Consider the following 72089-nt stretch of genomic DNA (forward strand, 5'->3'; position numbering starts at 1 on the left):
ACGTACCAGGAGATTACCAACGCAAAAGTGGGATTCCATGCACTTGGCGGCATCCCGGGTTGCATTGGTGCCATCGACTGCACCCATGTTGAATTGGTTGTCCCACATGCCATGGAGGTCCAGTACCGCAACCGGAAACAATATCATTCAATCAATGTGCAAATGGTGTGTGACTCCAACAAGATCTTCACGCATTGTTGTGCCAGATTTCCAGGATCTACCCATGATTCTATGGTCCTGAGGAACACAAGAATACCACGCTACATGGAGCGACACGCAGGGCACAGATCCTGGCTACTCGGTGAGTCTCATTCCATGCATGACATCGTGGCCCATTTGATGCGTCAATGACCTTGCAGGAAGGGGGGGGGGCTACTTAGCACTATCATTCCACTGACACCTTTTATTCGTCTCATACAGGTGATGCCGGGTATCCACTGAAGAGATGGCTCCTTACACCAATCCGGAACCCACAGAACCAGCATGAGGAGGACTACAACCATGCCCACTCACGTACCCGTGTGGTCATTGAACAGGCATTCGGCCTACTGAAGGCTCGTTTCCGCAGCCTCAGCAGGTCTGGCGGGGCACTCATGTACAGCCATGAGAAGGTTTCTAAGATGGTCATGGCATGTGTCATGCTGCACAACATGTGCATACGTAGGAATGTGCCCATGCCCCCTGACGCTGTACTGCATGCACCTGAAGATGATGATGATGAGGGTGGGGATGTGGAGGCACCTCAAGGAGTCCATGAGGCACAGGATGCACGTGCAATCCGACAGAGCATCATAGATGCATGCTTCTAGCAACCACGCATGGTGCCTATTACATGGAAAGGGGACCTGTGGCACTGTGTGTGTGTAGTACAGGCACATTGTGGACTGTACGCCTATGAAGGCCTCGTACGCAAATATCAATGTCCACACATGTCATTGGATGATAATGAAGTACTGTATTGTGAATGTGATTTGATTTATACACCCTATGGACCCGCCACCCAGTGAAGCACAACACACCCCCTCCACCCTACTACCTCCCCCCCCAACACCAGTGTCCAAATATGCATGCTGTCCGTGGGTAGACGCTATTGCAAGCCCCCTCTACGGGTATCAGGGGCACCCCTGCCCGTGGAGCGCAGGTTCCTGCCAGATCTGCGTTGGGGGCTGCCCTGGACGGAACTTGCCACGGATGATGTCTCTGCCTGCTCGCGTCCATGCATGTCTCTGAGGGTTTGTGAGAGCTCCGAGAGCACACGGCGCACAGCAGCAAGTTCAGCACAAACGTCTTTGGACGTCGCATGCAGTTCCCCCCTCAGGCTCTCGGTGCTTTTCTCCATTTGTGCTCTCAGGCTCTCGGTGCTTTTCTCCATTTGTGCTCTCAGGCTCTCGGTGCTTCTCTCCATTTCTCCCCTGAGGCTCTCACTACTTTTCTCTATTTGTGCCCTGAGTGTCTCGGTGGATGTTTCCATGGCTGCCCTGGAACCCCCGCATTCATTTGCATGGTCCTTGAGTAGCGTGGACACTTCCTGCTTTTGCTCGATCAGCAGGTCGAGGGACTGTTGCCTCTGCTGGGCCATGGACATTTGCGGTGGTGTGACAGGGGGGCTGCTCAACACATGTTGCCTTGGCACAGGACTTGTGGGGGTTGGCCAGTCGTCGTCTTCAGGGTGCCCCTGCGTGGTTTCGTCATGGTGTAGGGGATGGAACATGCAGGGGGATTGGGAAAGGTCATGGATGGTACCTACGTCGCCAGCACTGTTTTCCGTGTCGGAGCATGCTGGCATGACAGCTGTGTCACCTATGGTGCTGCTACCACCAGAGGCAGTGCCATCAGATACGTTCTTTGGGGGGACCTGTGGTGCTGGGGTTGTGGACTTGCTGGCTGCTGGGGTGCCTGTTGCAGTCCCCTCCAGTGTGCTGCCACTTGATTCCTGCTGCTGCCGTGTCTTGATCCTTGCACCTGAGGTGGAGGCTCTTGGGACGTTGGTCCTGGCCCGCTTTGCAGGCGTGCTGGTAGGGGTGTCCTGCAGCTCGTCGTTGGTATCGGACCCTGTGGTGGAGTAAAGAGGGCCGAGCGTTAGTTATGGGTCTGTGGGATTTGGAATGGCAACGTATCAAATGCATTGGGGTGGTACATGAGGGTGATTTGGGACTGGGCCTTGGAGGTGGTCTCATTTTCGTGTGGATTGAGGATGCATTCATTTGGCTGCCTGCAGTTAGGGGGTGCATGCTGCACATGTAGGGGTTGTTTATGGCATCTTGATTAATTTGTTTATTCATTCTGACTTTTTGAGGGCGCTGTCAGGGCAAAGTATGTATTGCACTATGGGGTCACATGGTACTGCACATGTTCGTGCTTTGTGGATTTCGCATTGTTTCTCTTGGCCAACCTACCTGATTCTCCGGATGTCGGCACTCCTTTCTCCATCCCTCCGACTCCCTCTATGCTCTCCATTCCTATGGTGGAGGCGCAGATATCCTCCCAGGGGGTCAACTTGATGGGCGACTCTGATCCCCCCCCCGGTAGCTGTGGCGATGTTCCTGTTCGCAGAAAGTATGCTGCGTACGCGGATCCGCAGGTCGTCCCACCGCTTGCGACATTGCTGTGGCGTGCGGGGTGTTGTCCCCACCGCACTTACGCGCTGTGCCACCAGGGCCCATATGGCCTTCTTGTTGGCAAGGGCCGTCCTGGTCATTTGACTGGAGAAGACGACGGCGGCATTATCCTGGAGGGTCTCGGTGAGCACGGTCAGTTCCTCTCGGGAGAAGTGGACCTGCCGCTTGCGATCACACGCTTTCTTGGCTACCTTTCCCATATTTATTTTTTTAACTGGGGTTGCTAACGGGTTGGGATGTGTGTCAGGGTCGGATTTTTAATGGTTGTGTTGGGAATCGGATTTTATAGTTGTGCGGCGTGCTGTTTCCCGTTCCGGCCACATGCTTTTACTTCCGTTTCCGTATATTTACGGTGCCCGTAATTTGCGGTGCCCGCTCATTACGGTGACCGCTCATTACGGTGACCGCTAAGATGGGTGGCGGTATTGCACCTGGTGCAGCGTACGGCGGCGGTAAGGGCCGTTTTGGGGTCATTTCCGCCATCGCAGCCTTTCGGATTCCGCCATGGCGTAATGCTCGTGCCCGATGGGTCGGAATGGGCCGCACTTTGCTCCTTCGTGCAATGGCGGAAACGCTATTTACGCTATGGCGGTCCGGTCTGTTGATTTCCGCCAGGGTCGTAATGAGGCCCAAAGTCTTAATTCAATTTGGTTTTTAATAATGAAACCTCTGGTTTAAGGTTTTTTTCCCTCCATATAGAGTTCAATAAATGTTCATTTCAATTTAAATATATATATATATATATATATAAATATATATATATATATATATATATATCAATGTGCTGAGACCTTCGAAAATCTGCTTCTCATCACACTCCACCACTCCAATGCAGGATTTCCCCTTTTGTGCCAAACAAATATAACTGCTTGTTTTGCTTTAATTGTATAGTTCGGTGTTCAGAGAGTTTTAGGAACGTGTTCCTTGCACACGCGTCCACTCTGATACAAAGTATTCCCCTTTATTGTATATTTAATAAGCAAACTGTTTGTTCCCCTTTAATTCAACTGTTCACTGTTCAGAGACAGGCGAAAATGGGCCTTCTGCCGCAAGTGACCACTCCGATAAAATGTATTTCATAAAGTACTTAAGTACACACATGTGCACCAGGTTTCTTAAGCCCCAGAAACCCACTGGTCGCTTAGGATGTTTGGGCTGTAGCACAGATCACAGAGTCTTCTTCCGCTAGTGCTGGGGGTCTAGTTTTGGACAATGCTGAAGTGCCTCACAAAACGAGGCAGGAAACTGTTGTTACCATTAGCAGGCCTGGAGAGGGGCAGCACAACCTCTCCCCCTCCTCTTCTCCTCTCCCCCCCAGTCGAAGAGACACGCAGTCTGTCTAGCACAATACTGAGGAAGGTTGAGGTGTGAGCAATCACATCACCCTTCCTTCATGCATCTAGGTGCTAAGCACCTAAGGAAAGCAACAGGCAGGCAGGCATCAGGTTCAAAGACCTGCCACCCCCCGGGGGGCCAGAACGTCGGCTATCCGGCCGGAGGCTGACACGTAACAGCCCCCACTACTATACATATCAAAGACCCAGGGCTCCCCAGGGTCTTATAAATACAGAGCGGCTGCTCTGAGAAAACACAATTAGTTTGTGGACCCTGAACGGGGACCTAAACACACAGGAGGTGCACTGTTGACTCAGTGCCTTCCAAACCTTTGCTTCATAAGCCTTTTTTAAAGTTTGTTGCATTCGCTGCGTCTTTTTCCCTTTTGAACATTGACCTGTTCAACCCGAAGAAAGCGTGCAATGTTCATTTGACTAAGAAAACAGTCTCCCGGGAGGAATCACGGAAAGCAGCAAAAACAATTACCTGGACAGAGCAGAGGAATTCCAGCAGCGCGGCTCAGCGAGGCGGCAGTGTTTCCAAGCATACGTCTTCATTACTGGGTAAGCGACTATGCCTGGGCCCGCCCGAACACATTAGATACTTTGTTTTCCTACGCGAGTAGGTCAAAACAAACATCCACGTCAGCCGCTCCCCCGGCAAGTCGCGGGACACGCGCTGCCCGGCTATTCTTACACAAAGAAAGCACAGGAGCAGAAGAGGGAGAGCCCGGCCCGGGAAATGAACATCCCTAGTATAGATAGCCTTTCGCAGTGACACAGTCAAGTAAGTGTCAAGATTTCTTAAGTGAAAGGGGAGGCATTTTTTTGCCAAACCTCCAGCCCCAGTATTTCTGAAGGGGTGGTTACAAATTGTTTGTTTTAGACATCACCAGACACTTTCCCAGCCTGGGAGACAGCAAATTGGGACAGTGCAACAGAAAGAGGGCGACAAGTTGCACAGCAAGAGCGCACTTTTTCTTTGACATTTACAAAATCTGCTAACGCAGTTTCGAATTCTCGGCAGATCGATAAAATAAACACCAAACCGTTATGGCTTTATTAATAAACAGCGGTTAGATAGCTGAAAGTTCATAGCGCTATATAAAGGCCAAATTGGTTTAAAGACAGCTATCAGACAGTCAAGAACAGGAAACTCAATATTTTGGTAAAGTTGCAGAGTTTGCAGTCACAGCAAAGATCATTCTTTTTATCTTTACAACCTAAACAGGTAAAAGGAAGACATGGGTCCAAACGAAAAACCCGGGATGCCAATACACCAGCACAAAAACCCAAATCCCCACACCTGCTGGCAGCCATAGAAGCAGCAGAACACTACGGTTGGCCTTGGGTGAGGGAGAATATTTACGGCCTGCCAACGGATGGGATAACCATGCCACTCAAGCAAGATGACGTCACTACACTGTCAAAAAGACAGAAAGTGACGGATGGCCAAAAGAAAGGTAACAAAAAACTGGCAAAATTGTGTGAGAACATGTCTGAAATGCAGCAGTTATTACAGGAAATGAGGGAGAAACAATTACCCCAAACAGGGGAGCAGGGGGCAGCAAACACCAACATAACTTTAGAACCTAACATAGTGGTGACCCCCCCGCAACAGCAACAAGCCAAGCTATCCCAACACCAGCCTCAGCACAGCCACAAGTGCCAGCAGCATCAACAACTGCCCCTACAGTTGCACCAACAGCAATCACGGCAGAGAGGCTCTGAAGGCATGGTCAACTCCCAATACAGTGGCAGTAGGCCAAACGGGAGAGAGCAACAACAATCCAACAGACATAGCAACCATATGCAATGCCCAATTAGATTTAAAAATGAAATCTTTTCAGAATGAAATACTAAACAGATATAAAAGATGCCTTGCATGGAATATTGATGCCACAATTAAAGAAGCCATATGGGCCAAAGAATTCATAGAAATCTTTTCATTAATAGAAGCCCAACGCAAAGGAAAAGATGTTTTTAGAGACCCTAAAAAGATATAAGAGAAAGCCATAGCCAGAAACGCACAGGTAGAACAGAACTGGGACAAATGGCTCCAAGCATTCGCCATTTTGGCAACAATCTATGAGGAGAAATTTCCCCATGATGGGAGAAAAATATGGGCCTACATGGATAAAATAAGAGAGGTGAAAGTCGCACAGAATGGGAAGACATGGATAGCATACGACATCGGATTTAGGAGAAGCATGTCAGAGAGGTCAGCCATAGAATGGGACGAGATCCAAAACGATTTGTACATCTTAAATGCTGAACCCCCAGCGGAGGATGAGGCCTCCCCGAACCCCTTCAAAAATACCAAAAACACAGGTCCCAATGAAAAGCACAAAAAGGGAGAACAGCCTTTTCGTAAAAAACAGCCGTGGGCGGCTAAATCCAATACCCAAAGGCAAAACAAAAACCATAGTTCAAAAGCCAACACTCCATGCAGGAACTTTGGGAAAAACCAATGCTCTAGGGGCAAGGACTGCTGGTACAAACACACTTGCACAAACTGCAACGGTGACCACGCAGCTAGCAACTGCACCAGACTGCCAGCCTAAAACCCAAAAGACTAGTGCCAACCACTTTGGGTCGACCACCTTCTTGACCCCAGGTAATACCCCAATCAACCCAAACAATTTTAGAGATGCACTATTGAAATACCCAGACAGGGAAACCAGCAAAAACATTTGGCGGGGTTTCTCATAAGGTTATTTTCATACCTTTTCATGGCACAGGGTCAAAGAACATCCCACTGAACCCAAAATCAGCCAGGGACAACCCCCAAATAGTGGAAAGCAAAATCAAGAAAGAGCTGCTTTTGGGCAGGATCACTGGACTCTGGGACCACATGCCCCTCAAAGACTACATAATATCACCGCTAGGACTGGTCCCTAAAAAAGAGCCAGGGAAAATGAAACTAATCCACCACCTATCCTATCCCAAAGGCCTATCCCTAAACAACGGCATTCCACACACGGAATCCGCAGTATCCTACACACACTTCCAAGAGGCAGTAAGACTCATACAGGAATGTGGCAGGAACGCCCTGATGGCCCAACTAGACATTGAATCCGCTTTCAGATTATTGCCTGTCCACCCAGACTCCCAGCAATGGTTAGGTTTCACTTTTAACAACAAATTCTATGTAGACAGATGCCTGCCGATGGGGTGCGCAGTATCCTGTGCCCTATTGGAGCAGTTCAGCTCCTTTTTCAATGGGCTTTTCAAAAACAGAGACCAGGGACCAAAGTAGTTCACTATTTGGATGATTTTTTGGTTATGGGCCCAGCGAACTCAGTAGAATGCAACAGGGCCCTGGCAAAACTAGAAGAAATGCCCGCTCACTGGGGCATACCCCTAGCAAAAGAAAAAACGACCAAACCAGCCACCAACATAATTTTTCTGGGCATTGAAATTGACTCTGCACAAGGGCTATGCAGGATCCCTAAAACAAAAATCGCAGAACTCTTAGAGAAGACACAAGCCCTGATAACTAAAGACAAGGGTACAGTCAAAGAAATTCAATCTTTAGCAGGCAGTCTCAATTTCGCTGCCAGAATCATCCCTCAAGGGAGGATATTATCCAGAAGCCTGGAACTGAAAATCAAATCATTTACCAAACCCCACCTACACATCCGACTAGGCACAGAGGTAAAACAAGACCTGGAAATTTGGAGGAATTTCTTCAAAAATTTCAACGGGACCTTGCTTTGGCAAACACCTTTGAACGCATGGACAAAAAGAGTCCTTTATACCGATGCAGCCGGGAGCAAGGGGTTTGGAGCCATACTTGACACAGAGTGGATGGCAAGACACTGGCCCGACTCATGGCAACAGGCAGGGTGGACAAAAAAATCACCCTCCTAGAAATATTTCCCATTTGGCTAACATCACACATTTGGGGCAGGCAGCTCGCTAACACGGAACTCTTGGTGTGGTGCGACAACATGGCAGGCGTTGGCTCCATAAACAGAAGGTCTACCAAATGCATTTTAGTGCTAAAAGTCCTACGAGCCATCACAGCAGTCACATTACAAGAAAACATTGTGATCAAAGCTAAGCACATTGCTGGGGCAGATAATAACATTTCAGATGCCTTATCTCGCTTTCAGTGGCCAAGATTCCGGGAGCTAGCGCCTCACGCCCAGGAACAGATGACGCCAATACCGGCAGAATGCTGGGAAATAATGGGAAATCAAAAATAACGGCATCAACGCCAGCGCCAGAGACCTCAGGCTGGGATGCACAACATGATTCAGGCACCTCAAATACGGGCGCCAATAACATGACGGCATCAACGCCAGTGCCAGAGAGCCAAGGCCGGGATGTCCAACAAGAACCAGGCACCTCAAACACGGGTGCCAATAATATAACGGCATCAACGCCAGTGCCAGAGAGCCGAGGCCGGGATGTCCAACAAGAACCAGGCACCTCAAAGTTGGGTGCCAACACCTCCCTAGGTTTCCTCATGGAAATGGCAGGGAAAGCACTGGCAAGCACCACTGCAGCGCAGTACAGTAAGTGCTTACAAACAGTTTTTAAAGCCACAGGCATAAAACACGTAGAGTTAATAACTATGAAAGACATAGAAACATTTTTTAAATGGGCACATGAACAAGGCTTCAAGGGACTGGGCTAAAAGATATTTAGTTGCAGTGTCATATTTTTCTCAAATTCAGGGTGATTCAGACCCCACCCAAAGCCCCCTCATTACCTATGCATTAAAAGGTTGGGGTAGATGAGAGGGCCCACAGGTAGATACCCGCCGCCCCCTTGATTTCTGCAAACTGGTACAAATTACAAACCAGCTAGAAGCCATATGTTGGCATCCCTATGAGATCTTACTGTTCAGAACAGCCTTTTTCCTGGCATACTTCGGGGCTTTCCGTGTGAGTGAACTCATTGCTTCCAGCAACGGGCTGGGCGTCATGTAAGTCAGGGTCAGACAGGAGAGCAATAGCATAGAAATACAACAATCAAAAACCAGGGCAAAAAGAACCATCAACATTTGTTGTATCAATGAGGCAGGATACTGCCCGGTATGTATCACCAACCTTTACAATGCGCAAAGACCCAAGGTTGGGGGGAAGTTCTTGATCCATAAGGATGCCTCGGCACTAAGCTGGTATCAATTTAAAGGGATGCTGATGAAAGCAATCAATAATGCTTGGTGGGACCCCAGGGGTTTTCGGCACCCATTCTTTCAGAATAGGTGCCGCCACCTCAGCATGGGAGGGAGGGCTAGCCCCACAACAACTGAAAAGCATAGGGGGCTGGAAATCAGATTGTTACAAAAGATACATCAGACCGCAATTAATCTAGCCTGCCACCCTCACCCTCCTTTCTTTCTCCCCTCCCCCATACAGAGCCACCAGGCGAAGGGAGAACCACGCTCCAGTCAGCATGGATAGTCAGCCACTCATTCATCTTCAGGACGGGGCGATGGGCAGAGGAGACCAAAGAAAGGCCACCGTTCACAAACACCATTTCATCATGGTGGGGCTACAGAGGCCTGCGGTGGCGGAAATCCATGAAACATTAGCAGAGCTAGTCGCACACAGGGACCCGCCAGAATTTCTGATCATACACTTAGGTGGCAATGACCTAGTATCAGTGGGGAGGAGGCAGTTACTCGAGGACATGTGTGCCTCCCTTGCAGGCATCGCACATAATTGGAGAGGAACGGAAATATGCTTTTCAGCCATCCTACCTAGGTAGAAATGGCAGAGGGCCAACTGTTATAAATCTGTAGACATTTCCAGATGGAAAATCAACAGGGGGCTAGAGAAATTCTGCACAACAAGAGGACTGGGCTTCATAAAGCACCCAGCCATTACACTGGGTGATCCGGACCCTTTTCACAAAGACGGCACCCACCTATCAACCAAGGGCATGGAAAATTTCTTTCAAGAAATTACAGCAACTCTAGCCTCAAGGGGTTGTAAATAGGAGATACTTTCTGAGGAACGCGGTCTGCCGGCAACCTGATCACGTGTGGTGGCAGTGCCCAAAAGTATTGTGTATTATTTTATGATATGTGATTATTGTTATTGGTATAACCATATCTGTACAATAAAAACCTATGGCCTTTTATTGCCAACACTTGACAAACAATGTGTGAGACAAATTATTCTGGGCAAGGGTATGGTTTGGGCAAAATACAATGTTGCATGCATATGGGTTCAGCAGTTACTGCCCCTCAGACGCTCCTGGGATGGTCCTCCACCAGAGGGGAACAAGCACTTTAAATAGAAAGGAACAATGCACCCTTCCAGCATGGCTACCTTCACCTTTCTTGGTCGGCTGCAGGGAGTCTTCACTCACACGCCATGCTCAACGGTCCTCTGTTGCATGCAAGGGCCTCCTGGTCCTTCTCCTGTTGATTCCCTCTGCCACTCGGTTGGTCTCCATGTATACATCTGCAGCCCCTTCACAGGGTGCAGGTGAAAATGATTATTCAGTCCTGCCTGACTCCCATTAAAGGGACATGCCCGACCTTCACTACTCCTAGCAGGCATCTTCCTCTTCCCAGTACTAGAGTGGTAAACAAGCATAGTCTTCATTGCTCTTAGTTGCCACTTCTTTGTCCGAGTACTATTAAGTGTCAATGGTGGAGAAATGAGGGGAGCTAGCTTATAATAGACCATAAAGGTTGGGGAGGTGTTGGGTTGGTTGTTACTAGAGAAAGGGGATACCCTGTCTTGCCCAAGGGAACCCCAATCCCCATTCCCAAGGATCCTCCACCCAGGTGATCCTCCCTCGCTTATCCACCCCAAGTGTTGGGATCCAATAGCGATGGGCCTTTTCCTAGGCCACCTGTGTAGAGGCTCCAAGGGGTTCAGGAGTGAGAATACCCTCTGGTTTCTCACAATAGTAATGCTTCTAATTCCAGCAATCAGATAGGAGAAGCAATTTCCTGCACAACTGGGATATATGAGTCATGCAAAAATACCCCCTTCAAAGAATTTGTGGCATGAAAAGAGGGTGCATAAACATTGTATCCTACAGGATGCGGATGAGGAATTGGGTCATGGTATACTCCAAGAAGGTGGTCTAAAGGCATATTGGTGGCTAGTTTCATGTTAATGGATTTCGTATTACATGGTGCAATTATGCACTACAAAAGTTTGAATCATTAGATCATCCTTCATTGGTTGATGCATTGAAACCCATCAAAACATTGCCATTTGTGATGACATCTTTGATGTCCTGAGTGTTAGTCTGAGCAGTGCATGCTGGGGATGTGAGTTATGGTTGCATAGTTTACCATAACGGGCACATTTATTTGCTTTTTTGATTTTGTGCTGCAACCATAATGCTCCTTTAACAAAATGTTTCCCTGAATTTCAATGGGGTTTATTAGAGCAACTTAAGTATAACTTACCTTTCACATGTTTTCACTGAATTTCACTTTTTTTAAATAACTAAGCAAGTCATGGGTGAATTGCTGAGGGCATTAGGCTCAACCGTGAACCCCATCCCCACCAAGCCACATACAATAGTCACCAGACCTATCCTGCATCCTCAGACCGTTCCCACTATACCATAATGGGACCATGGACCACCATCCACAGCTTGTGGCCATAGTCCGTGTCCACAAATGCTGGGGCATGAGTTTCAGAAATGTGGTTGGCTCCTCAAAGCAACCAACAGTAGAGAGTGGGCATTGTCTTCAGCTCGGCTCAGAGGTCACTATAGCCCAATTGAAGGACTGTGGCCTCTGTCCATGACTTGCAGCCATGGCCACTGGATGCACTCCCTAGGCCATGAGATTCAGCCATGTTGCTTGCCCCATGAATCAACCCACAGTAAACATAGTCATGGAATGTAGCCTGGCTCAGTGGCCACTATTGCCCGTTAATTGTGCAGTTGGGCTACAGTTCATATCTTGCAGCCATGGCCACTGGCCACAAAGCATGTGGCATGGGTTTCAACCATGTTGCAGTCCGAGCTGTCATCTCAGAGTAGACATCTGTCATTGCCAGATGCCATGGCAGTGCCCATTTTAAGCAAACAGCCAGTCCACGGATGAACATGGCCACAGATGTGAAAGTATATCACTATTTTTTGGATTACGTGATGACACTTTTGAAAGCATAAAACACAGAATGGAATAACAAATATACAAAACTATACTTTCGGGACATACTTTCCATACGAAATTCCCGGCGCAAATCTGTCCGGCGGAACGGGCTGAAGTAATATTTTTTTCCCATTCAAGTCGATCCACATTTCAAAGATTTTAGGATCCCCCACAACTTGGTCCCACATTGACAAACCCACACCAACGTTTGCAAAATATTTCAAAGTTGAGTCGATATTTCTTTTTCAAAGGTTTGTGCAATTTCAAACGGCACCAAAGTTATATGCCATCCAAAAACTGCTTTTCTACCTTGTAATGTATATGTGGGTATACTGATGCATGAATGTCCTTGCACTTTTTTCAAGTTTGCGAACATCACAGTGATGTCCCTGAACATCTAAGTCGTTTGCAGACATTAGAGATAAAAATGATGAAAAATCACATGATGTTTGCCCTTTTCCGGAAATATTCCACCCCATCCTCACAACCACTCACCTCAAAGGTAGTTTATGTAGGCGTTTTTTATATTCTCTCACCGCAATGTTGGCAGACTATGGGTGCTGTTTGCAAATCCAACATGGCATCTATTTCAAAAGGTTTGACGCACCTCATGTTTCTCAATCAATCAATCAGTGCATATATGTGATGTTTGAGAACATTACGCAGCTTCCTCATTGGTCCAGAGAAGTCCATGCACACTGAATCAGGAAGGGAGTCGCAGACCGAACCGAGATATGAAAGGTATTTGTAATACTTTTTGTGCATTTTAAAAATATCTATTGGACAGATTAACACCAAATGTGTAAAAAGCACACTTTTTGGGACCAGGCAGCTGCTTCTTGTGCCAGTGTGGTCCAAATCCGTACAGCGGTTTGATTTGCGCTCTAAGCCGTGAGTAAAAAAGAAATTCCCTTCAAGTCTATCCACTTTTTTAACATTGTGAAAAAAAACCTGGACCATAGCAGCCCATTGACAAAACCTCACCAATCTTTGTAAAAAGAAATGTTGAGTCGGTTCAATATTTTCTTTGTAAGAGTCTCATGCCCCTTGTTAACCTAAGAGTGAAGATACCCCAAGAGAGGGGGCGAGCATGAAGATTCCCCAAGAGAAGAGATAGGGTGAGAGTGAGGATTTCCCTGAGAGAGGAGAATCAGAGTCAAGAGAAGGAGATGGGAAGAGGAGAGAAGGGGTGAGCCCAGTTTGAAAGGGTCATGTAAGAGACTCAACCCCTTTCTCAGCATGAAGATACACAAAGAGAAGAAGTGAGAGAGAAGATACCCCAAGAGAAGGGGAACAAGAATCAAGAGACCCCGGAAAAGGGAGACACAGTAAAGACACCCTGGAACAGGGATGAAAGAGAAAAACAAGAGAGACATACACAGAGTGGAGTAAAAGGGAGAGTGAAGCTCGGGAGGGCAACAGAAAAACGTGGGGTAAACAAGTGAAAAAGGCACCCCGAGGTGTCAGTAGACAGGGACTGAAGTACCTCAAGTAAGATTTTATTTGGAACTACATTTGGAATATTTAGCCATTTCCATGGCACCTGAAGAACTTTATATAAAACCTAAACCTAAAACAAAGGCAGCAGTCAAGCATCTTTTAGTCATTAAACTCTTTAGATTTATGTGTGTTCGTTTTCTATAAATGTGGTAGGCTAGTATAGGACTTGGGCTCGGGGATTTATGTTTTGAATTCATCCTGACAAGAATATCTTTTCCCTGAACATTTGAGTTTTAGAATAGGGAACTTGGCACTTCAAGTTCCATTTTCATTTTTTTAGTTTGTTATTTTCTTTGAAGTTGGTTAGACTAATTGTAAAACAAGAGAATAAAAATCCATGAATATGATGTCCCAGAGTTCGAGTCCTACTTCTGGTCTGCCACAGTACACAATTAACATCTCCAAAAAACCCATATCAAAGGAAAATCTCAGCTGACTTTGATATGAGTTTTAAGGTTATGGAATAAATGTCCACTGAGCGCATTCATTGATTTGGATGTCTGTTTTGAGGTGATGGAATAAATGTACACTTTTCATACGAACTGTACACAGAGCATGCACCTACGGCACATATACCTATGACACATGTTCCTACTACATACACCCTTATGACACACACTTACTGTACACTCTTAAAACAGGCACTCCTATAACACATGCTCCTATGACACGGGCTGCAATAACAAGTGCTCCTACAGCATGCACGCCTACTAAACGTGTTCCTTTGACACCTGCACCTACTACACATGCATCTACCGCACAGTACATGTGGCCATACAATACGTGCTCTCACATGTACCTACAACACACACACCTTTGGTACATACTCCTACCACACATGCTCCTACCTCACACGAATTATGATGCATTCCGATGACACACAATCTAATGACACAGTCCTACGACTCATGCTGCCTTAAAACATTCTCCTACAACACAGAGTCCTATAATACATGTTCCTATAACACATTACAACACACATGTCTAATACACCTAGCATTGACATACAACACATGATCTTGTCCACATAGGGAACAAGTTTTACAATACGTACACAACATCTCCTAAAAACTCACATTAAAGTCAAGTTCCAGCTGATTTTAATGTGAGTTTTAAGGTGATGGAATAAATGTATACTTTTCATATGAACTGTACACAAAGCATGCACCTATGACCATTCACCTTAGGCACATGCGGCTATGACACACAATTTTATGATACACAGTTTTACAACACAAAAATGTACAAAACATACACCTTTGACCTATATACTCATGCCACGTGCTGTTATGCAACATGCTCTTATACCATATACACACTTTTACTACATGTTCTTACAACACAGGCCATTATGCCTGTGGCCTGCGGCTGGGCCGGGCTGTTGCTTCGGCTGTCACTCTGGGGGTCTGGCAGTGCTCTGGGGCTTGTTTGTCTGCTGCCTCACTGTGCTTTCCCTCTGGACTCTGGCATTGGAGCTGTTGGGCATCCAGTGCCGCTGTCGATGGTAGAGCAGCTGCGTGGGGCCCAGCTCTGCCTTCCGCTGTGATGTGGATCTTTCAGCCTCAGACTGTGGTGTTGTCTTTGGGCTTGACAATACCCTGGCATTGCACTGATCCTCTCTTTTGCTCAGTTTGGATTTTGGCTGTCAGCTGTTGGTGGTCAGTTACTCCCATTGAAGATCTATGGCTGCGTGAGCGATGACAGAGGTTCAAGCACACACTGTTTTTGTGACTTCTAATAATAATTAATAATTTTGCATTTATATAATGCTTTGAACCCTGCGGTATCTGAGCACTGCCTTTTATTTCGCACGGTGTGTGGTGCTCATTTATTGACCTCGGAAGGATGAAAGGCTGAGTTCGGCCCTGCCGGGATTCGAACCTGCATCGGCAGGCTCTGCACAGATGTCAAAGCGAGCGCTCTACTCACCGTGCTTGTCATGACGACTTCACATTTTTACTTTCAGCCCTGCCTCGCACCCACGTTGTGCCTTTGTATTTTGTGGTGGTGCAATGGTTTATTTGTCCAGCAACATGCAGGTTTGCTGGACATTCACTATCCTGTTGTTGGACTATCATTATATTTTCTTTCTGTTTGGTTTTCATTGTTCTTGCTGTGTCATTTCTGTTTTTCCATTATACTATGTAATCATTACTTTATATCTATAATTCTTTTGAGTGCTTATGAGTAAGAGCTATACAACTGAAATAAAATACACATTATAGCAACAAACAGTCACACTCAATAATTAGGTAGCCATAAATAAAGTTGAAATTATTTGAAGAAAAACTAAATGTACAAATGAGTCAGGTTAAATAAAAAAAATGTAAAGTCTACAAACATCAGAAATAATAAAGTAAAGGTAACATAATAAACTTTATTAAACACATTTTTTTTATATTTCATTAAATATCATGGTAATCTTAACTCACTCACAATTTTAAAGCATACATTAATACTAGACAGTTATAACAATTTCTCACATAAAAACAGTTAATTGTATAAAATGTCAAAATATTCAGAAGTACATTAAATGTACACCTATAATACATGTTAAATGTAAAAATATGTTTTAATACACAATTACAAAATAACAAATTATAGTATGAAATACTATAATTCCTCCCAAAAATTGAAATGGAAAAATACTGAATACTTTCGAAAAAAAAATCTATGATTACAAAATATACATAGTCATTCAAGTCTTAAACTTTACATATACAATATAAATGAACAAATAACTGTATGCATTAATAAAAAAATGTAATACAAATATTAATTAACAAGGTATATGTCATCATTGTAAAACCTATAATTTATTAAATAACAAAAAACATTAAAAAAACAATAAATAAATATTAAAATATACACAATAAAAGCTTTGAAAAATGTACTTCGACAAATATTAACATAAACACAGCATTTATGGTCATTGTACCATGCATACACAATGAAAACATGTTTAATGTGTGCTAAAATTAAATTGAGTAAATAATGCAAACTGTGAATACTAACAAAAGCAGCACAAATGTAATGCACATTGAAAACAAATAAAACAATTTAACATTTTTATTAAAAACAAATATTCACACAACACGTTACAACATGTTGCATTACTGTGACTATAAGCATTTTAGAGCAAAAACAAAATACTGCACACAAAAAACAGGTGAGCAAAGATTAATTACTATATTTGATTTAAATATAATATTGTTTTAATGTATTTATAAAGTGTATTATGTTGTTACCTTAACTTTATTATTCCAGATGTTTGTAGACTACGTTTTTTTATTTAACCATATATATATATATATATATATATATATATATATATATATATATATATATATATATATATGTATTTATATTACAGAATCAATCTATTAGTTCAAAAGAGAGCATGCACGTTATTGGCCATTTCAGCCATGTCACGCTGTCTGTTTTGGGTTGAAAATGCTATCTATAAAATAGCACTGTCCTATAGACAAAGTCATTTTCCTGGAACAAGACTTGACATCTGTCCTAATGTGTATGCCCACAACACATTGCCTATTTGACTTTAAAATGGAGGCGACCTTCCAGTGATGGCTACTGGGTGAAACTGTGCTCTGTTTGATTTGGCAGAAATGGCTAATTATATTTTCATATTTCAGGATGAAGGGTGTTTTTTCAAGCCTGTTTACCCCACCATAACTGTGCTGGTGTCTGAGATGCATGTGTCATTCTTATTTTATTATTTGGAGTACTGGTATAATTAGATTGGAGCAGGTGCCTAGTTACGCTATGTTCTATTTAAATCTGCTCCATGTCCTGTACTCCATCTAGCACACTTTTCTGCTACTCCCTACCTCACACTCTGCGATCTCAAGACTTAATAATTTGATCTGCTCCTTGCCCACTCTTCTCACTAACTACACTTTCTGCTCATTTGCTACCTACAACTCGAACTCCCTACACCCCCAAGAAGATAACTATGTCTGCGATCTTCAACCCTACTTCAAAACTAAAAATAAATTGACAAAGCCAATAGGCCTAGCTTTGCAAATGTAGAGGGTAATACTTTTTGTCCTATTGGCTATAATAATGAAAGGTCTTACTTACCCTGTATATTTATAAAAATTGACTTTGCCAATGCATGTTTGCTGTATTTACTGTTGACGCTAGTGAAGCAAGATATAGATAGACAGTAAAAGAGCCTTGCTTCACAGTGGCTTTCGCTGTTCAATTGATAGCCACTGCCACCAATTGTTCTTTTATTCTACCAGAAGCGCAGCCGCTGTCAGCTGCCAATCATCCTCACTCAGCATGGCCAAACCCCATTGTAAAGCTCGGTGTCCAAGTGCTGGAAATCGGAGTGCTTTTCCAGGAGGCTGTCCTCCCCCATTGACTCTGCCAGTCTGCCCCTCAGGGGAGGTGGGCCTCCTGCTTCCTCTCCCTGGATAGTCTGAGGAAACGCAATTTGCAGAAATAAATTGCCCTTTTCTGACTTGCTCCCACTGTCTTCCAATCTTCCATTCATGGATAGTGGCAGGCAGAGCTGATTAGATTTGCTCCACTATGTTGCGGATACAGTTTTCTTGCCATCTCATCAAGCTGGTGTAGAGATTAATTGAATAATATTCCCTCGCCCAGCCCTCCAGCATTGATATCACAATGTGTCCTTTTGTACTTTACACAGGGTGCGAACAAAAACTACTCCAAGCAGCTGGGTGTTTAAACAAGAGTTGTATGTCGTGTACTGGTCAGGTCATTAGCGGAGAGCAAACACAACTGGCACTGCACCGATCTTAGCATCTGCGCATTCGTGTGTATTCTGAGAAGCCTGGCAACATTGTTTTAATCTTTGAAGGCGGGTTCAATGAGAACCAGTGGTAATTGAGTAAACATACATGTTTATTGTGTTGTGTCAGTGCGGCAAGGGTTGCAAATGAGATCAAATGTACTTTTTGAGTTGTGAATCCTGCTTCCTCTCATCATCAGTAGTTCTCATTTTGCACTTGTCCCGGAGCGCTCCGTTCATGGACCTCCTGATTACACGCACACATCTGCAGCTGCAGCATTCGATGATCCCATGCCACCCTGGCCAGGCAACAGTTACACCAGGTACAAGGTGATTCCAGGATAAACTTCAAAATCAAGGTCACGCGACACAACATCCCACAAAGGCCTAAATACAACCACCACTCAATGGAGCACTGCGGTCTGAGGTCAGTTTCCGCCAGAGGCATTGCTGGGGGGGTGAACGGGCTGAGGGGTCTATAGCCCAAGGTCTTTTTTTTTGTAGCCCCGGATAGAAGCTCAGGGGTTACAACTAGCAAGCCCCCAGTCCCGGCAGGCCAAAAATTAGCATAGCCCCAGATCCTTTCCAGACCTTGCAACACCCCTGAGCTTCCCCATTCAAAGTTGGGACACTCAGACATGTACTCAGGACACGGAAACTACCAGTGGCAGTAACACACATTTGATTGCTCTCACAGCAACAATTTTGGGCATGTGCAAACAAAGCAATTTAGTAAAATGCTGAAAAAATTATCTTTGTGTGAGTAACAATGAATGAAATCCGCGATAACAATCCCCCTACTAAACAGAACTTTCACTAAACTGTAACAGGGCAAGTGCTTGGAGTGTTTAAGTGCTGTAAATAAAATAAAAACAAATACCACCCACCACCTGTTCGCAACCATTCCCACACCTCCACTGCCCTCAACAGGTCTGCAACCATGCTGCTCTCATCATAGGTGTAATGCAATGAGGGCCTGATTCGCAAAGCTTTGTGAATCAGGCCTTTCGTTTTCTCATAATCTCTTAATGTGAACCTAATGTGAACCTCACGCACCACTATCGTTCTCAAAAGAAATCTTCAACCAGAGTCGACTCCTCCGCTAGTAATGTTTCTACATTTCTCCAGCCAAGTGCTTGGCTAGATCGATAAATGGGTCCAACAATCGAAGGCTAGCCAATCATTTCTTTGGTTTTGCTGGTGATTCTCCCATTCATTTCCCTTTTTCCATGTTAGGAGTGCACAACAAATACTTGCTCGGCAATGTCCTTGATTCCCATCACTACGTTGCACACCTAATCTAATTGCCATTCACATCAGCACACTAATCTGGGTAATGATGGCGCCTTCTACCTAAACTATGCTCCAACTGATTCTGCCTGGGCACCATTTTTATATTAAAATGTAAACATTCAATGGTCCCTCTTAGCAAATCTTTTTGTAATCAGGCCCCTCTCCAGCCAATAGTCATAGCATGGTCTGCACAGAGGTGCCGGTGTGTGGGAGAGGATCGGGAGATGCAGGAGAGGATGGACTTTGGGCAGGTTATGTGATCACCAATCTCTGATCAGAGAGGGTTCTGGTGGTCGAAGGCTTCCCAACTGCTCTCACTCCAATACTTTGCCCTCAATCTGTTCCTCCCCAGTGTGTCAGTCCCTCTCTCGCTCTCCATCACACTCTCTCTCATTTCCACTGTCTCTCCAGTTTTGTATCACACCTCAGTCCATCCCGCCATTCTGGTTGTGAATCACATCACTCTAACTCGTGTGATGTCTGTCAACAGCTCTCACTCCAATCTTTTGCTCTCAATCTATCCCTCGCCTGTGTGTCAGTTCCTCTCGCTCTCCATCACTCTCTCTCTCATTTCCACGGTCTCCCACGTTTTGTCTCACACCTCAGTCCATCCCGCCACTCTGGTTGTGAATCACATCGCTCTAACGCATGTGATGTCTCTCCTCGCTCCCTCTTGTTGTGGTCCCCTTCTACTCTCTCTCTGTCTATCTCTCTCTTTCCTTCCCATTCACTCCCATTCTGGTTCCTTCTCTTTTCCATTTTGCTCAACTCTTTCCTGTGTGCTGTGTCTATCTTTAAAGCCCGCCACCACAGTTTGCCTTGTGGGAGGGGGAATATTCCACCTGTGTCTGCAAGCCTCGAGCTCACTTTCGGGCTGCATTTACTCCCTCCATTAGTGCCGCTCTCAATGTCTCAGAGCAAACGTCTGGTCACCACAAGATAGCTTGCACTGACTGAACAGCTGATACTGGCTTTGAAGCCCTGAGATGTGCACTCCCCTGCCCCTAGTGCCAGCCCGCCCCAGGGTGACATGCTCCACAGTTTGAAGACCACTGATGTTCTGTCTCACAGCGGGCAGGGTCTTCTCTTGGCAGATTCAAATTTTCCATATGATCGTCCTATATATTATTGTTTAATCAGCATTCCTAGGTTTTTTTTTTGTATGTCTAAGTTTAATAAAAGTGTTGGCTTTAATTTTGGCACTTTAAAAAACACAAAAATAAAAAATAAACCTGCACAAGCTTCTATAGGTGCATACCTCATTGTGTGCTTGTGATGCATGTTCGATGCCTGCATGCATTACTGAATCCTGCCAACCTTCCCTTCACGCTGGCTTGTGTCACAGAAGTATCTTGCAAAGATCCATCCATGAGTCCTCTATGGACACTTGTATTAAAGGACCTCTATGAAATAACAACCTCAGTGTTATGTCCAGGCCACAGCCAGTTGCTCTGCTGTGTGACTAGTTCCAGAGCAGCCCCATACTTCGAATGCACATGTCCAGTCACCTCACCAAGTTAGTCCCTGATCATTCATCATGAATGAATGCCAGTTATCTCAGGATCCCTGCCCCCACCCCTCCACTTTCTCCTTCCTTGTAACCCTTTAGGGAATGAGGAGGAAGTCACCATTACATTGATTCTCCCAGTGCATTAACTTAAGCTTCGCTGCAAACCTATTCTCTTTACGTTAACACCTCTCTTCGTTACGTAGAGCCCATGATTTACATGTCTTTGCGCATGTAACAAAATATATTGGATTGGGCCATTTGAAATATGCCACACACGTTCAGAAGTGCAGACGGAAAGGAGTAGATGTCTGCACCTTTCTCACACTCCCCAGATATCAATTAGACCGAAGGACAATACAATTTAACTATGACCATCCTATGGGAATAGGGTTCAATTCTGGTGTAGATGCAGCACCGTGGTCCATATACACTGCTCTTCAATGCGGAGAATACAGTAGGGACACCAGATATTAAATATCCATTTCCAATAGCATTGATTGCCATAGCCTTTTCTGCTTTGCTACACCAAAAAGTCCTTGTTCCTACAACACCTGTGTACAGGTGCGTTATAAATGCCACATCATATCATATCATACACAATTTTGAAAACCGAGATTGCCTTCTGGCAATACAAGTTAAATGATGAGGCTTTTAAAATAGGTTTCTGATTTTTTTTAGATCTGCAGTAATCAAAACACAGAAATAAAATAGACATGTCTCTGTTGAGTAAATGCCCAGTTAATGGCGATGTGCCTTAAAAGTGCAATCCCCTGAAATTCTGGTCACATTCCCACCCCTTTTTCATAGCAATGTAAAACTGTTATAAAAAAAAACACTCCTGCACACCAACAGTGTGTCTACTCTGACACTGCAGGAATCTGAAAAGAGAGAGTTTGGAAGTTGGAACCTGGAAGTACCCTGGTATGTGATGCTAGTATGCCCCCTGTGGCGTACCAGAAGAAAGACTCGGACCACAAGACATTTAAGTAAAAAAAAACACCTTAATGACCCTATGGCTAACAGGAAAGCTCCCTACCGAACACGAACACAAGGGTGCCCGTCAAAATAATAAATCGTGTCCTCTGTCAAGATCCTAACTTCTAACCTGGCCCTACAACTTAGAATAATAACTTAAAAGGGAAAGCAGGCAATGTAAACTGCCCTCAGTGTTCTTTACTCTGCCGCCTCTCAGTATTTCCAGGAATCTCTCCTACTTGCAGGTCCCACAATTATTTAATGGGGGACAGGTCTCCTGACTCTCACTTTGCATCCATGTTATCAGAGTTCTAAACAAAGAAAAGGTTTCCCTCAGGAATCTAGTATAAACTCTCAAGTTCCAAAAACATTCAATTCTCGTAATGATGATAGATGAAGGGATATTTCCTTAACCCTACTCCACCAACTGCGTGGGTCTCTCAACACGAGATTCCAGTCTTTCTTATTTCTGGTTTCCCCCCTGGGATATTCCTTACTTGCTTAATAGGGCCTTCCTGGCTCCCTTGGTTCCCTTGTACCAAGGCTCTTGCTTGATTCATAGGGCGTATGTGTATGCCCTCCCACAATATCTTTCTCTTGGTTTTGGGGTGTTACTTTGAACCATTTGGCTGATTTCAAGGTTCAGGATTGTCGTCCCTTCTCCCATTCTCACGGTCTGGTCTCTGTGCCCCCCTTCTACTGTGAGCAACCCATGTACGCTCTCTGTGGCAGTGCCTGGTCCAGAGAGGTGGCTTCAACCCGGTAATGCTGGCATTCCCCTCAGCTCCTGGGCATTCTCTTCTGAACGCAACAAGAATGTATCTTTGCTCACCGCTATGTTGCTCTTTCTCAGGTTTCGCATAGTGTAAGCGGGGTCTGGTTCCTCTCTCGCTTGTCAGGGTCAGCATTATTCCCTGGTCTCCAGGCCCACCATGTACTCTGCATGATCACACCTTCCCTCGGGCCCAGCTTCGCTTGACCTTGCCGATTCTGCACCACCCTGTGCCTTGTCAGACACGTTTCTAGTTCTCTTGAGGCTTCTCTCCTGGTTTCTCTGCAGACCACCTTCCGCGTCCTTCTCCGCAGCACTGTCGGCTCCGCTCGGCAGCGCGGCTCCATCTCCCAATGATGTTGGTAAGTCAGAGCCTCTCATCTGCATATTGCCAGATACCAAAGGGCGGTGTTTAACTGTCAAGCCCATTGAGAGGCTAGCATTGCTTTGATCAACTGTTCAAATGCACTTTCTGAAATTTTGGGGAGTTTCAAAGCGGGCAGTCAGATTCACTTCTGGTATGCCCTTATATGCAGAGAATGTCTCCGTTGCATGGAGTTCATTACCGGAATGGGAGTCCCTGTCCCCTGGTGGGAAGTCACCCCCAGTGAGGTTGCGCTTTCCCAAACCCCTAGGGAGGGATTTGCTTGGCAGGCCCACCTTCCGAGCCTGAAAGGGGGGTAGCTTCCCCCCAAGAGAGAAGGGAAGAAACCTCCAGATTCATTATTCATTATACCCACCACAACTGCAGCATGCACTCAAATGCAAAATGTCCCCCTAGGAAGAACGCACCCGCCAAGTAACTTGTGCATTCAGTTATTCATCTTTGTGAATCTGCCTGAATACATTCATTTTCCCTTCTTGTATGTGCAATTGGCTCACACAAGAAAAGAGCATATTCCCTGAAGCTGAACCTCCTCATGGCTGATGCTGGCGAGAAACAGGTGACATATCTTCAACGTTTGTAAAAGAAAAAGAAAATGTACGCAGGTGAGCCGGATCTCCAACAATATCTGCGACGGTGGGGGAAATGATTGCCAATAACCTGGAAGTTCACTTTGCAGAACATGCAATATATGGGAGACATTTCCTCAGTATTGCGGCAGCAGGTGAAATGAAAGTCTGTGCCACAGGTCGCGCAGTTATTGTTACTCTGTCAGATGGGAAGGAATATGAGCGCATCCCCTGGCGGGGAGAGGCGGTTTCTGCCACGTGAGCTTCTTTTCTTCCATTATCCTAAACCACTGAAGCCAAACCGAGCACCAAAATCCAGCCCCTCTGAAAGAAATGGGATGTTCCTCCCCCTGCCAGGTGTCAAACTATAATGACTGGCGTATAGCGCGATGTCCGGAAGTATAGCTCCTTGAACTTGTTCAATACAAAATCCCACTGCCATAACCCCCCAAAGTCTATGTGAAGAGGATGCTCGGACCTGGTATTGTCTTGCTCCATATGCAAGTGTGGTGATGTCCATGTTACAGAAACGTTGCACCAGTGCAAGTGCAGTTTGCACCAAAGCAAACATGCCCCTACTGCAATAAACATTGCTTCGATGCATTTTTGCAGCAGGGCAAAGCACATTGAACTAACATGTTTGCGGCAGGGCGATGTTTGCCCTAGTGCATTTTGCACTTGTGTGGTGCAAAGTTGCTGTGATGCTGCCCTATGTTTGGAGGGATTAACCCTCGAGAAATGAGGTTCACCAAGTATAGCTTCTGAAAGTGCAGACAATTAGAATGACTGAGATGATTCTGTGCAAGTTATTTTCAGAATTCCGGGTCAAACTCCTCATCACGGTCCTCACTGCATGGACTGCGCCAGCAGCTTGGGCATCCCAACTCACCCTGTCTGCTAACAGTTCTCGGAGGAAAACAGGCTTCATTTAATGGAGGCATCATGCTGTTTTTACAATTGTAAAAAGTATAGTTCTTCACCATTTATGTGTTTATGTTTTGGGATGATGCCCCCTCTGTATAGAATGGTGAATAGGGTCGTAAAAAATAGAGGAATGGTAAGCAGAAAAAAATAAAAGTAGTGGAACACCACGCCCGACCGATCCCGCTCACTTCGATCACTGCCCCTTACCCACATCAGAGTCCTGTGATTTGCTCCTCTGTAAACCTCTCCCAGTCACACAAACAAATGTCAATACACCACACAAAACCTTTACCAGATCTCATATCTTCAACATTTAAAAATAAACTTTTTTCAAATTTGGATGTTCTCCAACCTTGGGACCAGGAAGTGACCTAAGGAGTGTAAGCGCCGTCTGCAGACCCATTAAAGCAGCAAAGATGCAAAGAAATGGCTGCATTTTCTTTTGCTTCAGAGGAACACATTTACAAACAACCCTGGTACTTTAAATCACCCCTATACCTTGCGACCATGCCTCTGTATCCCTTTATTTTTTAAATAGCCGCCATGTTCCTCCACACTCAAAGGCGTACACTTGCAAATCTCACCCTAAAGACACATACATGACATCTCGCTTCTGTCCTCCATAGAGATATTTGACTGGATCGGATTCATTTTTGAGTAACTTTAATATCATTGATTACTAAGCAGTTGCTGTATTAGTGCTAGTTTTATACTTTGTTCCAAGAGTGCAATGCAGCACTGCTTTTAATAAACACATCCTCTTCCCCATTGAATGCATGTGCAAAGTCCATGGCCTTGAGTGCAACTCCTGTCTTCTTATTACCTTAGCAGTGACCCACTTGGAATGCTGGGGCGTGGTTTCTGTCCCGCACCCCCTTTTCTACTCTGAGAACATGGCCACCTCTGGTCCAAAACTTTGCATTTCCATTCAGTTGTATCTCTGAGCCCCAAACCCCAAGTCTGTTACCCTCAAAGCACAGTTCTTTGCACCACATGCAGAGTCAAACGTTCATGCCTGGTGTGCCCAAAATAAAACTAAATGCACCAACACAACACCAATCTTTTATGCATGCACCAATGCTATAATCCAGAAAACATGCCTCAGAGCTCACATGTGCTAAATGATGACCCTGCACACCAAAGCAGAAACATTAGATTATCCCGACGCAAGTAAACCTTTTACCCCACCACAAATACCACTATTGTTGATCCAATACTACTGCCACGCATGCCACCATACTCAGTCCTAGTTTTGCTAACAGTACACTACTTCTGGAATAAATGCACCTGGACCAGAATCAAATCTGGTGTGGGTAATTCTACTTGTGCTACTATTAACAGCACAGCCAGTAACACTCACAATACTACAACTACCAATGCTGCTGCTTGTACTATTAGTAATATATGTAGCATCACTTGTCACACCATACTTGTCATAGCATACTGCATCTTCTACTAGTACTGATACCACCACTACTCCAGTAGCATTACTAGTTACAGCAGCACTGTTGGTATTAATAGATATGGCAGTAAAAGTGGGGACTGTCTCTGTATCCCTACAGTCCCACTACCAGCACGTGATACCTGATTCTGCACTTACCTTGCACTTGCCTCCTGCTGGCCGTTACTTTTACTTATTGTTATTATTCTATTCCCATGTACTGCACTCTCCCTTCCCTGTCCCCCCCGCACTTCCCCTTTCCCCCATCCCATGCACTTGCGCAATCTGGATGACAATTGGCCTAGTAGGATTGTTGTCTGTCCTCCCTTCGTTCCCCCTCCCTTGCCTCGTCGCGCCTTAAAACACTGGTGTATAGTTGTGTTACAAATGCCATATCATATCATATATCATATCATATCATACATGTATTAGAGAAGTATTAGTAAGTGTACTACTCTTACTAGTTCTGCCATTTTGGGTTGTACTAGTACTAGTGCTATTGGCACCACCATTACTATTGGTACTACTAATGGAGCTACTGGTATGTCTAGTAAAAAAAACGGGTACCAGTAAAACTCATGTTATGACCAGTAGTTGGGGTATTAGTAGACACACAGTGATAGTAGTATTATCTCTGGTAGTGATAATAATGTTAGAAGTAGTACAGCTACCACTACATCTAATACTACCATCACCAGTAGTGGTAGGTGAAGCAGTAGTTACATGACTGGCTCCCCTTCAAATCTTCCGCAGTCACACAACCTGACCTCCTCCTCCATTTACCTGTGTGTCCATCCTTTACCATTGCCTTTGGTAGCCATAATTATAATTGTTCTTTCATAACACACTTAATACCAGAGATTGGTTTGTAAGCACTGGATCGGGATTCAAACCTGTGTAGTGCTGCGTTGTCTTGCTTCCAAGACAAACGCGGTGCCCCTGAGCTATCCCCCTCTCACCATATTAATTCTTAGTTTTTTTTAAACAAAATTGGGTATGTGCATAAGCCATTGTTGAAGTCCCATCTGGGCAAATGTTCCAGGCTCCTAATAGCTAGCACGCTAAGTGAAGTCTGGTGGCAGACATGGCTGATAATGGCGCTGAGCCCTCACCAAGACCTAAGGAAAAAGCTTACGCTCGTGGGCTGTTGCTTATGCGGTCCACTCCTGAACGTGGGGATGATAGTTATAGGCAAGGAGGGCAAAGCTCAATTTGTCTATGATGTCACTCAGAAACCCAAGATCAGAAGAACTCTGCTACTGATCGGTGGGTTTTGCTGAATGCAAGCCTCACTCCACCACCCTTTTCTGCATCGTTGAGCTAGTGAGAGCATCCAGTAAGGTACATTATAGTTCGTCTAAATTCAGTATATCTAATAAGGCAATGAAGATGGTGGTCTGGGAGTGCTAATCATGTTCCTCTGTGATGATATCAGTCTACTTACATGTGGACATTGTATTGCATGAACAGTAGGGGCCAGTACTGTTGTCAGCCATGCTAACACAAACTCTAAAATTATCACAACATATTTGTTCCCTGTAATACGCTCCCTAACTGATCTATATGTGGCTGCCCTGATGTTCCTTCTCTTTTATCTATCTCCTTGCTCAGCACGGCATAACGGAACGTTTAAACTCCTGCAAGCACGCTTTTTGCGCACATTTATGTTTAATACAATAATTACCCGTGTATGTTTAATGCACCAAACTATTAAAGGGATAATGGACCATGCGAGTCCTGCCCGATTCCCTTTTCCGGGTGTTCGCATAATCAATTTCTAAACTGTTAATTCAGCTGAAAATGTGGCATGTCATTTCACCAGGATATTCTAGTGAGAAGACAGAATTTTGAACAGACAAAAATTGCATTTTTCAATGTGACTAATCAATATCGGTTGCATGCTTTGCAATCTCCATGCTCTGCAATACAAAGCAGGATCTGCGGTTCAGCCAACTCAACTAATGGAGCAGGAGAGTGGCCAATAGATCAGCACACACCAGGCGGCCAGAGCGCGTAGTCAGCATTTCCGGGAACTAGCTACAATCAACTTTGGTTGATTGCAAAGGGTACTTACTCACGTAGGAGGACTTCAAAAAGAAGGCATTTGGTTATTCATAAAAGGTTTTTTTCAGATCACAAATCTGCTGCATTCTTTCTTTGACAAGCATTTGGAATAAAGTGGTGCTCTCTGTGAGCAGCTGCTGCCCTGGTCACCTGTTGGCCAAGATCTCTCTCCGCTGCAGGGGCTGCTGCAGGGGCCTCCCTCTGGAACAGCCTTCCTGCCTCCCTGAAACTTGAGGAGAACCATCTCCGGTTCCGGATGCACCTCAAAACCTTCCTCTTTGCCTCCGCTTTCTCTCCCCCTCTCCCCTGCTAAAGTTACTGAAACTGCACTGAATCTGCAACAGGGCCACTCACCGTTCTTGGTCCTTGGCCCAGCCACTCTCCCCTGCACTACCTCCCTGGCACCCCTGCACTGCAGCACTGTGTCTGTATCCCTACAGCCCCCCCCTTCCCAGCACTTGTTTGCACTTGCCACTAGCTGGCCCTTGCTATTTATCCTGTATGCTATTAACTCTGTACTGCACTTTCCCATCTCCCTTTCCCCCATGCACGTTTCCCTTCCCTTCTACCCATGCACTTGTGCGATCTGAATGACACTTGGCCAGAAGGATCGTTGTCTGTTCTCCCCGTGTTCCCCCACCTGCCTCGTCGCGCCTCGAAACACTTGTGTATAGGCGCGTTACAAATGTCATATCATATCATAAGAGGATACTCCCAAAGCAACCGGGAAAGAGCAGCAGTGCAGGTATTGCACATGTTTCCCCTAGTCTATGGAAAGGAAAAGGTGGAGACAGCCAATAATGGCCGCTGTAGCAAGCTGGCAAATAGAGCGCTGCACGTGGGGAAAATGTTGCAGGATCGGGTACACGTTTACTCATCAACTGTGTGCTATGGATTGAGGGAGCAGTTAGTAAAAAAGATCAATTATGTGTGGGGCTCTGCAATGGGTATTTCTGTGCATGGATTGGCATGGGACAGGTGTGTGTAAGGCATGCCATAACGGTACTACCAGCCATAAGATGCAACAACTGGACATGGTGCCAATACCTAGGCATATTTCAGTACCTGACTAATACCCATCGAACTATACCCAAGTGGAAACTGTTTGCTTTGGCAATGTTTCTTTTTAACAGGGCTTACAAGGTATTGATGCTAATACACCAAGTGGCTGAAGACACACTTGGCTGAGCTGTTTACAGCTGCTGTGAAGTAATGCACTCACAGAAAACTGCTTATAAACAAAACTTTCAGGCACGATGAAAGCATGATGTTGCCGCATGACAGACCGGGCTCAACGAAACCCCAAGTTGGTGTGTTTTGGGCGACCAGGAGCGGGATAGGAGAGACATGGTAATTTGGATACATATGGTTCAGTAGCCTGCCCGTGTTTTACTCTGAAATGCATCTATGAGGTACACTGGTCAACGAATGTGCAGTGCATCAAGGTAGTCCAGTCAGAATAAAAACCAAGAAAACCTGGGCACAGTATGACTTGCAAGAGGGTATGAAGATAAAGAAATAGCAATCAAACGTATCTATATATACATTATGGGCCTGATTCAAGGAACATTTTCCTATGGGATTGCGCCATTATAAAACACTTCCATGAATTACAGAGCCTGCGGTAGCAGTCCTGTAGGTATGGTTAAGTTGCTCATCCCATAGGAAGAGCACATTTTGGGTGGCTTATAACTTTGGTGCAATTCTACAAATGTTCACGAAACTTTGCAAAAAGAATACATGGCCACCTATAAAGTATTTTGCAAATTGGTGTGCAGTTTCGTCAAGGGGGGCAATGTTTTGGGGGGTCCCAAAACCTTTGCAATCCAGGTAGACATTAATGTCTCAAACCGCATATAGCTCAAACCGCTTCGCCGATTTGTACCAAAGTTGCGCGGGAAGCAACGGCCCGGTGCTGAAAGGGTGCGTTTGCAAAATTGGTGTTAATCTATCCAGGAGATTGTTTAAAAATGCCATTAAAAATAATTAGTGATATCTGCATCTTGTCTGTGGACACCTCTTGACCAATCAGAGAGCTGCATAAAGTTCACAGACATCATACACGCCCGCTTTTTGGTCAAATAAAAACATGATTTGCGTCAAGACTTTGAAAATGGACACCATGTCAAATTCGTGACATTGCGGTAAAAACATTAAAAATACACAACATTACACTAGTCAAAAACTTAAACAATCTCTAAGGAGGTGATGAGAATGTTATAGAATATGGCCATAAAAGCTAAAAATCAGATGTTTTTTCCCTCCGATGTTCAGGGACATTCCTGTGACTTTGCAAACTTAACAAAAGTTTGAGGACATCCATGCATGTTTCTGCATTTACAGGGTTGGCGCAGAGCAGTATTTTGATGGATTATAACTTAAGCACCATTCAATGAAACTACATGAAATCTTGTGATATTATTTTAAACCCACCTCTGAATATTTGTACCGTTTCGCCAAGAGAGGGAACAATTAGAGGTGGGGGGCAAAACTGATTGAATGGCTTATAAATAAGGCACCATTTGACGAATGTGCACAAAGGTTTGGAAATACATTATAGACCCATGTTTCAATGTTTGTGCAAAGTTTGAATGGATTTTGTGATTTAATGTTAGGGCTAAGTTATATCACTATTGATTGTACCTATATTTTGACACTTAAATAAAACACAGACCTGAAAGCATGCTTTTGCAAATATGGCTGTCTTATTTTTTGAAAAGTGTCATGAAGTAGGTACAAACAATTGTGATATAACTTTGGAGAGTGAGGCATAGCCTGTGGTCACTGGCCATGGCCACCTGGGAACAGCAATGGGCCACCAGGGACCAGCTATGTGGTAACATTTTTAAAATCACCACAGGCTTGAATGGGAAAATAAATTCAGGTATGGCAGTGGAGTTAAATTGGGCATGGCCACATGGGGCCAGATTTGTGGCAACATTTTCAAAATCGGGACAGGCTTGAATGGGAACAACATTCTGGGAAACGTGATGAATCCTACAGAGTCATCACAGAGTACCAGCCTAAAGTCTCCTCCCATGTGGCCAGGGATAGGCAGATGCTACCTGATCCTTAACCTTGGGGTGATATCAGGGGGAGGATTGCATGGGAGGAGAAGGCTTTCAAGAAAACTGGACACTATGTCAGGAGGGAAGTGGTATTCATCCTCTTCTGAGAATGAGGGGTTTTTGGTGGCTCAATATTTAATGGCATATTGTCACCTTAGGACCTCCTCTCCCAGATATACCCCAAGTACCAAGTGTAAACCCTGTCTTTGTAAACATTAAGATATATATCAGAGTCAATTTATTAAGATTACTACCTTTAATAGTGTTGACCTTCCCAAATGTTCAAGTAGTAAACCTCAAAGAGAACCTTTAGCGCCCCTATAATCTTCCTTAAATATATGTCACTTACAATCCCTAAACTAAGTGGAGTAAAAATAGCCAATAAAGAAACTAGGAACATTGTAGACTGCAAGTCCCATAATGCTCCTAGTACTGAGATGGGGAAGAGGAGCACAGAGTCACTGGACCACATTGAGTGGTCTAGTGTTCTAATGACCCAGACCTGAGCGGGACCTTTAAATAGTTAAAGGCATGTTAGGTGCAGGTCAAGAGAAAGCAGTAGCAGCAGGAGGTTCAGCAGCAGGAGAAAGTAGAGGCCAGTGCCGCCATGTTGCCAGAGCGGGACGCTGAGGGTACCAAGGGTTTGTCGGAGGTCATAGTACCCTGGAGATGCAGAGGACATGAAGAAGGAAGCAGCGGTGAGCCCAGCTGTCCCGGGAGAGAGACTCACTCTCTGTGTTCGATTACGCACTCCTGTGCGAATACTGCTCTGGAGCACGTGTGGAGCCATGGGAGCTCAAGCAAGAAACAGTGCATGCAGTAAGAGGCCAACAGTGACTGTCAACTGCTAGGGAGTACCCGACAAGCAGCACAGTATAAGAAGTGGATATGGAAGAGATAACAGTGAGTTGTCCTGAATTAGGTGACCTCGGGGCACTCCATCCTAGACTGCTTCAAAAGAAAGCAAATTTTGAATACTGCACATTTAAAAGAAAGCTGTTTGAGGGTAATTACCCAAAAGGGAGAAGTGAACAGAAGGCTATGGTAACCTACATTTCCCACATGAAAGGGGGGCAATTGTTAAACAAGGTTAATGCGACCTGCCTGAAAAGAGACCCAGTAAGAGAATGTTTGAACCAGCATTGACCAAGCCAACAAAGGGGAAATATAAAGCAAAGGGGAAACAGTTTTCTCAGAGAAAGATATTCCAGCAAAATACATTATAACCTGCATTGCCAAAGCTCAGAGATATCAAGGCAGATTGAAGGTCGTAGTCATGAGAGTTGTGAATCGCATTGCCAACAGCCAATAGGTTGTGGGGAAAGAGATAAGAGGCAGCAGGGGAAATGCCCTCCTTGTAAAAGGGTCTAAGGGGGAGATAATTGTAACATACATTGCCAATGGCAAAGCAATGTCTAAAAGAAGCATTGTCCTTCTGTGCAGCATGTGTTTGAAAGAAGTTATAAGCCAATGATGTCACAAGTCCAAAAACATATTCCAGAAGTTGTTGTTGTTGATTTAACTTTCCCCATTGAAGAGTCAAATGTGGTAAATTGGGAACAAACCTTGCCACTGAGTATGAATAGTAGTAGGAGTTTTTGGACTGGCAGGTGAGTACACCAGGAAAGGGACAAATAGTGGTTAGTCATAGCAGGTGAGTGGACCAGGAAGAAAAGAAGTTGAAGTACTTTAAATGTGGCAGATGTTTGTACATGATTATTGTGGAAAAGAATGGGCAATTCCACTTTTGTGTTTGATGAACTGATGTGAAACCACCCTGACTGAAAAAGGAGTATAGTGGAAAAGAATTGACTAGTAGAACTTCTGTATTAACTTTTCAAATGAGTGTATGAAGAAAAGACTTTGTGAACTGTCAAGTGGACAGTTGAACATTTGTTCTAAGAAGGAAAAACCCTATATTTGAATATATGTTGTGTTACAAAGTTAAAACTGCCAAATGATTCCTGTATGATTTTGTTGTATGTTATAATGTGAAGGTCAGACATTTTGGACACCAAGTAATTTTTCTTTAGTCTGGGTTTTGTTAGGTTAGGTAAAGATAGGTGTTTGTCTCACCCCTTATTGTTTTAGTAAATGGAGAATTGTGAGAAAACTCCATCTATATGCCCGTCTCCCACGTCTGACTCCTCACAGAATGGCAATGGGGTTTGTCTACTGTGATTTGCTTATTGGGGCCTCTGGCATGACTGAAGCCCATGCCCCATGGATTGTGTAGACATGCCCTGGCTGCAAGCAATGAGCACGGGCTATTGGTCATATTATCGGGGTATAGTGGACACTAGAACAGGATGCAGGCTAGGTGCAGTGGATTACAAGGTTGGCTTGGTCAGGCTGGGGTCATGGTCAAGCATCATGCCCTAGGCAGTTCAACCATGACTTGCAGCCCCAGCATGCACTGCTGAAAACAAGACAAATCAGTATGCGTTGCAAAAAATATGTCAATTAAAGGTGGGGTTGTGTTGTGTGATGTATCACAACAGTCACCAAGAGGCGAGTCATAGGGGCTTGTAGTATGCTGCTTAACCAAAGGGTGTGACCACAGCAAATAATTTAATCTCACTGCGCATTGACTAAAAGTTATCAGCCTGTAACCTTTTCTATATAATAACAAAAAGTAGATATGTTTCAGCTACAGTGGGTTTCCCATACATGAAGGAACCGGGACAGACCCTGCTTAGCTTGAAAGCAAGGAAGGGGGCATCCTTCTCAGGCCATGTTGGCCAATAAATGAGCCCACCTTACAAGCCCACCTAGAGCAGGATTCCCTGAGGTGCAAGATCCTTCTTTGTTTTAAAGCTCAGCAGGGTCGGTCATGTTTACTGCATGGATGGGAGACAGTCCAATTTCCCAAATGGTGTGTGTTTTCCTAGTTTTTAATATCTCATAACACACGGTATCCACATTATTTTTTATTTTAAACCGTGCTACTGTCAGTGCTTGAAAGTTGTGCACTCAGAGACAATTCTTTTGCCTTTTGCTGAATTGTATTCTGGTATTTGTAGTCTCCCAGTCAAAATGGGGGGGGGGTGAAGCTACAATTGTACACTTTTTACCTAACATAGTTCTATAAGGATTTATATATTTGAGTGACACTATGGTATGTGTTATTTTCAAATTATCATTATAAAGTAGAGTATTGTTGAGAGAGAGACATGAGGGTGAGAAGAGGAAATGAGAGGGCAAGTAAGTCAAGAGTATCTGGCCAGGATGTGGCAAGAAAATGTGCAATCCTGGACACTAGTGCAGTTATTTCCCCCTAATTGTGGCTGCTTTTCATGGCACAAGTAAAGGACACATGTGGGTGAAGAGCCTAACTTTTCTTTTGAGGTTGGCAAGCTCAAGAATTTTGATATAGGATTTTAGTCAGGTTGTCATGTTCCCAGTGCAGACGCTTACCCACAATACCACAAGCACTCGTCTCGTATTGGGATTTTTTTTTACCAGGGAATATTTCACTACAGATTGCTGGGTTTAAAAGGTGAGCACCTTTTATAATTTGCCAGCATATTTATGGTAACATTTCCTCTCAGGTTATCTTTCTGGTGTTCATTTTCGAAAGTCCAATGCTAGTTTGTCTTGCACACTTTCTTCTAAGGGGAATGTCAAATGAACTACATTTGTATATTTCACTTTAATATATATGCTCACTTGCTGTGCATATATTCATGGGTGCCAGCTTTCACTATGGGTGAAGAAAGTACCTGAGCATATGTTATTCTTGCAGCCGCTCATTTTTTTCCCCATTTTCATGCTGCTTAAATGTGGTTATTTGGGGTTGTGTGATGTATCACAACAGTTACCAAGAGACCAGCCATTAAACAAGGTACTTGGAGCACGCTGCTCTTTTATACAAAATCACGCTGCTCTTTTATACAAAAGCCTGCAATCTTTTATACATAACAATACCACTGTAAAAACAGGATTTGTGATTGAGGAACGTCTTTGAGCGATGGGTTGCAGGTTTTTTCAAATATATAATGGTCGTGCCGACCCTCCATGACCAAAGGCCATGCTAATGGCCTGTAAGTGTTCTAAAACTCTATGGAATAACAAAATCCTTGACGTTCAAGAAAATAACCTTAGTCGCAGGGACGTTAAGGTGAGAACTTAACACAACAAAACCTCTGAAATTCAGCTAAAGACACCTGTTGTGCAGCCTATGACCACAATGACATCACAGATCACATCACTGATGACATCACTAATTCATGTTGTAGGAGAACCTTGATAACATCACACATTCCATCACTGATGACATCACTGGTGACAACACTAATTACATTGCACATAACAGATTACATCAATAATGGCATTAGACATAACCTCATTTATAAATTAGCTCATAAAAACGTTTTTCTTAATAACAATTTAGGCCATGGACTTGGCGATGATGAAGGCTGTGGTCACTGGCCATCACCAAGCACCATAGCTAGTGGTCAGTTAATGTTGCAAAATACTAATGCGCATGGTTAATTGCCCTGCCTAGTGGCCCGTCACTTTTTTAAAATATACAGTGGGCAATGTTGAAAGCTGTAGTCAGTGGCCATAGCTAAAGGCCAGAGCTAGTGCCCATTAATATGTTAGAATATACAGTCGGCGGGGCCAAATGCCGTAGTCACTGGCCAGTATTGTGTTGAAGATCATGGATAGTGGCTTGTTAGTGTATGTAATATTCCTTGGGCATGGCCGAAGGCCATAGATAGGCGCAGATTAGTGTTCTATAATACACAGTGGGCACGTCCAAAGTCCATTGCTTATGGTATGTTAGTATTTTAAAATATATAGTGGACATGGCCAAAAGATGACAAACTGCTCATGGTTAAAGGCCATGGCTAGTGAGGCCCATTTATACATTAGAAAATATACTGGGTACTGTCAAAGATTGTGGCCACTGGCTATTATAGTGCTAAAGCCCATGACAGGTGGCTGATTAGTGTATTAAATGTAGAGTGTGCACAAATGAAAGCTGTAGCCACCGGTGAACGCCAACATCTATGGTTGGTGGCCTGTTAGTGTTTTAAAATATACAGTACACATGGGTGAATGCTTGGGCCAGTGTCCATGATTGAAAGCCATGATGAGTACCCATTCATGTGTTAAAATATATTTGGCCATGCACACTGACCATTGCTGAAGGCCACTTTTAATGCTGGTTACTATTGTAATGTAGTCAGTGATGCCATCAGTGATGTTATCTGTGATATCATCATTGTGGTCCTAGGCTGCCCAACAGGGGTAGTGAAGGTAAGGTGGTTTAAGCTGAATTTCAAGGCTTTTGTTGTGTTCATTTCTCACTTTAACGTCCCTGTAGCTAAAGTGTTTTCCTTGAAAATATATGTATATATATTTATATAGTGATGTCATCAATGATATTTGTGATGTCATCTTTGATGTCATGGGTGTTATTCTTTGCAGTGCACGGTGTTGGCACAAGTTATAGTTGCTTAGCTTACCATAACTGGCGAATTTCAAGGATTTTTCGGTTTTGCATGTAACCATAACGTCCCTTTAACAAAGTTGTTTCAATGAATTTGATAGGTTTTTAGTAACGCAACCTAACCATAATGTCCCTTTAACAAAGTTTTTTCAGTGAATTTGATAGGTGTTTAGTAGCACAACCTAACCATAACGTCCCGTTATCAAAGTGTTTTCACTGAATTTCATAGGTTTTTAGTAGCACAACTTAACCATAACATCCCTTAAACAATTTATTTTCACTGAATATAGATATAGATATCATGAATGTAATAAGTTTTTACTAGGATACCCTTAGTTTGTATAGATATTCCATACAACATACTGAACTTCCTGTCCCATGCTAGTGGCTGCAATGTCCGTGGACCATGCGAATGTCCGCGGACAGGCTCGGTCAACATCAACACTGTCCATAAACTCAGAGGGTATCTTACATTGTTGTATCATACAACAAACACATTGAACATGTTCAAAGAGCAGCATATAAATAAATTACATTAAAGAAATAAGTACAAACTGTATATGTAAGATACCAACAGCCCAATTACATAGTATATGAAACATAATGGAACATACCAAAAGAAATAACATATGCCTCCAGCAGAATAAACTCACTGATGCTTTATACAGAAACTCCACAGCAAATATCAACAGCATACCTACAAAGCAGTAACAGAAAAACTGAAAAAACTAACTGGTAAGTACACTACATTAATTCCTATAGTTACAAACATTCTTTAGTAGGATACACTATAAAATAATGTATCTTTTTACACAGAAATGGCTAGCACTCTGGAGTGGCTTGAATAAACTCTTCCCTGGGATGAAATGACTGAAAATAGTGATACTAATGGTAGATACTACAGTTTTCAAAGTAAACCAAGTAATACCCATTATTCAACATGAAGTGCTCCCCAGAACCCCTATAAAAGGCCACACCCCAGAGCTGCTCTTCATTCTATTTTTGGCTACCAGAGAGAGCATTGCTCAGTATTGGTGTGCTATATTGCATTGACTGCTGACCTCTGCCTACTGTGCTGTCTACATTGCATTGGCTGCTGACCTCTGCCTGCTGACCTCTGCCTGCTGTGCTGTGTGTGCTGTGTGTGCTGTGTCTTCTGTGTCACATTTTGACAACAATATTCCTCTGCCTGCTATGGTTCTGTAACGCTCACCTGGTATCCACGGGGACGTCACCCAGCCTGTTATGACCTCTTACGACCTCAAACCCTTCCCTGGAGGCTATTCGACTGGAGACTGGGCCTGAAACACAGGATTGGTAGAGTTTAACTCCCTATTGTCTCTGTGTGCTTGAACCCCTTCTTCCCTGGGGTCCAACCTTTCCCTTTGATCCACTGCTCACCTTGTTTTCTTGGATAGTGTGCTCTCCGTCCTGCCTTCATTGCTGCCTAGTTACTTCACTCGCAAGAGTCTGACAGGTAAGTATAATGAGTCTTTTGAACAGTTCTCTAACTTTGTTCCTTTCCTTCCTTAGATGAAGGCCGGCGTCCAGGGATGGCGGCATGCTGCTGAGATGAGTAACGCTGAAGGTGAGTGAGAGCGCGATGCGTGATGCACCCCTTTCGTATTTGCATTGAACTGAGTACTTTTCTGTGTCTTTTAGGTGCGGCGACGTTTTCAGCGTGGATGCCGGTAATGAAGAACAAATGTGGTGGGTAAGCACGGTATGCAGCGCCTCTAGATGTTTCCACGCTAACCTGGAGTGTCTTTTCCCTCTTGCAGATGGATGAGAAGTTCCGGAGACAGAGTTCCCCCAGAGTGGCTGGGATTCAGGTAAGCATTTGAAGCTCGTACAGTATTTTAAAAATAAGCGAAGATTTGCAGAATGCTCACTAATGCCTTTTTTCTGTTCTTTTCCCTTTACCTTAGAAAGCGGCGTGCCGGGATGGGAATGACACCGCCGAAGATGCCCGCAGAACAGAAGGAGTGATGACTGATGGGCAGAAGCGCCGCAAGGTAAGGCTGTTCCTAACAGTGTTCTTGTTCTTGCAGGAGCTGAGCACAGAAGAAAGATGCAGGCCTACTGGAGACCGATCCGAACACGGTGAGTGCCACGCTGCAGGTACAGAAAACGCAAAGCATGTTTCTCAGCCTGGGTGTGGCTTAAATATTCTCTGGGTATCCCAGGTGCCTCTGGGATGAACCACACCCAAAAGACTAGACCGCACATGCAGTTCTGGGAACCGAAATTTGTGGGGGCATCCATCTTGTCCCCATCAATGCACTACAAATCCAATCCCCAATGTAATCCTATAGAAGTGAGTGAGTCTGGTGCCACAAGCACCAAGTCTGACTCCAAGTGGGTATTTAGAGGGATGGAGAGGCCCTTGAGGGCCATGTAGGTGATCGTGGCCTGGCTCCAGCCTGTCATCTTGGAGGGCTGGGGACATGAGGGGCAGGAATCATGACAGCACTCCCCCCCAAGGCCCCTCTCAAGGTGGCTCTTCTGTCTGGTCCTGGTTTGGTTGGATGGTTTTGATGAAATCGTCTAAGCAAGCCAGGTGCATGGATGTACTCACAAGGCTCCAATGTCCTGTTTTGTGGACCATACCCCTTCCAGTCTACTAAGTAGTATAATTTGGATCTGACGTACTTTGAATCTAGGATGTGATTGACTTCGAATTCTGGCTCCCCGGCGACTACTACTGGCTTTGGTGGCGTTGCTACCCGGGTCCCAGGTTGAACAGGTTTAAGGAGAGACACGTGGAACACAGGATGAATTTGCATGTTTGACGGCAAAGAAAGTCTGACCGTCACAGGATTTATCACGGAGGTGACGGTGAATGGACCCAGGTATCTTGGACGGAAAGTTTGGGCTCCTTTAATGGACATGTGTTTAGACGCCAGCCAGACTTTGTCTCCCACTTGGTAGTTGGGGGCCTTTGCTCTGTGTTGATCAGCAAACTTCTTTAGGCGATTCTTAGCTTGAAGTAGGTGTTCAGCTGCCCTTTTAAAGGTTTGAGAAATGGTTGTGTGCAAGGTTTTTAACTACTGGCAATTCCAGGGTTGTAGGAACATCTAACTCAGAAGTACGTGGGTGCCTGCCATACATGGTATAAAAGGGTGTCTGCCCAGTGCTGGTGTGTAGGGAATTATTATAAGCATATTCAGCTATCCATAATCGGTCGAACCAGCTTCCTTCAGCTTGGTGAACCATGCACCGCAGATACTGCTCGAGTGTCTGATTTGTTCTCTCAGTTTGACCATCCTTTTGGGGATGGTGATTGGTGGATAGCCGGATGTCGATCTGGGCCATACAGCAGCATTTTCTCCCGAAGTTAGACACAAATTGAATACCTCGGTCTGAGACCAAAACTGAAGGAAACCCATGGAGCCGTACAATGCCTTCAAGAAATACCTTTGCCAGAGTGGAAGCATTTGGGAGCCCCTTAAGAGGAATGAAATGTGCCATTATTGAAAATAGGTCCACGACCACAAGAATAGTGTTAAACCCTTGACTGGGTGGTAAGTCAGTAATAAAATCGAGGGACAACGTGTGCCAGGGTGCCGGTAGGATTTCCAATGACTGTAATAGCCCAGCCGGTTTCTGCTTGGATGACTTGTTTTGAGCACACACTCCACAAGATAGGATGAATTGGATAATGTCTTTACCAAACGTGGGCCACCAATAATTTCATTTTACCTTGGCTAGGGTTTTAGCGATACCGGGGTGGCCCTCGATCAAGGAATCATGATAACTGGACATGACTTGTTCTCGTAGTTCTTGGTTTGGTAAGAATAAACGATTCCTGAAGTAGGGCAACTGATCTTTTATCATATAATGTTCTCCTTGTGCACTCCACGCTTGTAATTGTTCCGGACTCATCAGGTTTTGGATTTCTTCATGTAATTCTTTCTGAGTTATGGTTGCTGTGATTCCTAGGAGCTTGTCACTCGGGATGATTGCTATTGGGTCAGGGGTCTGATATCCTTGCTCTTCCACAGCCATACGGGAAAGAGCATTGGCCTTTCTGTTTTTCGCCCTTGGTCGAAATGTAATCACGTAGTCATATTCAGCAAACAAAAAGAGCCCAACGTAGTTGTCGTGAGGATTGGGCCTTTGCCGTTTTTAGGTACTGGAGGTTCCGGTAGTCAGTTATTACGGTGGTTGTGTGTCTGGCGCCCAAGAGGTAGTGACGCCATGCCTTAAAGGCTGACTTAGTGTCCAGGAGTTCTTTGTCTGTGATAGCGTAATTGAGTTCAGGGGGTGTGAATTTACGTGGCCAGAAGGCAACAGGGTGTAACTGGCCAGTTTCTGGGTCCTTTTGTGAGAGGACGGCTCCCATAGCCATGCCTGAGGCATCGTTTCCACTAGGTATGGGAGATCAGGACGAGGGTGGTGTAAGATTGGGGCAGATGTGAATCTTGCTTTGAGTTCCTGGAAAGCCTCCTCGGCTTCTGTTGTCCACTGGAACAATTTGTTGCTTTTCCTTAGTAATGACGTGATGGGATGCACGATTTGTGAAAATCCTGGGATAAACCGGCGGTAGAAGTTTGCAAAACCCAGCATACTTTGAACCCCCTTGAATGAATTTGGGGATTGCCAGTTCAGGATAGCATCTACCTTGTGTACATCCATTCGGATTCCATTCGAATAAAGCCCAGGAATTCCACCTCAGAGACGTCGAATGAGCACTTTTCGAGCTTGGCGTAGAGCTGGTGTTGACGGAGTTTCTCCAATATGGATTGGACATGTTTAACGTGGTCCTGCTTTGATGCGGAATATACTAGGATATCGTCGATGTACACTAGAGCACAGACATCAATCAATTCCCGTAGGACATCGTTCATGAAGTATTGAAATGCAGCAGGTGCGTTGCAAAGGCCAAAGGGCATTACTTGATATTCGTCCAAGCCGTATTTGGTGCCATCGACTGTGGTAACAGTGTCAGTGGTTGATTTAGGGCATAACGGAAGCCCCATCTTTGCTGCAAGATCCTGGTCGATGTAATTCCCAACGGCTCCACTGTCTATGTACGCTCTACTGCATGCATCCGAGATGGTTGTTGCTGATTGATCAAGACCACAGATAGTGCAAGATGGGAGGTCTGTAGTTCACTTTCTTCACTCGACAAGTGGACCCCTACATTTGCGGAGCTCGGGAGTTTTCTGATTCCTTGATGGTATCTTCCTTGTCCGTGGCCCCTAACGTCCCCCTCGGTGGCTTCACAGGGCACTCTTTAAGGAAATGACCTGACCTTCCACAGTACAGACATAACTGCTGCTGTCTCCTTTTTTTCCTTTCTTCTTTAGTCAAGGGGGATCTGACCCCCCAGATTTGCATTTGTTCTCCTGAACCTTCCGTTGTTCAGGCAGTATTGTCCTTTGAACGCACATACATCGGGCGAGGGTCCAGTCTGGTTCGATCTGCTCTTCGGTCCTGCAACCTATGATCCAGTTGAACAACAAGGTCAATGAATTCTGAGCAGTCTTTCGGGGGGGTTCACTACTTGTGCAAGAACATCCTTGAGCTCCCCCCGCAACCCCTGATGAAATAACGTGGTTCTCTTCTCCACTAGCCATTCTGCTTCAACTACGAGTCTATTGAACCTGGCTATGTATATTAATAGGTCTTGATTCCCTCGGCGTAGGGACAGAAGTTCGTTGTCTAATGCCTGCCCATGAGTACGACGGGCGAACAGCTTTTCCATCTCCTGCTGAAATCCCCTGAAGTCATGCAGCAAAGGATCGTCTTGGGCCACAAAGGGTACAGACCATTCCGTGGCGCTACCACTCACGTAGGATAGCACAAAAGCGACCCATGATTGGTCATCCGGAAAGGCCCCTGGCCTACAAAGGAAGTGCAGGTGGCACTGGTTTATGAATGTTGCAAACCTCTTGGGATCCCCCGTAAATCGTTCGGGCAGGGCCAAGGGAACTGCCCCAGGAAGGGTTATCTGAACGGGATTGGCTGATGGCGCTGGCATCGAGGGCACACTTCCCAGCAATGATGCATGCCCTGCTGTGACTGGAGAAGTTGCCGGCTTGAATCATCAGTGCGTTCTTTGGCTACTATCAGCTCTCTCCTCATGGTGTTGGTCTCCTGCCTGGCTGTATGTACTTCAGAACGTAGCTGCCCCAACATGTGGGCTAACTGGTCGGTTTCTGACGTTTCCATGATGCCCAGGTGGATTTTGATGTGAGGCTTTGTGTTCTGTAATGCTCACCTGGTATCCACGGAGACGTCACTCAGCCTGTTCTGACCTCTTACGACTCGGACCCTTCCCTGGAGGCTATTCGACTGGAGACTGGGCCTGAAACACAGGATTGGTAGAGTTTAACTCCCTATTGTCTCTGTGTGCTTGAACCCCTTCTTCCCCGCGGTCCAACCCTTCCCTTTGATCCACAGCTCACCTTGTTTTCTTGGATAGTGTGCTCTCTGTCCTGCCTTCAGCGCAGGGGCGCGTTGATTGATGCAGGCTCGTTGCTGCCTAGTTACTTCACTGGCAAGAGTCCGACAGGTAAGTATAATGAGTCTTTTGAACAGTTCTCTAACTTCATTCCTCTCCTTCCTTAGATGATGGCCGGCGTCTAGATGTTTCCACGCTAACCTGGAGTGTCTTTTCCCTCTTGCAGATGGATGAGAAGTTCCGGAGACAGCGTTCCCCCAGAGTGGCTGGGATTCAGGCAAGCGTTTGAAGCTTGTACAGTATTTTAAAAATAAGCGAAGATTTGCAGAATGCTTACTAATGCCTTTTTTCTGTTCATTTCCCTTTTCGTTAGGAAGCGGCATGCCGGGATGGGAATGACACTGCCGAAGATGCCCGCAGAACAGAAGGAGCGATGACTGATGGGCAGAAGCTCCGTAAGGTAAGGCTGTTCCTAACGGTGTTCTTGTTCTTGCAGGAGCTGAGCGCAGAAGAAAGATGCAGGCCTACTGGAGACCAATCCGAACACTGTGAGTGTCACGCTGCAGGTGCAGAAAACACAAAGCATGTTTCTCAGCCTGGGTGTGGCTTAAATAGTCTCTGGGTATCCCAGGTGCCTCTGGGCTGAACCACACCCAAAGGACTAGACCGCACATGCAGTTCTGGGAACCAAAATATGTGGGAGCATCCATCTTGTCCCCATCAATGCACTACAAGTCCAATCCCCAATGTTATCCTTTGGGAGTGAGTGAGTCTGGTGCCACAAGCGCCAAGTCTGACTCCAAGTGGGTCTTTGGAGGAATGGAGAGGCCCTTGAGGGCCATGTAGGTGATCGTGGCCTGGCTCCAGCCTGACATCTTGGAGGCCTGGGGACATGAGGGGCAGGAATCATGACAGCTACATTCCAGATGGCAACCAAGGCTTCCACCTCTGCAGCTCCATCAGCTTCAGCACCACCCCCACCCCATCCACCACCACCACCACCACCTTCCCAAGGGCCTGGAGAGGGAAACAGGCGTGGAGATGGATGCAGAGAGTGATGAAGAGGATGATGAGAATGAGGTAGTGAAAATCCCTACTACTTCCAGCCAGTGTGAGTCTTGGGTGTGGAGGCTCTTTGCCACCGTTGCAGGGGTACCCAAGGCACGTGCACACAAGGTGCACTGCACTGAGTGCAACACTGTGCTCAGTCGTGGCAAACCTGGTTTGTACAGTTACGGGACCACTTCCATGCAGTGACACCTAAGGTCATTCCGCAGGGTGGCAATTCGGAGGGTCGTCCCCTTCGATCAAAGTAGTAGGTTGAATTCCTCTACAAAATCCTCTGTTTCTGCTCCTGCCACCACAAGAGACACTCCTGTGGGGCAGCGCATCCCTGAACCAGCCTCGCAGGCCATACGCCCGCAGAAGACCCTTAATTTTTGAGGGTCACTGTATTGTGTATGTACTGTGAAGCGGTACTCGGCAGGGAGGAGACACTTAGAAGTGCTTTCGAGGCTACGGTCTGGGAGCATGAGAACGTCTGCCACCTACCACAATAAGGCCCACCCAACTTCTTCTTCTCTCCACCTGCCATTTCTTATCCCCGTGGTTGGTGCCCTTTTCTTACTCTCGATTCCCTTCCTTTCCCTGTGTGTGTTGTTAAAAAAAAAAAAAAATACAAAACAACAAAAAAGGCTCTTTTCGGAGCCACCTTTCACAGTTTAAAAATAGAAGTGCCAATAAAATGCTGCAGGGCCCTGTGTATTTTTAGAAGTCCACGGACAGTCCGCGGACATTAACATTTTTGCGGGACTGTGCTATCAAAACCATTGCACTCTTCTCCGGGAGGAATTGGTGGCTCTGAAAACAGCCTTTTTGTGGTATCTTTTTGTGTTTCAAAAAGTTCAAGTGGTCAACACCTACTAGAAAAAGGATTGCTATACTTCCAAAAAGGGTTGCAATGCATTTTGTACATTTTGCAGACAAATCTGATTCCCAGCATGAGTAAGATGGAAACATAGTATTTTCATTGTGAAAAGAGGACATACCAACATCTCTCAAAAAAGCACAAACAGCCTTGTTGACATTGCGCCTCGCTTTCTCCATTTGTGGACCAAATGAAGAAAAACGCAGCCACATTTGTCTCTGCGCAATACGAGAAAAAATTACTCAGGAGATTGGAAACATGTCCATGACTTTCCCAAGTCCATCTTTCATTGGAAACTGCAAGGAGATTTCAGTAATATGTCCTAAACTGTTCCCTCCACAATGAATAATAATAATGTCTGGATGATGCTGTGTCATCAAAGTGACACAATGAGGAACCAAATCTAACCACTTAATTCTGTGCACTCCATGCCAGTGCACAATCACATGAGGGAATAAAATATTTGCAGCCACTCCACAGCGATCTGCATGCACCTCCATCCAATTTATCCACGAGTCACCCAAAATCCAGACAATCTCCCTTCTGAAAGACACAGCTATCTGCTCTCGTCCCATTAAACAGACTTTCTGCCAAAGTCTCTCCTTACACATCACACCCAGTAAATCTTATTGACTGCACAGTCTCATTTGCATCCCTCTAAGCTTCAAAATCCCTGCATGTAACAAGCGTGACCCGCGGTAAGCCGCAGTGTCTGCGGACAAATCGTGAAATCTGAGAGAGGGGAATGAAAATGTAAATAGTGTACTCCACTTCCTCTTTGATGGTGGCTCTGAAAAGAGCCTTTTTTTGTTTTTTTGAAAGTGCTTCTAAAAAAACACGTTTGTAATTTTTTAAAAACTTTTATTTCTTCCTGATGTCTTCACATTATCCTCTGTAAAGCATTCCTTATATTTTGAAATAACATAGCATTTCCAAATATGGATAAAGAAATGCCATCTGCTTTGAAATAGTTACCATTAACAAAATCAATATTGTCATTATTACAAAGCAGACATCCCTTTGCTAACCAAACACCTTGCACCATTTTGCTGGGGACTACAAACATTACAATTGTCTCATACTACCCTAGGCAACATTTCAGAAAAAATCACCTTGGCATTTGGAAGAGCCACCATCACTGCCTGAACCAAGTTTTCAAGACCACTCAACAAACTAGGAGCACTGATGTATCCCAAATGGACTGCACCCCAAGGCAGTACCACTACATCTGGACTGTTCCACATGGAGAAACTCTTACAAACTTCAACCACTCTCTGCATATTGGAACCAGCCACAGTTGACCACAAAACATCCACTCCTTCAAAACCAAAACTGGCAGCCATATGTTTAGACATAGCATAGCTCTGTAAACATTTACAAACAGATCTCCAAATACCAACACCCTCACTTTCTTCACCTCTGCATCTTCACCACACACACAGCCTCTCTTCCTGCAAAGAACAACTTCAACACCTGATTGGCTAATGCCCACAGTCCCTTTTCCATTCTAGATATGCTGAGAAACCCCAGATGTGGCACGCCCTGTCCGCGAACAGCTGCATTGGCCACGTACTCTGCAACACGGGGGCAGCCCTTTTCACTTCCCACATCACTGTCTGCACCACTCTCTCATTGGGTACATATAAGCAGTCACACAAACATCCACCAATCACATCCAAGAACTCTACATCTAACTCTGTCATCACAATTCAGCACTTTAGATGAACTATTCATCACTCTGAGTACAAATGTCATGTGATTGCAAAGCACCTACAGTTAAAACTACTGTAAAACGCTTCAAGATTTCTCCTTCCAGATTCAACAACATATACATACATCAATACAAACTACAAGTTTGAATATTTTGTTTACAGTAAATTTGCAACGCTTTTATAAATGCATATGAGCAGGGACCTGCCATTGACCCTGCATAATCTGCAAAAAAAGCATACTCTAATTTCTCCCATCTCCTATAATCAAGTTCACTTACAAATCTGTCTGCTTTCCAAATTTTAATGTACCCATATTACTCATTGCAGTGTCCAACCTATAATTCTCTTATTTCCTTCTGTCATTTTCACAACCACTTACCCCTTAACAAACCATTATAAATTCCTAGAATTCCTAGAACAGGAGACCAGCTTGTATTTTACAAAAGCATTGCAAGTACATAAAATGCATTTATTTAAACAGAATGTCTGACACTAGCCATGCTTACAAAATCGAAGTGTACATTCAGTACAGTGCTAATAGGAATGTGGATAACAAAGGTTTCCAGCACTCATGAAGGAAACATCTATGCACAAAAAAATGAATGGAATTACACACAAAAACATTCTCATTTTCAATCTGTACATTTTTACAATTTTTTTTCTTGCCCTACTACTACTTCCACTAATCTATTACCACACTAAGCAGTGCCACAGCAACACATCGTTCAAAGGTGCACCTTGTAGGACACACCTATAATTACTCCACTAACCCCCTTAGCAATGGAGCTGATGCTCCAAAATCCCCATTCATATACAAAGCTATGCAATTTAACACAAACAGTACCTCTTCCTAGAAAGCATTTATTTTGCAAATGCAACTAATCTATTCTTCAAGTGAAATTACTGTGATACTAACTTCCTTCATTCACAATTGCAGTCAAGACCGCACTCCTGAAAACCAGTAGCATCTGAAGTACAACACATAACCCAGAAGAAACCTACTCTTTGCATCCAATAAAGTAAGTGCAATACTGTCATAATGTTCTGTTACTGAAACACTGTTGTATTCCAGTATTGTAAAACAAACAATTGTATCAAACCTACAGCATTAGATTCAGTATTACTGATTGAACCTCAGCAGATGCACACTTTGTATTGTCATCTAAACACCAGTATACTAACGCACATATGAAAATAGCCTTCCCAAACTTAATTAACAGCCCATTCCACAATCACACACCTCTACATACATGCCAACCATCATACTCAGACACTCATGCACAATGCACACAATCATTGTACAATGTCCCAACCCACACTTTCTTTTTTTCTCCAACAGACACCAAAGGATGCCTACTAAAAAGCAACTCTGTAGAAAGCAACGCAGAAATAGAGCAAATCAAAATAAAAGTGTACACAATAAGCATCCACCTCTAGCAGAACGTATACATAAAGTTCAAACAAAACAGCTAATACAGTCACTAAGCGAACTAAAGCAGTTTGCAGTAAAGAAACATTGACTCATCTTTCAAAATCTAAAACTGAACAGAAAGGTTTTAAAAAGACTGCAGCTACCAATACTGTTAACACTGCACCTATAAATCTTGATGTAGTGACAAGAAAGCATACCCCAAAAATTATTTTACAGAAAATTTTCCACCACAGGGTCCTTAAGAACCTTATGAAAGCAGGGGACAAATCAGGCTCAACCTTTAAAACCTACCGCAGAAAACTAATCCCGGAAGCTCTCATAAACAGCACAATTCTTCTCAAAAGGAAATTATTATTTTTAATCAGAAGGAAACCACTAACAAAACTAAGTACTAAACTACAACAAGGACTTCTCAACAAACGGAATATCAACAAAGATAGCTTCACAAACATCTGTGCAGGTGAGTGGAGTCACACCACAAGCACAGAACCATATTTCAATGAAGAAGCATACAAACAAAAGCAAACAAACCCAATTGCCATATATAGCAGTGGACGAGGGTATGAAAAGGTCAATAATATGATCATGGAACAAGAGATGCTGGTAACACAAATATCTCCAGCAAACGTAGCATCAACTCTCCATTCTACTGAACCAATACGTCAAGTCTACAAATAGCTGTGCACATCAATGTGTGCAAAAACTCTTTAACACCTAGACGCCAGTTCCTCAATCAGTATGTGAAAGGCAAAGACAAATGAACAAAAAAAACCTATTACAAACTATGGACTCCTGTCCAGTGCAGAAATACACAGGACTACAAGGACATTCATTAGCGTGCATTTCTGGACCTATTTGCAAAAGCACTTTGCACCATAGCAAAATGATAGGAACACACCATTAAACTGTAAGAAATCTTGTTCATAACTGTACTATGCCAAAAGTTCTGCTATAGCACTGGCCAATTTAAATAACATTCTTCTACATGTTACAGCCAAAGAACTACTCGAAGAAATAGAGCACATCCATAGAAAATATTTTGGAAGTGAAAGCCACTTACAAAATCAAATATCTTTAGAACAGAGTAGCAACAACTTTACAGTCGGCAACCTTCTACTACACACATACAAAAAAGAAACACTTAAGTTTAAAAGCACATCTGCTGAAGTACCAAACCATGTGTGTGTGTGTTGCTGCAGGACTTTTAATTAAAAATAGCACAAAAGCTGTAGACATAATGTACAAAATAGAAGACATTGAAGATTCCAAGTGGTTCCAATTAACTCTCTATCTTATACCAGAAAACAAATATGAAATTACTACTTTGAAGATACTGCACTGCAAAAATTGACAACAACCAAATTCCTTCATGTGCTATCACTACCGTGGAAATATTCCCACTACCAAAACCACTGCAACAACTTAACTTGTACGAGAGCATTATAACTCAAACAGTGCACCCATTTCAAGCAATAATACACCTTCAACCAAAACCAGCAAAACTACCTCAGTCTAAATTACTGAAAGGCATTTGTGGAAAAGTAGTTTATTTGCCATTAGATCTCAAACAATATGTACACACTATTGGAGTGCAACATCCAATAGATCAATCTTTGATTATCCTAGTAAATGGTGTACCTACAAAAGACTAAAGAATTTGGCAGCGACTAGCGGATTTACATAAAGTCCGAGAAGCCCTGCAATATCTAAAAGACAACAATGAATTCTACAAAGAAATAGACATTGAAGAAAACCTGAGGGAAACACTACCGAAATAATTCAAAACTCGTCAGGAATTGGCCAATTTCAGCTTCTAGATCCTACGACAGAATCCGATATTTTAGACCATTATACAATTCACCCATTGCACTCTAAAGACACCATAGATGATGCACTAGAAACTTACCAAATGCAGCAAGCCAAAGGATCTCCATTCAGCATATGGGAAAAAAGTGTAGAAGCACAAGCCTTTCTTCTACTCTTTCCTACTGGAAAAGGAGGACGGTACGATGATAGACCCATACAAATAACAGCATCAGAATATCGCTCTTTACCAATGTATCCTGAAGACCCCAGATTCAGACAAAACGTGAAGTACATATTCCACATTCTCTTTGAAAGTGAAGTAGCAACTCTATACTACGGAGTTGCACACACATTGAAATCAGGTATCAATTTTCAAAATATGTCTGCAATGCAATTACTACAAAAAGTGCAAAAAAAAGATGAAGTTTTACAGTCAAGCATTACAAATCTTTTAGCAAACATGCGTGATACAAAAGAATACTGGTTCCGGTGACACGCAGATGTATGCTGTATGAAAAGAAACCTTGCCCTACTCACATGGTTTGTGACATTAAGTTGTGCAGAGTATGCATGGGAAGATTTGCATGGTTTCCTATGCATAGCAAACAAAAACAAAACAAATACAGATATAAAAACCAGGAGAACACTGCTCTCTAGATTCTGTAAATGTATCAAGATATTTCCATCATCATTTTATTGCCATGCTACACTTCATTTGTAAGAAAACAGTTCCTCCCCTCGGAGAAGTGTAACCATTCTTTTGGAGAAAAGAATACCAAGCCAGAGGAGCCTCACACACCCACATGCTTTTGTGGATTAAAGATGCTCCTAACTTTGGTCAGGACAGTGATGCCATTGTTTTGCAGTTCATTCAGAAATATTTCACTTGTGAAATCCCTTCACAAATTACACATAGTGATCTATATGCACAAATTTTACAATTTCAAAGACACAAGTGTGGAAAGTATTGTCGGGGCAAATATAAAAACAAAGGTAAATACTACACCAAATGCTGCTTTGGTTTCCCTAGACCAGTCAACAGGACAAGTGAACAACTTCATGTCTTCAGTTAAACATAGTGTCAAAGGTAAATACCTAAGAACACATACTGCATAAAAGGAACAGAAGGGTCAAAGTACATCAATGATTACAATGCAATCATTGCCCAGTGTATTGCTGACAATTCCACTACAGTTGCACGATATGTCCCAGCCTACTTAACCAAAGCAGAAAAAACAGAGCTCAAAGACCTCTGGGATGACATATCATCTGACAAAACACTGTCACAGAAATTGTACAGCTTAAGCATAAAAATGCTCTCCCATAGAGGATGTGATTGCTACAAAGCTGCATACCGTTTAACTGGTACTTCCTTGTATGGAAAATCTGAACACATAGTATGGCCAAGCCTTGGTCCTGCTAAATCCAGAAAAAGAGTTCTCAAATCATATGAAGACATAGAAACAATAGCCAAAAATGACCCCAACAGCCAAGACATTTTGAAAAAAAACCTACTAGACACATACTACCCAAACAGGAGTACCGCTTTGGAAACCATGTATCTATACCACGTTGCCCAAAACTTCACATACAAAAATAATATCAAACCAGATGAGAAGAAATGTAGATACAGAGTCGAAGATTGTGAAAGCAGCCTAGTGAAACTTACCAAATGCAGCCTAATATTCATATGAAATAGTCATTAAAAACTCCTCAACATAAAGAACTGTATTACATGTCCCTACTACAACTTTGTAAACCATGGAGAAAAGAAGATTTATTAGATACCTATGTCTCCTATGAAGATGCTTTCAAAGCAAATAAAAGCACTATAACAGACATAAACTTTACGTAGTATAGAACAATGTTAGACAATGAACAGCAACAAGAAGAAGAACTCCAGGAACAACTAAATATAGACATTCCTGACAGCAGTCAACCATCTCTAACAGGAAGCCAAGAACCACTTGGACAGCCAACCATGGCAAATGAGGCTGAATTAGCCATGACTGAAGTAGAAAATACAATGTACATGTCTGAAGGCTCTACAGAAGACTTTTCTATACTCAAATCACAATTAAACAATGAACAGCGTAGCATTTTCGTAGAAATAACAAAACAAATTGAACATGGTATGCAGCACGAAATTAAAACTTGTACCTGTCAAGACTACAAACCTATACTGCTCTATGTGAGTGGTCAAGCTGGTTCAGGTAAAACATGTTTAATAATAACCATCAGCAAGTTCCTCCAACAATTGATAAACAACAAACTGTCAGCTGTTGTAACTGACCCCACAGGTTTAGCCGCCTACAACATAGGCAGTGTCACTTTACACCAATTACTACTTCTTCCAGTAGAACACCAAAAAAAATTAGACTACTACAAACTTTCTCCAGAAGCTGCAATGGAACTACACAGAGATTTGAAATAAATGAAAATGCATCTAATAGATGAGGTGAGCATGGTCTCCAACCTAAAGTTGGCTTTGATTCACCTCAGATTACAAGAGGTCCTCAAAACAGACTACAAAGAACTCTTTGGAGGAAAACACATTATTGTTTTCGGAGATCTTCAATTAACACCAGTTAAAGGTAAACCTATTTTTAAAACCTTAGGGCAGAAACTATGCCGTAAAACTCTTGGCAACATAGGAAATGTCAATCTTTGGCAACATTTCCAATACAAAGAATTAACTGAAAACATGCGTCAGTCTGCAGACCTCACCTATGCCAACATTTTAAAAAGTATTAGAGTTGGTGTACTATCTAAAAAAGCACAATCTATATTAAATACCAAGCACTTCCATGCACTCTACGGGCATAACTCATGTGCTACTGATGTCATGGAACAATTAGCACACAAAAATGTAAACTGTATGTCCTTGATGCCAACTCTTGCAAGCTGTGCACAATTCAATGAAACAATGTTGAAAAATGAAATGCAACCAATAGTTCAAATTTACTCCACAGACAAAATGGACGTGCACTGTATGACACTACCCATGAGTGAACAAGCTACAGCACAACAAACTGCATTAGAAAACTCCATCTGTAACACAGCTGGTTTAGAGAAAATATTACAATTATCTTTAAACTGTAGAGTAATGCTCAAACCTAACCTTGACGTGGAGCAAGGACCGGTTAATGGAGCTCTTGGTACAGTTGTTGGCTTTCAAACATACCCACGTGACAAAAACATTCAGTTTGTCAATATTGACTTTGACAAACTGTCAGAAGTTAAAATGATAGGATGCTCAACAACCTGATTCCTTCTTTTCAATGACATGTATGTACGCAGAGAACATTTTTCTCTATCTCTAGCATACACAGTCACCATTCATCAATCACATGGTCTTACCCTAGATCAAGCATTGATAGATTTTGGCAGCACAGTGTTTAAAGAAGGTATGAGCTATGTAGCGCTGTCACGCCTATGTACACTTGAAGGACTAGTTCTAATCAACTTTGATGCAAGTAAAGTAAACACTAATATTCCTTGCATTGTATAACACAATAGATTACGTGCACTCTATGCACCCCATCTCAAAACCTATCCTGTTCCTCAAAAAGCAAATGTTTGTGAAAGAAAACTATTTCAGACTAAATTTTACAGGATCTCACAACAAAACCTCCAAAGAAATTAAAAGAAGCTAATACTTCATCAATGACCACAACCAAAGAAGGATCCACTTCACAAACAAAACCAACTACCTCTTCAAAGAAACAAAACACACTTCCAACAAAAAATGTAGACACAGAACTGTCTGGTTAATTAAAATTTTCCAATACAACTGGTGTAAATTGCTATGCAAATGTAGCAATCAATATTCTATTCCAATTGCCACCAATTGTTGAAAACATTTACTTAAACGGGACCGACCAATTATGTTTGCAAAAGTTAGTCCTTCACAGAAATGCAACCAACAATTAGAGTTTTTCTGGAATAAGTCAGGAATTGGACTACTGTGCTGGAATGGTAGAATCACTATAAACACACACAAAGATCCACAAGAATGTCTAATGTACTTACTACAAGTACTGGAAAACAAAAACATACCTATAAATGAAATCTTCCAGGTTTCATACATGTGGAAACATATATGCAGTCTCTGCAGCCATGTAGCACAGGAACAAGTCTCTACTGAACGCTTCGTGTATGTATCCATACCTAACTGTGAATCCATTCCATTGCAGCAACTTGTAAAAAATGCAAACCATGGCAGATGATGTACTTACTTGCAATTCTGATAATCGTTCCACCTTACAAATACAGTCACATAGTGAATATGTAATAGTAATGCTTTTGCTTTACAATGCAGATGGTTCCAAAAACAACTGCAAGCTCGCTGGATTCACACATGGACAAGTATCACTTGGTAAGAAAACCTTCACAACAGTAGGAATAATCTACCACGTTGGAGCCACAGGTCACTACACTGCATACATAAAACAGAGTTGTGGATGCTTCAAATGTAATGATACTTCCATTACTCTAAAACAGAGATTACCAGCAAATCTTGTAAACGCTTACTTAATATTCTTAATTCCAAAATGTATTCACTAATCTGAGTATAAACATCTACAAAATGTCCTCAATAAACTTTAAATCCATAAACTAATAGAATAAGACACCAGCTATCTAAGAGTGAAAAACTATAAACATTTAGAATACACCAACTAGTATCAAACTACAATCAGAAAACTGCAATATACATTTTTCTAAGGCAACCCTGCAACACTTATTACGTATAAAAATACCCTCAACAACTGCAAAACTATCAACAGTTAAAATACGCCAACAGGTATCTAACTGCCTCAAAATTCTGCAACAACCAAACAAATAAATGAATACTGCTAAAATGCAACAAGAAATAAACAATTAGAATACGCCAATAGGTATCTAACTGCCCCAAAATTCTGCAACAACCAAACAGATACTTGAATACTGCTAAAATGCAAACAGAAATACACAGTTAGAATACGCCACCTGGTATCTAATTGCAACAATAGTACCACCACTTCCAAACCAAAACCATACACCTATTCAATTCCTCCTACTGAAATCAACCACCGAAAAATATTGCACCATAACCTACAAGGTTTTTTTTTTAATCCTGCATGGATTTTTTTTCCCCAAAGACACAATGATTTTACGAACAACCACAGGAATTGAGAACATTGCACAGTACACTGCTTTGAAGCATAGTACTTGTAAAGTACTATGAGGGTTGAAAAAGTACAGACTATGCAATGCAATAACTCATTACAAACTACCTACACTAACATGTGATCTTTTCTTTTATCACAGAGAATGAAAAAACAATGTCTGCTCCAATTATCCATACCATGGAAAAAAACTGCATACAGCCTCAACAAAGCAAACAGTAAGTATACAATGATTGGAGTCACAAACATATTTGTGATGTCATCTTTGATGTCCTGGGTGTTAGTCTTAGCAATGCACATAGATGGTGCGAGTTATGGTTGCTTAGCTTATTATAAAGGGGGATGTGCATTGGTGTTTCTTTGCACTGTGAAGTATAACATTCTTTTAGTGACTTTGTTTCACTGAATGCACATACATATTTATGGCAGAGAAAGAAAAGAAAGAGGCTAAACAAGTAATGTCATCATTGATGTCGGCATTGACATTTCAGATGACATCTTTCATGGTGTGGGTGTTAGTGTTAGCAGTGCACAGGGGCGGTGGCAGGGGTGGGGGCTTAGTTTACCATAACTGTCGAATTTTTCAGTTTTAATTTGAAGCATAAAGGGGAGGTGGAAAGTATTTTTGTAGTGAAGTGTACAGGTCTTTGTTAGGGCAACTTAACCATAACGTCCCCTCAACAAAGTTTTTTTTAGTGAATTGTACAGGTTTTTAGTAGTACAATTTACATATAAGGTGGATCTAAGAAAAAACTTTTGTACTGCATGGCACAGATTTTCAATAGTGCAACATAACCACTAGGTTCCTTTAGGAAGGGTCGTTTGGTTAACAATATATAGTTTCCGAAGAATGCCACATGAAAATATACTGTCGTACAGCACTGTGACATGTCCCAGAAGCAGTACACACTTACCTGAACGAAGTATGCCTGTTGGGCAATGAGGAAATAGATTTTATATTCATGTAGGAATGCATACCTTCAACATTTGCCTTAAACAACGCCAACACGTACTGGTATGCAGCAACTGCGAATGCACTACACATTATATATTGGTAGGGGAAGTTGTACTTATCTGAAAAAGACATCAGCTAAATGCAGCCTTCCTCCCTAAGAAACAGCAGCAGTGGTGTAATGCAAAAGCATAAGAAACGGTGTTGCTATCTAGCACATAACAGACTGAAAAAATTGTTGCCACACATACAGTCACTCATATAACCTTTTGATGCCTTTTGCTCAATGCCGGTCGCATATTACCTTATTGCTTGCCATGGCAAAAAATAAAGATACCCGTAAACAAAGTTAATAATGGGTTAACAACGACCTTTCACAGTATAATTGGAAAAAAAAAAACTTGAATACACTTCACGCACTCCTTATTTCTCTGTAAAGTACATAGGCGCAATAATCTTTGCCAGCAATAGTCTAAATTACGAATGCAGTAACGTGTGCTACTAAAAAGGACGTGTACTTGTTGTAATCCCAGGCGACTTTGGCAGTAAGGATCACAAAACAAAATCCTCTTTCAAGATGGCCGCCATAGAAAAGGAAGGCGGTTATTGCATGCATAGGCCCTCTTCCCTTTCCATTGTAGGTTGCAAAAAGCAAAAGAACGTGCCGGGACGTAGAAACTGTAAATAAACATTCAGCGACGTACAAGCTAATAAATTACATTTGCAAATAAAACAGAGGAATGGTAAAGAACACGTGACCATTTTACAGGTTGCAAACTAGATTTATTTAATAACAAACTTGCAGAGACCATCGTAATAGTCGCATAAGCAATGCAATTATTACAATGCTGGTTAGGGAGGCATTGCAAACGTTGAAGATAAGGAGGCCGTTTTTTTTGAGCAAACAAACATTTTGGGGTCTTCGTTGAAGCAGTCGCTTTGTTTCCACAGTTATTTCCCAAAAGTCATCATGATGTAGAGCCTATAGCACCATAAATGATGTAACGTTGCTCCGAATAACGAGTTCAGCGAATGGACAAAGCGGGCTTACAGTGTCATTCCACATTATTGTTATGGACAGGCAACCGCTCACCAGCAGTTGTATTTGCCGTCCGAAGAAGCCCTCACTCGGGATTTGAAAACCATGGCACGCACAGTACGGCACAATATACCTAATTGAGAAAAGTTACAGTAACCAACTTGTACCAACATTTTTTAAAAGATCAAATCGAAACTGTGCAAAGTGGTACACAAAAGTACATGCTCAAATTTGACATTCTAGTAATATATTACTAATGTCCAAATGTACCTATAGGTGGAGGTTAGAAACGGCGAGACTTTGGATGCACCATAAGAGAAAATAAAATGCCAAGTACATAGAAAGATGATAATGTAGGTATGAAACAAAAAAGAGTGGACAAATAAAAAATAATACATCTCGTCATTTCAAAGAAGACAAAAAAAATGTGCAAAGTTATACACAAACCTATGTGGACAAAGTAAGCATTTCAAATTAGGAACATAAATAGTAAAAAAGGTTCAGTGCAGTCATACCCTGCAAATGAGCAACGTGTGCACTCTGAAACATTACAGGAAAATTGTACAAGGGCAGAAAAATAATACGTATTGCTGTACAGTGGGCCAAAGTACACCTACAAAATATTTACAGCCCCCATTCTTTTTCAGCAAGTCAGTCACAAATGTGTTTGCAGCGAAGAATCTTCCTTGACTGATATGCATTTCACTTACAAACTTTTTAATACATAACCTTATCAACTATTTTTTTTTACCCTTTCATTCCGTGAGTAGCGCGCAAGTTTGTCTTGGGCTCAAGGTCAAAAAACAATTGCCCCTTTACTTTCTCTCGGATGCGGGCGTACTGAGTGGTCAACCAAAAAAACAACTTGTGTGGCCTTCACTCAGAAGGCAAATACATTCTTGATTTGAAATTTGAAGCAACATAATGAAATCTAATTATAACAACCTGTACTCCCATACAGCTTCAGAAGCACTCTTTGAAGCAAACAGTGCAGATGGTAGCCTTAGTTCTCAAAACTGTAGAGGCCAATGTGAGGGAAATAGTAGTGCAAAACACATTTTAATTCACACGCTATAATTGGTCATGGTGCAGTGAGCATGAACTTGTATTTAAACGTATAATTTTGCAGAGAAGAAAACTGCACTTTTTCACTTTGTGCTGCCACAGTTCATTTGGCCCCCTGAAATGTCAACTTGTGAAATACTATTACTTGAGTGTGTCCATTATAATGCTGTCTTTTTTTGGAACTGTTTCTGGCGGTATCCGTGCATACAAAAACATTAGTAGAAGAGAGGGGGCCACCGAACAAATGTACCTTACTACACGCTATTTTGCAAACAATCTGGCAAAGAGCCACATGGTCGTGAGCACAACCTTTTCCCCCTGTTCAGTGTAAGGGGAAAAAGGACATTTTGAGAAGCCCTCCCGCTTATAACTTATGCCCCCTGCACCAAACATGACCAAACTTTCCAACCAAAGTCAGAGTAGGCGATATATTTTTTTCCAAACTTTGGCGACGATGAGTTCAAGGGTACGACAGTTATAAGGCAGCCAAAAACAGTTCTTTCTATGGAAACAGCCACTCCACCAAAGCAACTCAGTCAGTAACATCCCTCTCGAATGTGCTGCAGTGGGTGCCGCCAGGACCTAGAGGGTAAGATATATGCCCACGTACTTTTGAATATATGTGTATACAATGGCTTATGCCTCCACCGCTAACAAGGCCGTTACTGGGTGCATGGGCTTCAGCCATGCAGCCAACACTGTAGACCCTCTCCAGAACCATCTGACATGCTAACCTACAGGACGAGTGTATGCACTGCAGTAGTATGAAGTGGTGTTTCTGGGCAGGGCATAAGGTTTTACGACAATGATGTATGGGCTATGTACTGCAGCCATGGAGGCAAAACTCTACATCCTGCCCACAATCACCTCAGTGATGTACAATAGTACGGGTGTATTGATAGGTGTGCTATGCTTCACTTATTCTGGTCAAACACTGCACTCCTACCTGTTTCTACATAGATATTATTGCAATGTGGTGATGTGCACTGGCGTATAACTCCAGTGCTTATAACTTTCTTGTAGGGTGCATGCCCTTTGTCCATGCACCCAAAACTGTACACTCTCCCTTCAACCATGTAACCGATAATGAATACTACACGTGTAGCCATAGTCGTGACATGCAGAGAACAGTTCAAAACTAAATTTTCCAGCTCATCTAGGAACATGAAGCTCAAAATGTATCCTTGCACAGCTCCTACACCAATTCATACTCATTATCCATTAGCAATTTAGCACACAGCACATACTTGGAAGAATATCAGCAAAACTGCTATTTATCTTAAAAATGTCATCAGTTGTTGTGATCCCTCTTTTCCAAGAGCCACCACCAGCTAGAGGACCTACACAACGAAAGAAGCGCAGTACTTCAAAAGACAATGACGAGGACCAGGAAGATGAGGTAGAAGAAGTGCCTACCTCTAGCAGCAAGAGAGAATCATGGGTGTGGCAGTTCTATACAACTGTTGGGTATGTACCAAAGGCTAAAGCTACCAAAGTGAAATGCACTGTACTCTGGGCAGAACTCCTACGGGACCACCGCCATGCGCCACCACACCAAATCCAACCATCTCATTTGTTTTAAGGGACAATATGGTTAAGTTGCACTAATAAATACCTATGAAATTCAATGGAAAAACATTGCTATAGGGACGTTATGGTTACAAGTAAAACCGAAAAACCTCTGAAATTCACCAGTTATGGTAAGCTAAGCAACCATAACTCTCACCACCACTGCGCACTGCTACAACTAACACCCAGGACATCAAAGATGACATCACAAATGTCATTGATGACATCACATATGAAATTCATTTTGATGAACAATCCCTGCAAGGGGTAGTACTTATAATGTTGGTAACAAGATGTCAGGGGTGATCGGGAGGCATATCATGAACTAGTTCATCTATGATGCAGTCCCCCTTCCCCTGCACTTGCGCAATCTGATTGACACCTGGCCCAGTAGGATCATTGTCTCTGTCTCCCCTCTGTTCCCCCTCCCTGGCCGCATCGCGCCTTGAAACACTTGTTTATAGGCACATTATAAATGCCATATTATATCATACTTGTCTAAACAAAAAATTATATTGGAGTGTTGTTGTTAATGCAGGAACCTAATCATTCATAAACATAAGCAATGGCTGTGGCATGCACCATAAAAATATAATATTTATAATCTTGTAATTTTCGATAGTAAAATAATGAATGCTACCTTATCAGAGTTTTGCGTAAAGTTAAACATGTAATAACTAGCTAATAATTCAATACGTACTACACACTTGTGCTAGTACAAATAATACATATGAAGACCCACAATGCATACAAATCCTACAGGGAAACTAAAGTAAGGAAGAAAGAAACATCATCACCACAAAATGTTAATAACATTAAAGTTTATCTTCATGTGTACAAATAGATAGTGTGTTTGAGGCCTGCTTATTGCCCCATATATGTGCACCATGAGCGGAGACCAAACCCTAAATAAAGTGCTTTCAGAACATACAACAAGGTTAACGTCTAGATATATAGCACCTTTGGAATTTTAATATTCTGACTATCAGTGAAAAAAAATCACCTGGCCTAGATATGTCAGTGAACAAAAACAAGTGGCCCAGATATGTGATGTCGTCATTGAATTTCATAGGTTTTATGAGTGCAACTTAACAATAACATCCCATTAGAACGTTTTTTCAGTGATATTACACAGCCCGCAGTATTGGTTAAGTTGCTAAATCCATAGGAAGAGCACCTTTTCGGCAGCTTATAACTTCACTTCCCCTGGAGGAATTGTCACGAAACTTTGCAAAAAAAGTATATGGCCGGCTCTGAATTGTTTCACCAAGTTGGGTGAGGTTTCGTGCAGGGGGGGGAAAGTTTTAGGGGGAGTCCCAAAAATATTTTTTTTTCCATAGACTTTGCGCATGCCTACAGGCAGAACAGCTGGACGGATTTTGACCAAATTTGCGGCAGGGCCTTGGGCCAGCTTTTGTGTGTTTGGTGGAAATTGGACCAGTACTTTTGTTGAAAAGAACTGAAATGTACATACCAAAAAATTAATGATATCTGGGTCTGCCCGCTGACCTTTTTCCCTGTTCGCTCCGCGGACCGAAATCTCATTGTCCTGCGGTACGCCGTGCTGTCGGTGAACATTGGATGCGGCCGGTGGTTGGCAGGAGGGAAGCGTGCTGTGCGTGAAAGGTTTTGGGAAACGCTGCCATGATGTATCAGAAGATAGTGTTGTGGTGTGTGTGTGGCAAGGCTCTAAGCCATTGTGTGCATCTGTGGGCCTCTTCTACGAAGCAGTATGCGCAGTAAAATTTGTCATATCTGGCTCCGCTCCGGCATCCCATTCCCCTGTTTGCCGCGTGGTCAAAATGTTGATTGCAATGCAGTGTGCAGTGATGGTATGTGTGTCAAAAGTGTTCCATGAGGGCGGCATGTTGTATCTGAGGACAATGCAGCGGCGAAAGGGGCTGGAAAACAGTGTACGCCATCTGGAGGTGGGAAGAATGGATGGAAAGGGTGCGGGAGTGAGAAGTGCTTCATGTGATATACCTCATTAGAAGAAGAAGACTGTGGTGTGCTAGCGTATCCGTACATGCTCCACCAATGCGCAGATACCTCAATAGGCAACAATCCTGTGTGGTCATTGCAGGCAGCCTTCATTATGGCATGGCAGCAGCAATGTCTTTCTGTGATGAGTGGTGGCAGGCACATTTGCAGAAGGGGAGTGCAGTCCACAAGACATGAGGATTTAAACATAGCATGTACTATGGTGTGCTGTGTGAGGTAGGTCCATAGCCCCAGCTATGCTGGGCTGCAGCCCTAGCAGAGAAAAGTATTTCCACTGGTTGAAAAGGTATGTCCACTGGTTGAAAGTACATGCCACATTGTTGCTTTTGTGTGTGGTTCGGCTGCAGTGCACACAATGTTGGTTGCATGGGTGTGGTGATTGGTAGAACAACCTAAAGTTGTTGGTGTATGGGTAGAGATGCTGCCGTGACCAGTCACAACAGAATAGTGTACATATGGAAGAGGTTACGGTGCAACTGGTTCTTATATGTTTTTGCGTAGTGTGCATTGCGCAGATTAGTAACTGTTGCAGTGCACTACGCACCATTGGTTCATGCACATACTGGAGTGTTGGGAGCAAGCCCAATGTTGTGAAGATTGTCTTGTTTGGTTGGCATGCTTATAATGCTTTGTGATTGGAAGTGGGTAGTGGTGCCAAACACAGCGATATGTTTCTGCATTACAGTAAGTGGAACACGTGTCTTTGCCTCCCTGCTTTATGGTGTGGTGTTTGGCTGGAAGTGCTGGTGCGTATGTTGTCTTTGTGATATCTGGCACTTGCCTACATGGTCGCCTGCATGGTTCTGTTATGTTGTGTTGAGTGTGCCCAAGGCCTAGACTGTTGGGTGCTTGGCCGAAGGCCGTAGGCCGTAGGCCATGCACCCAACAGCCGAGGCCTTCATCACAGCCACTACAACATAAAGCAGTGATACAGTTGTCACTCTGCATGCATTTGAAGTGGGTGAGTAGCACATAATGGTTGCGGATGACATAGTTCCCTTTGGTAGAACAATAGAAGTGAGCTTTTATGCATAGATTAGCTTTAGGTGTTCACCATTGCTCCTGTTTCACAATAGGGAGCCACATGTCACCATTTGCATTTGCAATGGTTTGGCCCTTATAAGACCCTTGCTTGAGAAAGTGTTTGACCACATTGCTCCATGAAAGGAAGTCAGCAGCATCAGAAAGTTGCAATATGGACAATGTACAGAGGAACACACATACCGTTCAGCACAGGCAACCGAACGTCATGGAGCCATGCATGCAAAGACGTGGCCAGGGTGAAAGTTGGCAGGCGTAATTGCAGATGCGGAATGCATTACATATGACATGAGGAGTACAATGTGGGGTGCACTAGGGAGTGCTGTGTGTGGTGAGGGCCTAGTGTCTTGGATGCATGGCTGGAAGCCTTTACACGAACAGCTATGTGGGTTGCTTGCAACTACTCCTCAGATTGTTGCGTTTCGTGTGTGGTTTGTGAATTGTGCATGCATTGTTGGTTGCATAGGTGTGCTTATTGTTCACACATGGTACATTTGCCAGTGCATGGCAGGAGCTTAAGGAGTGACCAGCCCTGCAGTGTGTCCACTGAGTAATGTGGTGAAAAAGTGTGTGTGTACCAGTGCATAGGGTTCATCTGTGTGGCGTATGTGCTTGAGTAGTGTGCATTGCGCAGATTACTAACTACTGTATGCACTTTGAAGTATTTTATCATTGGAGTTGGTGGAGTGCTGGGAGGAAACAAACTATGGCTACCTGCAGTTCGTGGTGCTGGGTGCCGCTCTGGGTGAATGTGGACGCTTAAAGCGTGCATCGGTTTGGCGAGCTGTTACCTGGAAGTGCTTTCACATGACACAAGACCTGTACTGTGAGTGTGTTAAGGTACGTCTGCAGTGCATTGCAGAAATAATAGTGTTCGATGCAGAGGTCTTGGATGTGAATGCTGTATGCGTGTCTGACTATTGCATACTATGAGTGTTGCATATAAAATAGTGTAAACGGAATAAGGAGTGCCTGTGCTTTACTGGGGTCTGGCCCTCGCTTTAGCTGGGAAGGTGCACATGATACAATCTGCCCTTTTGAGCTTGGTGCCTTTGCAAATTGAACTGTGGGGATTATCCAATCAGTTGTCGAGGGTGTGGGTCACAGGAAGGGGCAGTGATATATTTCCCCAAACCTCGATGCAGTGAGGTTGACAGAGATGGACAGACGCAGAGTGCTCATCGTGGGTGATACCTTTGTGCAAGATCTGCACAGGTATGCCATGGAAAGAGGCTTTGATGCTAACTTTCAGTTGGAAGGAGTGGAGGCTTTTTGGGCACAGTGTATGAGTAGGATTTTGGTGCCAAGGTTCTCCTTTGTACATGTGTGGCCTCTGTCGGCAGTGTGGATGTTGTGGTTGGCATTATGGAGCGCTACATTTGGGGTATTTGTCTTGCTCACGTTTGCTCCGTCACCTCAAGAAGTTGATGACAGCAGTGATGCAGATTTCCTCCTCCATACCACCGAGAGGTGAGTGGGACCATGTTGGTGTAATTTACCAACAGCCAGAGGTCGGGAGGTGTTTCATACACAGAAGCCTGTGTGACTTTATGAGCAGTGTTAGGATGTTCTGTACTGACTATGACAACATTAAAAAGCAAGATTTGCAGTGGTTCCAAGGAAATGGCATTTTTTTTACCTCCATTGACAATGCTGTTTTGTTTGCCACTCTGCATGCAGCATTGCAGACAAGCCTGTGGAACTGTAAGAGAAGCGTTGATGTTCAGTCCGTACAAATGTGAGGAGAAGCAAACAAAGTCATCGAAAGAGAAAAAAGAATTATGCAAGCACGTACATAACAAAAGCAGTACAAAAAATAAAATAAAAAAACTTTTCTTTTCTGAGACAGTACTACAGACTCAAACCCCTACCCTGTTTTACATGTACCCCCTAAACTCCCCTCCCTAGCATGATAACTGTGGATTACTCTGTACTTTCACGCTTCCACATGCCACATCCAGCCATTCTCTGGATGGGATCCATGGAAAGGAAATTGTGGAGTGAAAGACGCTGATCTATAAAGTTGATGGGTCTGTTGTGTATGCAAACACTGTGCCAGAAGGTCTCCTTCCACAAAGAAGTGCAGAAGTGGATGGTGCAAGGTAAGGCGCAGGCATCCTGGGTGTATGCATGAACTGTATGTATTTATTTGCAGTTAGTAACATGCAAGCTATGCTGCATGTGTGCAATATTTTTTGAAAAGTGTGCAGTAATTGGGGTACTGCAGAAAACAAAAAACAACTTTGCACTGTCCACAGTAGGTGGCAGGCATCCTACTGTGGTGCATGCATTGTGTGTATGATATCATATGATGTGCAATTGTATGCTATGGCATTTGCAATGCGCCTACACAGACATCTACCAAAGTGCAACGAGGCAAGGGAGGGGAAACAAAGGAGAGACAGAGACAACGATTTACTTACATCGCCCAAGTGCATGGGTAGAGGGAGGGGAAGGTACAGTACATGGGAAGAACAACAAATGACAATAAGTAAAAATGTTGTGCCAAGTGCATGGGTAAGTGCACACAACTGGTAGTGGATGCACTGTTAGGCATACAGAAAACAGTCCTCAAGTGCAGGGTGTGCTAGAAAGCCAGTGCAGGGGTTTGCCTGGCAGGGGGAAGTGACATGGGCCCAACATCACAGAGGCACCAGGAAAGTAGTGCATAATCAGTTCACGTCAGGCAGTTAGACAGGGAGAGGAGCTGAAACAGCAGACGCTAAGGGAAAGGCTTTGAGGTGCTTCCGGAACCAGCAATGGTTCCCCTCAAGTGTCAGGGAGCACGGGAGGCTGTTGAACAGGGAGGCCAGGCTGCAGGCAAAAAAGCACAACTGGCACTAACTGGTTTTTTGCAGAAGCGCCTGACCCTGAGTGAGTTGGAGGCGGATGAGGGAAGAGCTCGCACACGTAAATATACAGGGAGTTACAGTTGAAGGTATTGAGGCCCCAGGGGCCAGAAGACCTTCCGCATAATGCAGATCTTCTCACTTTATTTCTCATAACCACTGGGAGCTATTGGCGACATTTCAGTGCAGGAAAGATACCATCCCAAGTAATGTACTCCTCTTCTGGATGCCTTCCAGAGGGAGGAGAGTAGAAGGGGGCAGATTTAAAAAGAGCTTTTTGCAATAGTGCAGCGTAGCCAGAACTACAGCTGTGCAGACAGTGATCTTTCGGAAAGTTGCTTTTGCTTGGTACCATACATTCAATGCTGCTATTGATGGCATTTTTTTTACGATTTACGTAGGAGGTGGGTTAGTGGGGGAAAACATTTCGTAGCATTGTCGGAAGCAGAGAGTTCCTGTTTCGATATTACACTGTATGATATGGCTAAATGAGAACCTTGCAAGCACATATCACTGACGTGCCACTTCATGGTAGGGGTTGGGAAAAAACATGCTTTTAAAGAACGTTATGGGTGCTCAGTGGTAGATACTGTGCACAGAGGCACTTATAACCAAGTCATACACATATTGCAGAAAAAGTTTCCGTATCTCCTTTTTGTGGTGATGTGTGTGCAAGTGGATGAATATGAATTAACATATTTTGAAATATTTTACTCAACTTTCTACTGGACATTCTGTCTAGTGACAGCACACTAGCAGGCTAAATTTGTAACAGTACCTATGAAGTATTATGCAGAACTGACAGTGTTAGAGGGTAACGTCTTGGATGGCGTTGGTGGAATCGTGTGTGCCCATTTACCCGTACCCAATGAGGTTGTGCTGGACAAAAGGTAGTGGAAAGGGAAGAAGTACTGCTCCTGCCTTACTGCACTGTAGCACAACAGATTTGGTGCACCATTACTTAAAGGGCAAACCTATGTGGCCTGCTACTTTTTCTGAAAAGCTGCAAACAGATTGCACAGCACCTCTGGAGTATGCCCTTTTGTAGGGTTGCAGTGGACAACTTTCACCCGGAAAGCAGGCCTACATCGTTCCAGAACATACATACATGTGAAATGGCACATTGTGGTGTGTTTGTAAGTGTGTACTTTCTGAAAAACACTCCGTACATTGCTCAACCCTGCACTTTGCCAGTGTTTGAGGATTCAACTCCTGTCCCCGAAATAAGAGCCCACGCGCAGCATGGGTTCGGTCGCATGGTGATGTCGCCAATGTTCTCCTTTGGGACAGCTGTCCGCTGAATGCGTTTTGGGTGAAATGCGTTGTGCACACGTGCATGGGTGTCCTATGCATACCGTTGCATCTTCTCTACTGACTAAAAGTGCGCCACATGTGCGCCTACCATTTTGGGTGACGCTGGCTATTTATAGGGTAAAGCAGGTGGGATGTTCATGTGTATAGCTACCTGCAGGGTATGGGTGGATGCCCCAACCTAATAAACGTTCCTTCGCATATGCTGCACAATGGCAATGTTACCAGGACACAGAGGAACAGATACACATGTGTGTATTTGCACTATGCACAAACTTGTGCTCCCACACGCATTGGTAGGTGGTGGACAACATGCGGACATGCAGAGCCTGCTGGTGGTGTACGGATGCCTTCACTGTCGTGGCGGATAGGCCGAACACCTGTCCGTAGGACACCTACATTTTTCTTACTTGCTGTCATTGCAATGGGGACTGTGTGCTGCTGAGTCAGAACACCATTTCAGGTACAAAAGAATACCACACAAACACTCCGCAACAGTCTCATTATTACTGTTTACTTGTACACATGCATACACCCCATTTGGAAAGGGAAGGGGTAGCAGAAGTGGAAACTTATTGTGTGGAAATGGGGATTTGCACAACTTGGTTGTGAGGGGAGGAAGTGATTGATGTATTACCGTAACATCTCCCATGAAATGGTTTTTGAGGGAATGGCACACGTGCAGGTGTGCCACTGCTGTTTCATTTTGTCCAAAATATATCCTTGTGTGCAACCTTTAAAGCGGCACAATTATTCACCAATTTCTCCACTTTGACTTCAACGCAGTCCATTTCCCTATGCACAGATTCTTCCCTTTCCTATGCCCGTATCCTGCTGTGGAAGGGTTGCCGCTTGTACTGCCTTGCTTTCCTTTCCAATATGTTCTCTTACCGAAACGAGAATGTGTTTGGTGTACATGAGGCAAAATATATATTACATAATTTACAGTTCACAGCACTGTGTGTACCAATGGGCTTGCCATAGAAAGTCATTGTGTCATGAGGGAAATGTTCATCCTGCCACTCTAAGATGCTTGCCATTGCTGCGTTAAAAAAAGACACGTTATGCTTCTGTACTATTGCATACTGCAGCACCCGTGAATTTATTAGAAAAAGTTTAGTGTCCTTACTACATTGTAGTGACGTTCAGGTCCTAGCACTTTCCAGTCGTTACTATTGCTGTTCGTGTTTTGTTCCCCTTTACAGTAGCAGTGCCGTAAGATTGGTGAAGGTGGACGTCACTTCTGTTGTTGATGCATTCTGGTATGGTATTCCCTATGCTTTTGTCCTGTTTGCTTCATAAGTACACCATTTGCAAACCTACTCTATTATCCCTCGCAATTCTTGCACATGGTGCTGTTTGTTTATGTTCTTTGCTTTTGGTGATTGGTACCACTATGTAAGAGAGCAACTGCTTTCCTCAGCGGGTTGGATTCCACACGATCTCTGCAAACAGACGCATAATCTGCGACTGCTGTCCGCATTAACATGGTGCCAGCAGTTGAACTAGGTTGTACAGTTCATGTTTACAAACTAAGGGTATCCTGCTAAAAACCAATGAACTTCACTGACAAAAAACGTTGTTAAAGGGACGTTATGGTTAAGTTGCACTAGTAAAAACCTATGCAATTCAATGGACAAACGTTGTTAGAGGGACGTTGTGGTTACAGGTAAAACCAAACAAAAAAATGTGCAAGTTATGTCAGCTAAGCAACCATAATTCATGCTACCCCTGTGCACTGCTAGGACTAACACCCATGATATCAAAGATGACATCACAAATGTCATTCATTGCATGACTGATGACATCACATGTGTGACTCCATCTTTTTTTGTTCATTGACATATGTACACCGGGTGTTAGTCTTCACTAGGAGTCAGGAACTAAAAGTGGGAAAGGTGCTATATTTGTTGCCCTTCTCATATCTTCTAACACTACTTTCCTTAGGGTTGAGTCACATCATAAGATACATATACGTAGGGGAAGAAGAAACCCTGAAACACAGAAATCAGTTCTGTGCATGAACATAAGCGGTGGGGGTCTGTTATGCTTGAGCTAACACATGGCGCTGGTGTGCAGTGCATTCTGGGGGCACTCAGAGCCATAATGGATATTTATTCCATACCTCAGTGAAAAGCAGTACTTACTTTGCTGAGAGCTGAATTTGCTTTGCTGAAAAAACATGCTTTCCAAACTTGGTGTGCAGCCAGTCAAGGACATTCTGCTGGGAAATCTGGTTTTGTTATGTCTTTCTATGAGTTATGGAACTATTTTCTGTGGCGTTTGTTCTTAGGAGAGGAGGGAAGCGCTTTGCTCCTTGAGGTTACTGTCGGTTGACCCAGCTGGCAACCAAGGGTCACTTATCAATGCACAAGCGCATTGCTAGAAGGTTAGAGAAATTGCCACCCCTGTTTGAGGAGTGCATATATGCGGAAACCCTCAGCGGTCAGGTGAGATAAGCACAAAGACCTCAGTCGGAAGGGGGGTGCCTTTTCCGACATACCTGTGGGTTGTTGTGCTCTCGGCCTGGCTGTTACCGGGGTCTTCCAGCCGCTTCTGGCGAGATGAGGGATTCAGTTACGCCCACAGTGATGTATATTCTTTTGAATTCTCTGTCTTTTCTGTGATTTATTTCTGTGTTATCACTTGTTGCTTCCAAGCTATAAATTAATAGCCGTATAAGTGCTCATTATTTCACTAACTGCGTATTTGGCTGTGAGTTATTGCTTCGCCTTCCTGCGTTCAAATTATTTTTCTTTGCTCTACCTTTGCTCTACACATGTACTGGTGATGAAGTGTCCGTGCGCATTTGGAGAGCAAAACAGGGTCTGAACACTTTCTGGTGGTACTCCTACTTTTTTGTTGACTTAACTTTCGCTACGTATGCTCATATTTGTATACATTGTGGCTCTTTATGTGTTGTGTATAGTAGTACACTAACGTAGTAAGAGAGGCATTTGCAGCTACTTATTGCATGGGTTACACGGCAGAAAGGTCTCAAACAAAAGCATTAATCATTGTACGATCCAACAACCAAAGATTTTGATTATTACACCTGTATGATGCACGCTGTAGACATTTGCAACATTTCTACATGACTGGGTGCATGTACTGGAAGGAACTCTGTAATGCAATGGTGTTTATAGGGATTCCTTCCTTAAAGACCTATGTATCTCATTATAGTTCTTCCAATGATTTCTGACACAGATACAGAACACCGCTTTCCTGGAGTGATATTGTTTGACTGGGGGAGTGCTTTCCATGGACTGCAGAAGAAACAGTCTTTTTTGACATATATATATATATATATATATATATATATATATATATATATATATCCGTTGAAGCACTACCCTGTAGTATGGAAGGGTTTCTGTAAGATATTGTGAATGTCCATCTGAGTTTTAACTGGTGCTAAACCAAAAAATTATAACTTTTAGACAGGTGTCTTGTATCTCATCTTCCTGTGCATCGAGATATAAAAAAGTTAACTCCAGACCCTGAGATACTTTAACATATGGCCGGTACATGGAGTTGCAGAGACCTCCCAGAAGGGAAAGATTATGAGACCATTAGCAGTGAAGCAAATTATGCATATCCCAATGTTTGTATCTATTTTCCACACCATCAATATTCTACTCCACAGGAGCCCGGAGATGCAAACATCCTGCCAAATCTTGATGCGCTGAAACAGATCACTTTCAAAGAAATCACATAACACTGACCAATTGCATGCTATGGTTTAACAAGAAACAAGAGACATATTTATATCACGGTGATGGTTATGCCATGGTAAGGCTAGGAGGCTAGCACAGACACAACGTGCTCGGCTTCAGAACAGGACGAGGATCCGTAACACGTGTTTGCTCTCCAGTCAAGCGAGTAGAAGCTGGAGCAATCCCGCATGAAGCACTATGCAAATCACCAATGATATATAATAATGGGTGCCAAAGGCATCATGTAGTGTTAGGATGGTCCAGTCCCTCTTTGAAGAGGTCTATGGTGTGAGGTAGAGCATACTTGGAGGAGATACATGTGGGGCTGGGGAGGGGGCAGGATCTGGGGGCTTTGCTGTTTGAGTAGATGTGTATGACACTATTATTAGAGTTTACTATGGTCGTCTATCAGAGATCATTAGCCCTGATAGTAGATGGACTCCATAGACATCATTCTGCAAAAGGGTACGTTACTACCAACGCGTATTGCAAAATACTGCCTGAGGCGGAATAGCTCTTATTACAGAATAGAAAAATACTGCTTGAAAGCAAAATCTATGCTGATTTCCCTCTAGAAGCAAACGTACTTCCAGTGGCGAATAAAATACGGCCAGCAGCAAATGCATTACCATTAGCAATCCCCATTACAGGAAAAATCAATGTCTTAATATAGAGGACCAGCTCTGAGCTCGTCTAAAGAACTGTCTGACCCATACACTGCTGCTGCTGCACTGTAAAGGGAGTGTTATATGTGTTTTCACCAAACTCTCAAGTAATCACACAGAAATGTTTTCTTTCCCATGCTATGAGCTTATTATCTACTACACCAGAAATAAACTATGTTATGGCCAGCAGTACTTTTCACTTCTGATGGTAAACTGATTATTTTTACCACCACTGATAAATACCCCCAGTGGAATTACGCGGGATTACCTCTACAATATTTACCTCTGGAAGCAGTTCCCTTGAACAGTAACATCACACTAAGGGTGGGAATAAAGAAATGCCATTAGTAACAGAACTGGAACTGTCCGCAGAACAGTCATTTACCATGGGCAGTGTTGCTTACAGAATGGGGCCCGCTGTAGTATCTTTAGGTGTAATGGGTGATAGTGGGGGGGGGCGTGTATGCATGGTTGAGTACAGACGATGCTTGATCTGCCATCGCTGTGCAGTGGGTAGGATTCAACCACCAGGGTGGACTGTTTCGTGCTAAATTCATCAAGTGGAGGGGAGTCTGTGAATGGGATTGTTGACTTTATTCTGGTGTGATGGGTTTCTCAGAGAGATGTTCTATGCTCACAGGAAGAGA

This window comes from Ambystoma mexicanum, chromosome 9 (genome assembly GCF_040938575.1).
Source record: "Ambystoma mexicanum isolate Mex_15411 chromosome 9, UKY_AmexF1_1, whole genome shotgun sequence".
NCBI classification, from domain to species: domain Eukaryota; kingdom Metazoa; phylum Chordata; class Amphibia; order Caudata; family Ambystomatidae; genus Ambystoma; species Ambystoma mexicanum.